Source organism: Coptis chinensis, chromosome 7 (assembly GCF_015680905.1).
Source record: "Coptis chinensis isolate HL-2020 chromosome 7, ASM1568090v1, whole genome shotgun sequence".
NCBI classification, from domain to species: Eukaryota; Viridiplantae; Streptophyta; class Magnoliopsida; order Ranunculales; family Ranunculaceae; genus Coptis; species Coptis chinensis.
The window spans coordinates 91,187,586-91,252,321 of NC_141462.1; the positions used below are offsets into that span (position 1 = coordinate 91,187,586).

The 64,736-nt window shown below is 37.0% G+C and overlaps 4 protein-coding genes and 1 long non-coding RNA gene across 8 annotated transcripts; 2 read left to right on the forward strand and 3 right to left on the reverse strand.

Annotated features, from left to right (window-relative positions):
- Positions 1–8,279: 8,279 nt before the first annotated feature.
- LOC147489910 (RING-H2 finger protein ATL5-like) lies at positions 8,280–9,375 on the reverse strand. The gene has a single exon (XM_086573120.1). It carries the CDS (start codon positions 9,233–9,235, stop codon positions 8,414–8,416), a length of 822 nt encoding a protein of 273 aa, XP_086429246.1. The 5' UTR covers positions 9,236–9,375; the 3' UTR covers positions 8,280–8,413.
- Positions 9,376–10,837: 1,462 nt separating this feature from the next.
- On the reverse strand, positions 10,838–26,219 carry F2KP (fructose-2,6-bisphosphatase). 4 transcript variants are annotated; one of them, XR_015202435.1, is made up of 23 exons: positions 25,809–26,138; positions 25,656–25,719; positions 25,256–25,551; positions 24,126–24,344; positions 21,512–21,715; positions 21,278–21,373; positions 20,400–20,498; positions 20,271–20,300; positions 19,678–19,731; positions 18,194–18,247; positions 18,028–18,105; positions 17,145–17,236; positions 17,002–17,059; positions 16,826–16,900; positions 15,218–15,265; positions 14,600–14,697; positions 13,594–13,669; positions 13,368–13,430; positions 13,159–13,250; positions 12,503–12,641; positions 11,851–11,919; positions 11,625–11,754; positions 10,838–11,097 (listed from the first exon to the last, which is right to left on the reverse strand). XR_015202435.1 is itself a non-coding variant. In XM_086573118.1 (22 exons), the coding sequence occupies exons 1-22, from the start codon at positions 25,998–26,000 to the stop codon at positions 11,020–11,022; spliced, it is 2,265 nt and encodes a 754-aa protein (XP_086429244.1). In that variant the 5' UTR covers positions 26,001–26,219; the 3' UTR covers positions 10,838–11,019. The 4 variants fall into 4 exon arrangements, 2 of the variants coding, with proteins under 2 accessions (XP_086429244.1, XP_086429245.1); XR_015202434.1 differs by lacking the exon at positions 12,503–12,641 and having other exon boundaries at positions 11,851–11,924; XM_086573118.1 differs by lacking the exon at positions 12,503–12,641 and having other exon boundaries at positions 25,809–26,219.
- Positions 26,220–26,981: 762 nt separating this feature from the next.
- LOC147489912 (uncharacterized) lies at positions 26,982–27,763 on the forward strand. Its single transcript, XR_015202074.1, has 2 exons — positions 26,982–27,385; positions 27,485–27,763. It is a non-coding gene; the product is annotated as an uncharacterized LOC147489912 (long non-coding RNA).
- Positions 27,494–32,315, reverse strand: LOC147489913 (CHUP1-like protein). The gene is made up of 5 exons (XM_086572590.1): positions 31,555–32,315; positions 31,135–31,451; positions 30,949–31,060; positions 29,825–29,956; positions 27,494–29,750 (listed from the first exon to the last, which is right to left on the reverse strand). The coding sequence occupies exons 1-5, from the start codon at positions 32,176–32,178 to the stop codon at positions 29,616–29,618; spliced, it is 1,320 nt and encodes a 439-aa protein (XP_086428716.1). The 5' UTR covers positions 32,179–32,315; the 3' UTR covers positions 27,494–29,615.
- Positions 32,316–40,275: 7,960 nt separating this feature from the next.
- Positions 40,276–45,187, forward strand: APTX (APRATAXIN-like protein). Its single transcript, XM_086572024.1, has 6 exons — positions 40,276–40,427; positions 40,500–40,624; positions 40,712–41,667; positions 42,729–43,410; positions 43,480–43,650; positions 44,632–45,187. The coding sequence occupies exons 1-6, from the start codon at positions 40,397–40,399 to the stop codon at positions 44,968–44,970; spliced, it is 2,304 nt and encodes a 767-aa protein (XP_086428150.1). The 5' UTR covers positions 40,276–40,396; the 3' UTR covers positions 44,971–45,187.
- The last annotated feature ends 19,549 nt before the right edge of the window (positions 45,188–64,736 follow it).

Here is a 64,736-nt window from a genome sequence, read left to right on the forward strand (position 1 = left end):
ATCAGTAGGATAGTAGAAATCATGAACCTTAACAAGCACGTTTTCAACCACCCCCTTAGGATACTTACTAGATTGATCCGCTAATTGCAATGTCATTTTAGTTGGTTGAATCTCCTGTAGACCTATTTGTTTGTATAGATAATACGGGAGTAAGTTAACACTCGCCCCCAGGTCTAATAAAGCGGTGGTCGTGTGGGAATCTCCTAAGGTGCATTGTACAATAGGACGACCAGGGTCCTTGTACTTAACAATTCCATTATGTTCTTATAAAGTTGGAAACAGTTCAGTTAGAAAGGCATTTTTAGGAATATTTGTCTTACGCCTTGTAGTGCACAACTCTTTAAGAAACTTAGTGTGGTGAGGTAACTTTTTAATTGCTTTGAGAAAGGGTAGGTTTATCGTTAGATTTTTGAAAACTTCTCTAATCTCATCATAGTTTGTATCCTTGTTTAACATAGCTAATCTCTAAGGAAATGATGATTTCTCTCTATATTTAGCATATGGATCAACATGATATTTAACCTTGCTTTTCTGTTTCTTAGGCTGTGGTTTAACTGGTGCCTCTACAGGGGTAGGATCTTTAGTTATCATTTCGGTATCTAGTTCGATATCCGGTGTAGGGACTACTGGTGCGGTAACTATAGGCATAGTTACGGCGTTATCAACCACTCTGCTAGAACGAAGAGTGGTGATGGCATTTAGCTCACCTACGTTTGCATTTTCAGTACTAGTATTACCATTTACCTCAAAGGCTGTGTTTGTTGTTTTAGGATTTGGTATTGCTTGACCTGGAAACACACCTTTTGTTTGTACCTTCTCTTGTCCATTGACTTGAAATTCGTTGTTATCTTGTGGATTAAGCAAAGAGATTGCCCCATAATGTTTCACAGCTGACACAATGAAAGGACCATACCATCGTGTTTTCAATTTACCAGAAAAAATGTGTAATCACGGGTTATGCAATTAAAAACTTTTTGGCCAATTTTAAAATCCTTACGCAAAATGTGCTTGTCGTGCACTCTTTTCATATTAGCTTTGTAGGATTTCGAGAGATCATAAGCATCACTCTGAATCTCCTCAAGCTCATTTAATTGCAGTTTTCGCTTCTCGCTTGCCTCGATGATATTGTAATTGAGTCTTTTGATGGCCCAAAGGGCAGGATGCTTAAGTTCAACTGGCAGATGACAAGGTTTTCCAAAAACTATCTGATGTAAGGAAAGTTGGATAGCTTGTAAAATCTGTTGTTGGGTTTGCATAAAGGCGTCAAAATGATCTGGTTGTGGAGGAGTGTTAGCTATAGGTTGTCTGATAGAAACTATGTCACGTTGATTATTAATGGGTGGATTTTGATAGTTATTATTTACCGAAACGATACCTCTATTAGCATTATAATTATTATTGTTATAATTATTATAATTACCTTGACCTTGTCCTTGTCGTGGTTGAGCTTGAATGTTATAATTATTATAATTACCCTGACCTTGTCTTTGATGTGGTGGAGCTTGGTTGTTATAATTAATGGGTGGATTGTAATTGTTTGCTGGCCTAACATTTTGATTATTATACCCTGGAGGTGTTACTTGTTGATTATTTCTCCAACTGAAGTTAGGATGTTGTCTCCAAAGGGCGTTAGGAATAGGATAACTATTTATTGAGCAAATATTATCTTGTTGTAATGTTTGTTGTTCATAAGCGATAGGACAATAAGAGTCGGGATGCTCTGGACTCAAACATAAATTACATGGATTGGTGTTGACATTCATGACGGGAATAGGCTTTTGTTGAACAGAAATAGCCTCTACCTTTTTAGTGAGAGATTCAATTAAATTTTAGGTTAGTTAGACTTACCCCCATTACTAGTTGCAATTCTTTGTTACCCCCATTTGAGTGATCCAACGATCAGATTTCTTCATCTGAAAAAAAAAATCATCTCGTAACCGTTGGATCTTACAATTGGGGGGGGGTATCACTAATATTTTTGAAAACGGGGCGGTAACACTAATTTCAACTAGTAATAGGAGGGTAAGTCTAACTAACCCTTAAATTTTTAAGTTCAAGATCGGGTTTCATCTCAAACATACCGGCGGCCTTAACTGTTGTAGAAGAACTAGCGGAACGAGAGATATCGTCACTACCCCTAGTTATTATTATGCTTTGTTTGATCTTCTAAATCCCTTGAAAAAGGCACGAACTAACATATCTTTCGCAAGGTTATGGTGTGGACACTCTATAAGAAGATCGGTGAAACGATTCCAAGCCTCTGAAAATGATTCATGAAGATTCTGTTGAAAGAAATGAATCTTGGAAAGCATTTCATCTGTCTTCAGTGGTGGGTAAAAATATTCCATAAATAGTTGAACAAGTTTGGCAAATGAGTCCACAGAATTAGGCGCTTAGGTAGTTAACCAAGACGCCGCTTTATCGGCTAAGGTGAAAGGAAACACCCTCAGTTTAATTTGTTCAGCACTAACCGTAGGATGGTGGAATATAGTAAGGACTTGGTCAATCCTACGTATGTGCAGATAACAAATTAAATATATTTGGGGGGATTCGAAAATCCCCCACTGGGTCTGATAGAACAATGCAAGATTTTGGGCTATCGTTCAAGGCTTTGTAAAAGTTAGAGAGAGGAGACTCTCTTTCTTCAGCCATTATTTAAGGTAGAGTGTGTGGTATATTAGCTAGAGATGTAGTGGGTGGTATACTAGAAAGGTGTGTTTGTTGACGTTGTCGGTTGATTACGTTAGGCGTTTTTCTTCTGTCTGACCTTAATCTCATGCAAGGCTAAGACCAATCTTAACTAAACACGACAACACTCAAAACAATCCTGATATACTAATATAAACCTCTAACAGGAGATGCGAGGAGTGGAAGAAAGAAGTACCTGAATGCATCCTTGCTTCGCTTATAAATAGCGTCTTGTATACCCGAGCTCAGTGTATTTAACAAGTTAAAACACTTAATAACTTGAAGTAATGGTAGTTTGAACTAACCTGTGGAAATCGGGCGGTTCAAAATAGGGCGCAGGGTGCACTCTGGTTAAGCCTTGGGAGGGTGCGGGTCGTGCTCAGGTGAAACTCAAGTTCCAGGCGCTTCAGCGCGGGGGGCGCTCGAACTTTGCCTTGGTAGGGCGCGGGGCACGCTCAAGTCCAATTCGAGTTCCAGGCACTTCAGTGCGAGGGGCGTTCAAACTTTGCCTTGGTAGGGCGCGTGGCGCGCTCAACCTTGGCTGATGTCTTGTGTTTTGGCGCGGGGTGCGCTCCAAATTTGCCTACCAAGGGTGCGGGGTGCGCTCCATGTATTCCTGCGAGGAAAAATTCAGTTCTGAAACAAACAACCATAGTTAGAATCAAAACGGGTGTGTGGGTTTAATGGGACTTTGGGAAGACTAACAATGCTAACGAAAACAATTCTAAAGAGAACTAAGACGGCAGCGGCGCTATTTGATAAAAGGGAAAACGATAGTTTTACCTATGAACAAATAATGAGACTCAAACGCAAGTAAAACTAAAGCTATTTTCAGCTTAATATTATCAAAGTTTTCTACACTCTCGATGTTATTGCAATAGAGTTGGAGTAGAGAATTCGTTTCACTCCTAGTTCTTTAGAATTATCGTTTACGAAGATTATCGGTCCTACTAAAGTCAATGAGAGTAATGATGGGAATTATACTACGATGGAAATTATACTAACAAGATATGATAATTCGACTACGGAATACTAAGGTTTGAATCTAGATAAAGAATTAAGAGAATTTGATTCCACCTTGAATCCAACTTAATGAACTAGCATAGATTGTTGTAATCCAATTCTTACGTTCTTACGATAAGAATTGGTCCTTCTAATCCCTAATCATTCATGGCAATCTCTACCAAGTAATAACTAGTATGTGAGGAAGTTCAACCCATTCTCATGGCGAATCAACTACCTTCTAGAGTGGAATAGAATCTTACAACCATTTCTACACTACTCAATCAAGTTTTCATCAAGACTTCCTCAAACCCCTCTAATGAAGGTTTAGCCTTGATTTATAAAACTATCATTTCTATATGAATTTAAGCAAGACATGATATAAAGATTGTAAATTTACTAATTTTAACTATAATTATGATTTAACTAATTATCAAATGAAGACAACCTAATTTATGAATTTAAAATAACTAAAACTAAATAAGAATTTAATCAAATAACTAAATTAAGATGAAAACTAATACTTTATTATAAAACTAATAGTGATTCTAAATAATAATCTACTTTTGTTCTAACCCTAATTAATTGAAAGGTAAAAACTAGATCTAAAACTAGCTATTTAAACTAATTAATGGAGTCTAAAACTAGATCTAAAATTATTGGCTAATGGCTACCTAAAAACTAGATACTTAAGAGTTAAGTCTTGTGTATTCAAATGGAGGAGACAAGATCCACTTTTTCGTGCATGGGCTGAGGAGCCATGTTTTGGGCCGGAAAATCGAGCCCAAAACTCAATTTCTTCAGTCCACAGAGACTTTTTCAGTTGGATTTTGCTTCAACAAACTTTTCGTCCACTTCTGCTTCTCTGATTGGGTCAAGGCTTGGACCATTGGAAATCTCTTTCCAAGACGGTCGTTTTGACATAAGGTAGGCTCAATTCTGAGGTCTGAGTCCAAAGATACGGTCTTTGGAAGTTCTGTTGACTTTTGTACGCTGTTTCTACCCGCGTTGACTTTGACTTTTCAGCTTTGACTGGGCTTTTTAAAGGCTTTTTCTCTTTAAATCTTGGTCTTTAATCACAGAACTCCTTAGCAACCAACCCTCGCTCTTTTTATCTCGGCAAAAAAAAGTGAAACATTTCGCGACATAATCGACTCCAATGCGAAATACATAAAAGCACGCGAATAAAGATTAACTCTTATTTATTACTCAAGAGTATTAAATTCGAGGTTCTATTTAAAATTTTTTTCGCATAATCGGGTCTAAAAGTATTATTGTTAAGGGGTTAAAACTACAGTTTTGAGCTCTTATCAGTGGGTAATAGGAAAACCATTGGAGATTGACTAACGACCATGGTTAGTCAACCCAGTCAACTTACGGTCAGGAGGACAAAAACCTAATAAACAATCCCTATGGAGTTTAGTGGAGCCTATTTATTACAATAATTAATAAAAAAAAATACAAATGAGGCGAAATATTATGCCATTTTAAAATATGAGACTAGTGTTGCTTGTCTTATTATGAAATTTAAGTCAAACTGGATCTTAAATCACAAGGATCATATAAGCTCACTTTGATACATAGCTATTGTGAGGGATTAATATACGACCAATGTATATTATACACGTGTCCAGCACAACTCGTCACTATATCAAGACCTTCCAGGTCACTCATACCAAGACCTGCCAGGTCGCTCACACTATGACCGCAACCAGGTTGCTTATACCAAGACCACAACCAAGTCTTGTAACGCTCAAAGATGGAAAGTCAGACGTTACAACAATTATGTAACAACAATCATGCCCTTTATTACATCTGCATTAAAGCTCATTCAAGACCACATTAAGTGGATGGGCTATAAAATCAAGAGGAAACATGATCTAAAAGGAGGAGAATTCGATACTTCTTCTCCACTCTCCATCTTCCAAATCATTCATCCCAAATCGTGAACTACGCCCCGACTTGATTTCGACTCTCCTCTCCCAACAGAGAGAGCTAAACGAGGCGTTCGTCCGGAACGAACTCAGTCAAATCCATATCAAACCTCCTTTTTCCCCAATTATCCGATAATTGTAAGGTTTAACCAAATCTTACCTTTACAGCTATTTCTTAAAACATTAAAACATAAGAGAACAAGTTCTTAAAGTATAATGAAATATACTTTGGCAAAAAAAAAAAATAATGAAATATATATGGAGATAATATAATATGATCTTTAACACCATAGAAAATATTTCTTGAATAAACTTTGAAAATTCATAATTATGGCATGGGGATAAATTAATAACTATTAATTTATTAATTAATTAATATCAATATTAATTTACTGATTAATTAAAACCCTGCTTAATTCATAGATTTTGCCTAGTCTCAAGAGTATTAAATCATCGAGGTTCTATTATAGTATCTTATTTTTGGGCATTATTATTAGGCTTTGACTCGGGGCCCTAGACGGTTGCCTAGATAGCCTTGCCCTATAGTCGGCCTTGTCTATGGCTCACGTAAGCCTTCTCTATAGGGCTGGAAATGGAGCGGGTTCGGGTCGGATTCTCACTCAAAACTCTTTTACTATATTTGGATCCATTCGGATTCGGGTAGGATTTCGGATATATCCATATCCATTAAAAAACACTAAAAAATATATTATTTTAATAATTTTGATATATAAATGTAATATATAAATTAATTTTTAGGCATCAAAATATAAATTTTGTTAAAATAATTCAGATTTTCGGATATTCGGGTCGGATTCTAGTGACAAACATAGAAACCATATCTGTTAAAATCAATTCGGATATGGTCGGATTCGGATAGCATCCAGTACCATTTCCAGCACTATTTCTCTATCTCTACTATTTCTCTATCTCTACTACTTTATAACTGGGATGGGTGAGTGAGCCGATAACATGTCTATCGGTTCTGGCGTGTTTCAATTCCGTGACACGTGCTGTTTGTTTGTTTTTTTTTGGTTGTTGTGTTTTTTTTTATCTTTTGTGGGGCCACCTGAAAAAAAGAGAGAGAAAGAGGTACCTACGCGGAACCACGTGCTAAGGCCAGTTGAAATAAGGATCAAAACAGCACTTTGATTGCCAAGCAAAGTTTTAGAGGCGTATTTAAGTAAAACTACAGTGGATCATCTTACACTGTCCAAGGTGTTTGAACGCATTGACAAGTTTCTTTTTTCTTTTACCAAAGAAAATGCACTTTATGTGACCACACACCCGATTTTATACGTGTTCAACACTTCAACTACGTTGTTTGTCAGTTTGGATGGAAGGGTTAAAACTGGCTTCCACGACCAAAAATATAACAAATTATCCATTACCATTGGCCAAAATCTAACAACTTCTCCAATAAACGGATGATTTTATATTGATTTTTAAGGAGAAAACTACTTGGCTAGAAGTCATCACCCAAGGTTCAGGTTTGAATCAGTGAATCTACTTTCGAGATAGACTTTGAAAACCAGTTGCATAATGTGTTTCTTATGGCTAGAAATAATCACATTATCAATCATTAGATTTTGAGTATTTATTGGTTTTGAAAAATCAAATTTAGAATTTAGGTTTTTGGGCATTGTTATTGCGTAGTCAATTTAGAATTTAGAGTTAGTTAGGGATACCTCTTAATTACTCCGAAAGTTGCAAAATCTAACAGCTACTACTAATAGCTACTAGATGATTTTTTTTTGAGACTTTCACCGGCTCTTCAAATTTCATTGGGCACACTAAAATAAAAGAAATATTATAAATTTGTCATTGTCTAAAAAAACATGTTTTCAGCCCAATAGGTCTCGCCATGTTGACACTACCGGCTCGTTTGAGTGTACACTCAAATGATCTCGCCAGATAGTTTGAATGTACACTTAAACAGTCTGTGTATGTCGTTTGAGACAAAACTTTCGAGATTTTAGCCAGACGATATGGGTAGGTTGTTTGGACAGTCTCGGGACGACATGGATAAATCGTTTGGGAACTCTTTTGGGCGACATGATAGGTAGTCGTTTGGACTAAAAAAAATAGTTCATTTTGTTTTCTCATTTATCTTCTTGACAATATCTTTTTCGAACTGTATTGTAGTGACTCAGATGGTATGATTTCACCCTTGTTTTACTTATTTTCTAGCAAATACCATTACTTTAATTACACATTATTGGTTTTTGTTTACTGACATTAAGTTTCTCTTAATGTTGCAGACTCCAATTCCAGGAGACCAAAAACGAGAGACAACAAAAGAGCTTGAAGTGCAGGTTAGACGAGGGAGCAGCCAAGACACTCTTTTTGTCAATGGGTTAAACACTGGTTTCTTGAATCACATTTAACCCCAACAGTCCCACCATTTTAGCAAAAACTATACTGTACAACGGCAGCTTGTGAATCAAATGAGTGAAGCGAAAATTACTGATGATCCCTCCCATGTTATCAGCCCTTCAACGACGGGATTGAATACTTTAAAAAGCCGGCGTGTAGAATACTGGTTGTAAAGATAATAGATAAGCAAGACATGTCACGTGAGTATGAGCTAGGGACGTGGGGCCTGATCCCTTACGCAATGGGTCATGTGGTCTGCTGCGAAGTATTTGCCCTCTTCGGACTTTTGGGTCGTATTGTCAGAATGTCAGTCAAGCTGATTGGATAAGTTATTGGGTTTAATCAATAGCCCTACACTTTGAAACACACTGAATTTATGTTCCCCCTCACGAAAAAAAATTGAAACAGAAATGTTAAACATTCAAATCATTCACATTGGAGGAGGATGGACATACTCTTTTGTGTTCTGATCTACCCATACTAAGTATTCTCTTTATGGAATAGCCAATGGGAAGTTGCACTGGTAGAGGTGGTGATGGTGGCGGTGTCGACGAATATTTCTGTACAATACATGCTGAATTGGATTCTACTGGTGGCATTTCAATTTCAACTTCTAAAGGAGGTTCTGAAGGCTCAACTACATCCGATAACTCAATATGAAGCATCTCTGATGACTCTTGGAAGACTACATCATCTACTAATGTTGGCTTCACTTCAACGTTTTTCGATCCAATGACAGCTCTACAGATGGGACAATTCGGATGCGACCGAAGCCATGTATCAATACAGTGGACGTGAAATGCATGGTTGCAATTAGGTAGATGCCTACCAACCTCATCGTCCTCGAACAGACTCAAGCAAATCACACAATCCAATACATACTTTTCATTACCATCGGATTTGTGGACGAAGGCTGGGATCGAAGAAATGATAGAAACATCAAGACCATCCATCTCATTCGAATCTGTGTCCCTAAAATCATGATGTAGCCTAGTAGTCGTCGTGCTGGTAGAGAAGGATAATGCAGTTCGTCTCCTATGATGAGCAGATTGTCCAATTAGAAACACCCACCTCGCATATGCATGGAGTAGTAAAACAAATGAAATGACTAACAACAACGAAATAATGGCAGCAAACATAAGCTTCCCATCATATGAATTTATGTCCAATGGAATAATTGATGAAGACGGATTAGAATTACAAGAACTACATAGATCAACTGATGAATTGGACATAATAGTAGAGCACTACAAAGCAGGGAGTGAGCGGAATGAAAGAAAAATGAGAGGAACAAGAGAATAAAGGACAGGCAGATACTCTTTGATTTTTAACAACCGCTCCACCTGACCCAATTAGAGTTCGCTCCACTCACGGACTATAGCATTAGCACCGCACCACTTCCAACTTCTTCAATCTCCACTTAGTACTGAAGTAGCACAAGTAGTAATAGTGAGAGCAGAGAAGTAGAGTGGAAGTGAACTTCGTAGAAAAGAGAGTTGTAGATGGAGATTTAAGAGAGATCACATGAAAAGTCCTAGGAATATGCATAGAGAAACGTAGACGTGTGAATAAAGTCGTTGGTAACAGATTGAATTACGGGATTAGTGTACAAAGGTCTCACTACACTTGCGTAAAATGTCAGCTTAAGCATTCATCCTCTACCCTTTTTTTTATGAGATGAGAGAAACGCATAATATTCACATAGAAATGTAGGTTAGATGGATGAAAGGATCCCTTGGAATGAGGGAACTGCTTTGACTTGAAAGAGGGAAGTCTCGTGAAGGAGACGGCAAGCGTTAATTATTTAATGTTTTCATGTGAGCTAATTTCAGTTGAGAAGGAATCAAGTGGTCCTGGAAACAAACTTTAGTTTTGTTACAGTCATTTGATTTGAGAAGGATTTGACATCGGCTCAAGATCGGGTACCAAAAGAGGCGATCGGAGTGTCTTTTCTGTGCAGGTAAATCAGTAAGTAGGTGTCGCAAACTCGCAATACACGAAAGAGGCATTGCTGAGAGCAGCAAATTGAATTAGAGTAAGGAATTGAGAATGAGTGTATTATACTCCTTTTATAGATGGGGCCTGTGTAAGACTTCTGTTCAGCATTCCTGCTCCCACGGTCCAACCGAAGTTCACCACACAAGGCAGACAAGAAACATTTTTTTTTTCCTGATCAGAAGCTGACCAATAACTAGAACCAACAAAACCAGCCTAGCACTTCAATCTGCAGCTACTTTGTAGTGCTTGTGCTTTCTTCTCATGTTATCAGGGGATTGTTTGGAAACTGTACATGCCTTTCTTAAGCAATATTATACTTTTTTACAACCCAGCACTCGCCAGCAGACCTTTAACAGGAAATGATTCTTAGACTGAACAAGTTATACGCAGGAAATGTTGAAAGACAGTAATGGTACAACGAAAAAAAGGAAACAAGCTGGGAGGGGAAGGTATGGAATCTTGCTCTGAAAATAACCAAAGAAAAATGGAGAAGCCAAAGAGTGCGCTGGGGTGGGGATACATCAATAAAGAAAATACTATATGTTTCTTTAGAATCTTTAATGGGGCCTAACTCCACTCCGCTTGAAATTCATTCAGAAAAATAGTAAGGCCAAACGATTCACAGAATATTTCTGACCTACTCCGCATTCATAGAAGCAGCAGCAACTTAAATTTTCTCTACTTTCCTCCTACAGTATAAAAATTTCTGCAGAAGGAAAAACTTTCAGCAACTTAATTTAATAGCTAGCTAGAATTTACACGGGGTGATGAAGGAATTATATCTGACCGCTATAAACATCAGTATAAAACAACAATGTACCGCGTATGCCAAAAAGCAGTTTGCTCAGATCTCAAAATTTTCTTCTTCAATTTTTGTTTTCATAGGTGATCGAGTAAATGTAATGATGAGCTGATATCTTACATCTGTCAATGAATGAAGACATAAATGAATGGAGAAATTTTATTGTATTTCCTCTTCCGATATCATTATATAGTTACAAAGGATGTTCAGCGATAAATATCAGTCCATGAGTTTGTATCTTTTCTCTTGGACACCTGTGACCCCCATCTGTATCTCGATTATTGTATGAAGTGGTACCTGAAAGCAAAGAAATCATGTTTGGTTAAAATAGAAAGGAAGTGTCATTTGGTTTTTTCTTTTTATTCATAATTCTACAAGGGACCAAACACCTAAATCTGAAAAATAAAGTCCCCGCGGCAGGTTTCCTGTGAAGTGTGAACTAGTAAGGAACGGCTCCACTTGAACTTTGTATAACGACAAAATTAGTTATGAAACTAGTTCATAGTCACCAACTGGAAACCACAGGCAATGAGTATGACCCGACATCTGGATTTTCTTGCCCCTTAAAAAGTGGGTCAGACCTTCAAAATCTTATTAAGGGAAATATTCAAGGTGGTAAAATCAGATCAAATGATTAAAATATGACATACATCTTCTCTTTTCTTTTTAGATAAAAAAAATTCCACATATATAAAAAACTGGAACAGATGGCTTTTATTTTTCCTTCCAATAGTCCAATAGAAAATCTCGCTTTTCCAGTTTCAATAAATAGAGGATATAATTAATGCTAATATGAGAAGGATTTCTTAGCTGGTCACGCATACCTCAATATGTGGAATTTCTTTCAAGGGCCTGTCGGCAAAATATGCATATAGGGCTCTCAATACCGCTTGGTGAGAAATCACTACAACAGGTGCACGTTGTCGCTCAAGTTCGATGATTACAGGCTCTAACCTGCATGAGTATGATAAGATGTATATTGAACGTGCTAAAGAAGATCCTGAAACCCAAGGAGGCTTTCACTAAAACTGAACTCCTACAAATACAAACCTTTGAATAACATCAAGATACGACTCCCCACGAGGATATCGGTAACGCAGCTTATCCTTCTTACGCGACCTGCACTTAGAAACAAAACATGGTTATCCTGAATGAATCCGCCATAAAGCACAAAAAGGAGAACTGATTTTAGAAGACATATAGCCTACAACCAATAATCAAATGAAAACGAAAATATATATATATAACCCAGAATAAACATAAATTAAATTATGTAATAATACTGGTGCATTTTTATTATTACTACTATTATTTCATTTTTGCTAACGAGTCCTAGACCATGAGAATTGAGATGATATTGGTAGTTCAGGTTTTTCTTGAAAGTTGTAGAAGGCTACAATACACTACTAAGTACAGCACCACTAGATTTCCAAGTTGCATTTCTTACTTCCCAAAGTCACCTAAGAAACATAAAGATCAATCTCCATCTAATAAGCTGATACCATGCTTTCGTTTTAAGCCTGTACCATCCTTAGCACTCATATCACACCAATTATATTGCTAATTTCACCAAAGGTGGACACAACATATATCAACATTTTCTGAGCCACTATCAGTTTTATATCTTAGCTATGGTGGTACAATAAGCCAGTATCTTTTCTGTTGACAAAAAAATGTTGGGGAAAAAATATAAGCAAATAACCTTGGGTACGATAACTGATAAGCCCGCAAAGCAATTCACACTTCGCTACTTTCACGCAAGTATGCAGTGAGGCACTATCCGTCTTAAACATCAGCTATGGTCGTAACTGGTATCTCGAGGTTCTGTACTAAATAGAAGTCTAGTAGACAGAATTAAGACGAGTAATTCACTGCCATGTTATATACAAGTACAGCTATCAAGCCTATCAGTCTATTACTAATAATATCACATCTAAAAGAGAGAACATAAAAGCCTCATTGGTCTTGCTTCATTTCAAGAATCTTTCATGAACAGAAATTAAGTGAAACAATATGGTAATCAGAGATATGCAGAAAGGGGGCAGACATTAGACTTCCACATGTTGGATACCTATATAATCTGTGACTGTGTCAAGCTAGTTATTGGCATGTGAAGTCCACACAGAAAAAGGTATGACACAAATGAAAACGGATAACAAATTGGGAAATTATTGTTTTGAACTGTACACTACTATTATTGAAGATGGGCATCCAACTTAAAACCAATTGGTGATAAGTGGAGAACCCCATAATTTATATACTTTAATGCGTGGTTTAACATATCCCATGTGGGACTAAACATCTCAACAATTATAACTGTCCTAAAGGCTAAAATGAAGATTAAGTTCAGTAAAATACTCATATTCCTCGGGCATATTTTTCTTTATTTCTTCATATGTCATTCCGTCACATACGCCGGCATTTATCTCATCAAGTGCTCGCCATTGTATCTTCAAAAAAAAAAGAATTGCATTAAATCTCCTGAAGTGGCTTGCTCCCAGGTGCAAAACCTTGTTCAGCATGTAATATAAAGGCTGACAAAAGAACCACTTCAAATAATAACTAACCTTCGGAAATCCTACAATAGGACTTGCAGTCAAAATCGTTCTCTGCAGTGTACTGGTCCATATCTATACCAGAATGAGAACAGAGATGGTAAACCAGATTAGCATCACTACAAGACCCAGCTTAGAGTGAAGTTTCAACACACCCACCCACACATGCTTTTGAGAGGTTGATAAATCAAGTATGATATGGCAGAAAAAAAGACAATAAAATAATTTGGAAGCTTACAGAAGCTGTCCGTTCAGATTTCAGTCGCTTTTCAACAAAATTTGCAAGTTTCTTTGCGTAAACCTCACCAGAATCACTGTTCAAACAGATTAAAATATTACATGAATTTGAGATTAATTGTAGATATCAAGTCTTTAACAACACCAAGACAAAAGAAATAGGACATCATTACATCAAGAAACAAAGCAAAAAAGTAATATCATAACTAAGATACCATTGAAAAGTCCAAGGGTGGAAGATTCTATGAGACAACAGTATACCCTAAATAGGGATTGTAATATTTGACTCTTCCATTTGCAATGATTATTTGCAGCAGAGAAATCAACGTCTGTAAACATATCACTATGTCAAACAGTCATAATTTATAAGTTCCATGTGTTGCATCTGATTATCCCACTTCTCTATTTAGGTGAACCATGATATGGGTTCCTCAGAAGTTTCTCAGCCTCTAAGGAAAGAAGATCCTCTTCATTTTCAATATCAATTCTTAAGTCATGATTTTAGTAAAGCCGTTCAGAACTTCAGAAGAGCCAAAAATGATAAGTCAATCAAAGACATTATATTGTAAAAAACAACTAAATTTTATTTCTCAAATATTCCAGTAAGACACTTCGTAATGCTTCCATGAAGGCTTGTGTTTGATACTGATCTCAAGGAATTCATGCTCATGTGCTCTGCTCATACCCTTGGTTGCCCAAGGAGGTAACTTCATGTCTATTATTTGGGATTACCTCTTACTCAACTAACTTCCAATGAAGATGTCAGATCGACCTATTAAAACTTATGACATTTTTACTCTAGAGAATTCCAAACCAACTGTGATCTCAGAGGTTCTAATATTTACCTATCAAGGTTTTCTGTGAATGGATATAAATACTCTGGATCTGAAAAGTATATCAAAATAAATATCCAGTACAGATAACATAGTAATGTATGAAAACTTTACTGCTTTTGAAGAGATAAATCATTATAACATTGACAAATGAAAATGTTTTTGTAGGTAAACCTTATAACAGTGTCTCCCCCAATTCTGCCTCTAACATTATCTCGACTCTCTCCATGCCTAGTAAGCAATATTGGGCGTGGCGTGAGATGTGTATTCACCTGCATATATAAGAAAACAGTATTCCATCAGAATGGGTAAGAAACATTCAAGAAAAGATATGCCTAGGTTGTTAACCAACAAATATTACAATGGTGAAATAATGCAGCTTTTTAATAGTTAAACTTTGAATGCACATCAGAAGTGTAGAAAATTCAGTGATGGTTGAATTTTAAAAATAAATAAAATAATGGTCAACAATCCCACGAATATGTATGTAGAATGATAGGTTTTGCTATTCAGACGGGACTAGCAGCGCACTTGTCGCCTCCCCCAACGTAATTTGTTTTTCCATCAGTAACATAAAAATTCGAGAAATAATAATGTGTGTGTGTGTGTGAGAGAGAGAGAGAGAGAGAGAGAGAATAGCATAAACCACAAAGCAAGATGTAATTGGAGGGAGAAAGAATGACACTGATCCAAGATAAGTCTCAAATATGCATGTATGTGTACATATATTTGATAGATATGAGGGAGACTTCAAAATCTTCCTAAAATAATAGAATAGTTGAGTTAGTTTACCAAGAAAAAGACAATTCTTCCTGGAAGATAACCACTGATATTGTTGACCTGAATCAAAAGATAAGATTTGTCATGAACGAGAGAAGTAGATGCTCAATTAGAGTCTCTGTAAGGCTTCATGAGGAGTTGCAAACACTTGCAAAAATATTTTTCAAACAAGAAGAGGCATGCGCAAGTCTAAGTAAATATGTACTTTGAGTAATTCAAATCATCAGCAAGCAACTCAAAAAATTGGTGGTCCAGAATTACAAGGACAAAACATGCAACAACCAAAATCTTATGAGGATATAGCAAATCTATTAAAATATGGAGTGATAAAAATTTTACACATGGTAGTAGAAAGTACAGATGAACACCAATAATTGAAGGCGAAAAGTAGAAAGTCCTAATTTAATCAAGTGAGAATAGGAATAAACCGCTAGAAAACTGAATTTTTAATTCTCTCAAGTCCTGAAAACATAACGCCGAGTCTCTAACTAGATTGTGGTCTGTGGCCCCTTATTTGTACATTGAATCCAGGTCCTATCATGACTTTCTAATTTAAAATTAAAAACAAAAGGAAAAAAAATGAGGAGATGCCATAATGGCCAAGACATCATCACATGCTACACACGGGACACGGGGATGCTGGGATGCTGGCATGCACCGCATCATGAAGATTTGTGTTCCCAATGACCAGTGGAAGTTAACGAAACAGAAACCCTTACTCTCTCTTTATACCTAGTTATATCAAATTCTTAATTTCATTGTTTCTCCTTGCTAAGCTATCAAGAACCTACTGGACTTAAAGGTGAAGGTGTTTCTATCTAATAGGAAACATTGTTTTATCATGCGCGATATGCTGGGTGTTCCCTTATAGTGTATTGCTTATACCAAATTGGACCACCTCAAATACTTTATCTTAAAATGGGTAGATTGTTGTCCTAAAAAATTCGAGCAAAAGCAGTCTCTCAAATGCTTCCACTAAAACTAATGCACACTTCTCATTTTAAATCAATTAAATGGAGATGTTAAGAGATTTGGAATTCAAGTCAGAAAACAAAAAGAGACTGTTTCCAATCACTCTAACACGGCTAAGCCAAATATTAAGGTTCTCACGTGAGATATCTCCCAACAATTCAAGGTCTGACTAAAAGAATTTAAGAGACTGTAAGTGCATATCTAGCTCCTACAGAAGACACAAGTCACTAGGTGGATTCAAGTACTTGACTCCTTTGTCAACAGAAATTCCTGATTAAGGAAGCCTCAACTTCCTACCAGTGAACTTGCACTTACTAGTATAAGTTCCGTTATGATCTTCAGCTTAAATTCATGGAATTTGCTTACTCTAATTTAAAGTCAAAGCTGTATAGATATTATGTTACAGCTTATATGTCAAGACTCAAGAATGACATTTTAACAGGACTAAACATGATTAATGAATTAGAATGTGACAATAAGTCAATAAATACCTTCATCTGAAAAATCTTGGGTAAGATCAATTAAATTTGAGCACTTTCCAACCATTTTACATATGGAAACTTTAAGGGCTAGATAAAGCAAAGAGAATCCACCTATCTATTCTGTTATGAAATGAATAAAATAAAATGAACAAGTAACCACACTTACTTGTATTTGCCCACCTTGCCCACTAGCCATGTCAATCATTTTGATATACGATCCTTCTTCCACAGGCTCATAAACCTGTTAAGGAACACGTATGGTTCTAGTGCACTCCAAACTACGATATAACTTTGAATTGCAGTTCTATCACAAGGCTGACTATGAGAATTTAACAAATGGACCTTTTCATAATTGGCAAGCCGAGTCTTAAAGTCTTGCAACCCAGCTTCAAAATCTTCCCTGCAAACAGCATGAGTGCTGTTATCAACTGTAAAGTAATATCAGGAGTAAAAACTATGGGAGGTTAGAAATCTTCCGCACTCACACTTCTGCATAATCAGGACTTTGTTGGATTTTAAGACGTATATTTCTTTCTATAATGCGCTCATCATTGCATAATGTTTCCAAAAATATGATCTGTAGAGATAAGACAACATTTATCAATGGCGATTGAAACATTAAGTGTATCAACTGATATTCTCTACGCTCCAACCAGATTTCATATCGTCTAATGTAACACATCTGGATGCACACTTGTGCCTAACTACTCCTCTATATGGACCATTAAATATAAATTGAAAAGCAACATTCCTCCAATAGGAAGTTTCACACTTTAAGAATCCATCCGAAAACTTTGGTGTACTGCAATGTAGACCAACAACAGTTTCCATGGAAAGGAAAATGCATGTTGAGTTTGATGAAATCAAGTCCAAAATCTATATACATCAGAATTAACAATGTGTGGGTGGGTGGGTGGGTGTGCAGTGGGGGATTCCGGGATTGGGAAAAAGTTAATCGAGTGAGGGCCTGAGTAAGCAAATTTATGCTGATAGATTTTTGTAACACCCCTTCATGTCCACACACACACTACAAGCATATATACATCATCAAGTACATATGTATGAAAATTTTCTGTGTATGTAAGTATGTATCTATGTATCTATGCATGCATGAAGATCCATTTGTTTTCTCTATATTGTTACCAAAGCAACATCGTTAAAATCCATGATTATTCTTCTTTTTTTTTCCCGGTTAAAATCCAAGGTTACTGTTCAAAGAGAATACAGGTTGTATGTTTTAGAAAAAACAATTAATAATTCAACTTCTCTCCATCTTCTCTTAGGGACGGTAAAGTGATAAGAGAATCATGAATATATTATACTATCAACAATAAGTCAGTGGACCCCTCCACTCATGAACATCACTACCTTGCATTTTCCCTCAGCCATTTTCATGAGCATATTCCTACGAATCCTTGTACTGTTTGTGGCATCAAATATTCCAACCTAGAGCACAAAGGAATGGCTTTTGAAACTTTAAAAACATATACAAGGAACAATAAAGAAACACAAACGAAAAATAGCAGCACCTAACCTGGCCACCTTCTTGCATCCAGGCTGTCATATCATCCATTGCCAGGGCTGCTACCTACTGACCATCAGTACAGTGAGAACTAGAGAACATGTCCTAAGTAAAAATGTTTAATAAACTACAGAAGTATACCAACAATTAACAGATACCACTCGTAAAAAAAAAATCCCTACGGACAAGTGTGGCTATTCATTTATTCCTTGAATTAGAATTACAGCAAATGCAAAAAATTGCTATGCTACATGGACACGCCATATTTTAAAAATAATCCGTGTTGGCCACATCATATGTGATAAACCTCATTTTTTGATATTTCGCCGTGTCAGACACTTTGTATACGGACACACCAATCTGTGTCAATGTAACTTTGAAAAATTGAGCTTAAATGCAGTTGTAGTGTAGAATCAAACTGAGGATCTAAAAACAAAATAATATACAAGCTCAGTCGGTAACTTGGCATCAAACCACCTTATGGAAATATTCCAAGTAGAAGGAAGGTGACCCACTAATTTATCCTTTCAAAATATATTTCTTCATACTTCTGCAATGTTTTCTCAGAAACAGCTTTCCACTGTTAAATGACAACTACTCCATTAGATCAAAATTTCTCATAGAAGACTTTGCAGGAAGACCCTTAGGATTTAGGATAGAGATCTACAACTTCTGACCTATCCAATAATATTACATTACTTTGAAAAACAGGATGAATTCCAGTAAGGGAAAGAAATTAATTATGACAATATAAACAGCAGAATCATGTGTCAAACACACATATAAAAACCGGGTCCATGATCAAGATTATAGATCTCACCAACTCACAGAATTTTTATTCCATTTACAAAGTTGATTTCACACATTAGATTTGTTTTTTTTTCTTTTCCCTGAGTCCCAGATCGAAATTCGAAGAAATACAACTCCTCCCTAGTTACGCTTAAATCTCTGCAGGATCAACATCAATACTAATTGGAAACTAAAGCCTTGCCAGCAATCTGGTGTTACCATTAAATTTTTGCTTTTGCCTTGACTGACATTTTAAAGAAATGCCACTCTTCACAAATTGTGCTTAAATCTCTGTCAGGATCAACATCAATACTGATTGGAAACTAAGAACCTTGCCCGCATTACCAACACTGAGAACAAGACCCAATAAGGAATTGTGACAATTAGAATGATTGAATAGTTGACAGTTACTCTAAATGTGCTAACTCCTATAGGAACTCCCAAAGGAAACCCATCTAATGGTAAACCTGCACTCTAACAAACAGTAGGCATTCTGTGTAATCTAACAGACTATATTGATGTACTTAAACCTCCGGGATATACAAATATTCTTCATAACCTTAACAGGGTAGAGAGCAACAGCATAATGTAGCTGTTAGCCAAAGGAAATTGCAAGGTTTGTTGCCTACAACATTACGGAAAATCCCATAACTACATGAGAAATAAACGGTTTATATTATGTAATAGGATTCTTGACGGAACCTCACCTCATTGCGTGCCTCCATGCCTTCTGGATTGTCAGCTCGGAAAAAATCAGCGGACTGCACTCACCAATAAAAGTTTTACTTGTTAAGGCTGTCGCCAATAAAAGTTTTATATCCCCACCTTGGGATATAAAAATTTCTAAAACATTAAGAGACATTAAAATATAAAATACGTTTCACACAACGAAAGAAAGTTAAGATAAAAACTAATAAAATACTCATTTGTAATATTTGTAGACTACTTCTTCAGAGATTGAACTGTTTTATCTTTTTCAGAAATTTTCAATGGCAGGCTGATGACCAAAATATCAAGAGTTGAGTATTAGCAGTGTAACGCCATCACCATCAGACAACCATCCCAACCTTTGGCTAAGTCACAGTAAGCATTCTTACTAAAATGTAAAACCACGTTCTACCTCACTGAAGATAGAATTGTAAATATCATAAAGCACCAAAATTTTCTAAAGTAATAGTATTGTATAAAGTATAAAGCGTTCTCTTGTATAAAGTATCACGACACTTGAACATGCTGGAAAAGGATACTAAAGTATGTTCAGGATTTCAAAGACAACAAAGGCCAAATATATTAGGCATACCTGATTGGTTCCATGCTTAAGGCGCCGATACTGTTAAAATCAAGAAACTGAGTCATAAAAAGCTTTTCCACACTACGAGAAGAGAAAATTTAGTGGTGGCACTAAATAGTAAAACACACAAATTATCACCTTGCCAACATTGAAATGTTTGGTGCTATGACCCAACCAGCGGAGATATCTTGTAAGTTTTGCAGCAGTAAAAGTTTTGCCTCGAGCTGGCAAGCCAACCTAAAGCAGGACCAACTAGTTAGAGAAAGGGAATCCATGCCTAATGATCTAACACGCATATTTTAGTTACCAAGGAAAATTTTCAAAAGGAAATTAATTTTCGTGCATAATTCTAATGGTCACATAAACAGTTATCAAGAGACAACAATAGTAGACAAAAGTATAATGGAAGATGGTTATGAATTCTAAATCTCAGAACGGCACACTGGGAGAGCTGTAATGCCATTTCCATTAAATCTAAATTCATTTAACAAGGCGACCATTTAAACAAAAACCAAAATAGAATGCTTTCACTTTGGTAAATTTGTTTGGTCCATGCCTTCATGGACTACTGGACCTTTCACTTCACCTGGAAATCGGCTATGGAGTCTTCTACCTTCGTGATTCTGTGGGGTATATGGCTTGAGTGGAATAGGAACAGTTTGAAGGAACCTTAACCACTATGCCGGAGACCATTATGTCTAGCAAAGCCCTCTCATTCCAGTGGTCTAAGGTGTTTAAGAAGTTTAATTGCAAGGTCTAAATAAGTTGTTATTGGTGTTTATCTTGTTTGGTTGTAATGCTTTTCTATTGCATTTCTTCTATTATATTGCAGGCTTTCTCGGCCTAAGCTTTACCAAGCAAAAGATAAATAAATAAATACAAAAGAGAATGAACTTTTTTGTACAAATAAGTCTCTTGTTTCTTTTGGCAAGTCATTTTCCAAATTGTTGGGAGATTCCACCATGTCCACCTTTAAACAATTTAATCATTCAAAAATAAACAAAAGGATTAAGTACCAGAACAATTGCCAAATGCCTATCCTCCTTTGGTCCAAGCATCTGATCAGCTACAGCTGCCGCTGCCACAGCCCCAGCAGCCGCTGGCATGGCATTCTAAAATTCAGTAAGGAAAAAACCTAAGTATAAGAATCAGAAACCATATAATATTTAGCCATATTAGTCAGCAATCAACATAGTAATACTACATTAAGTGGAAAACAGAGTAAGGAAATCGGACAAGGCTCTACCAACCTTCGTATCAGAATCTAGTTTGAGATCAAAAGTGGTTGCACTAGCTGATTTAGCAAGCCTGGGTGATCCAACACCCCTATCAACAAAGAGCCCCCTGAGACTATCTTGTTTCTGCAATGGCGAAAATGTCCCCACTGATTTCGACTCTACCATGCTAGAGCTTGGAAAGACTTTGGAAGTATCTGGGATAATGATTTCCATTTCCTACAAAAACCCAATTTTGATATTGCATAAATTTATTTGTAATATGTTATATATATTAGAGATAGTATTACCAGCAGAAAGATAATTTTGCTACCACTTTCTAGTAAGACCACATGGATAGCAGAAAATCTCCCTTAGCGCTACTATATGGACCTTGTGGAAAGAGAGAAATAAAACGGTCTTTGAGCAAGTGGAACGGGATATCTACAAGGCTGTGGAAGGGATTAAAGAGGAGCTACACAATTGGACGTGTGCAAATCCTTGCTTTATTTACAGGGGTGACATCAAGAATTTTTTGGAAGTGGGACTCTTTTTTTGTAAAATGGGTTTGTAATTGGGAAGGTAAGTTTGGTAGCTTGCAGTCTCCTCTCCTGCTACGAGAACCAATCTTTGTAAAGTTTTGTTTTGAAGTCTTTATGTATCAATGAATCTCCCGATAAAAAAAACATGTATTACCAGCAGAAGGCCATAAAACAAATTGCAATGGCTCCTATTAACCAGGAAAACAAAGTAAAATGACATTCATACCAAAACAAATCCAGTTCTTATTTAAAAGATCTTCAAAAGTTAGGTTGTTTCTGATGTAGAACATTAGTCGAGTCTGTCAATGTCATAGGTTCCCTCTACATGTTATGGGCGTGAGCCCCTTAGTTGAGTCCAAACCCATGGTTTGAGTCCATTAGTTAGTTGGACACATGTTGTGTTTCTATTGGTTTATGCTTTCTAAGTTTACTTTAAATAACGGGCTTGTAGTTAGAGTTTCAGTAGTTGTGTTTATGTGTGTGATTTGTGATTGAGAGATTCAATAAAAGAGTGATTTTTAGGTCGTCTTTTAATTGTGTTTCAATTAAACTGAAGCTTCCGCCAGTAAAATCTATATTATTTGGTATCGGAGCAGGTTAATTCCAGATATTACTATTCACGGTACTGTTCACCGAAAACACTGTTCATCAAGCGTTATTCACTACATCACTGTTCACCCAGGTTACTGTTCACGGTTTTTTTTTTTTTTTTTTTTTTTTTTTCTCGAAAAGTCAATTTTTTTTGTGTTATTATGATGAATCACAAAGAAACTCAAGGTTGTCCTCTATCCATAGATACTCGTATGTCTCGTTTAGAAGAAAGCATGAAGAACATGACACAGATGTTCCAGACCCTGATGGAAGCAAAGTTTCCAGTCCAAAAAGAGGTGCAACAACCACCTCCACCACCACATAATAATGGTTCAGTGGCTAGTACTGATGATGCATCTCAGGTTGATGGTTCAATCCCTTTTCTGAACCCTTTTTGCGCCTACAGATCCAGAAAACAACGGAGATAACAAAATTGGCATGAAAGATAACACCAACTGGGAACCTCCTCTCAATGAGAAACGTGAGAGTGTACCCCTCAATGATGGCGCCGCTCGGCTGCCGACAAGTGTTGAAGCCCCCCTATTGGGCGCTCCACCAATCTTTGATAAGTATGAAGATGAGTCTCTTTTTGATAAATACGAAGATCTGATTTAGGAAAATTTTGTGACTCACTTTAACAAACGAAGTGATTTGTTTTTCAAAAAAACACGATTGCAGATTTGGATTTCCTTAAAGAAAGTCACATATGTTGGTGAAATTACAAGCTTTCAAGACGAGCTATTGGTACCGAAATTTTTTAGTGCATCTTCTGGTTATTGTTTTCATAATCCGTGTGCAAGAGCATGTTGTGGGTTACCGATTTTAAGCCAAGGAAGTTGCTTCAAAGGAAAAATTCATGGTCGGATTCCTTTCAGCTGGGGTATTGGCCGATTTCCTAAAACTTGTGGATGTGGTTCTCTTTACCTAAAATTTTTGTTAATTAGAAATTCGATGACGAATTTTTTTCGGTTGGGGAGAGTGATATAGAACATTAGTCGAGTCTGTCAGTGTCATAAGTGTGCGCCTATGTTTCCTCTACATGTTATGAGCGTGAGCCCCTTAGTTGAGTCCAAACACATGGTTCGAGTCTATTAGTTAGTTGGACACATGTCGTGTTCCTATTGGTTTATGTTTTCTAGGTTTATTTTAAACAACGGGCTTGTAGTTAGGGTTTCAATAGTTGTGTTTATGTGTGTGATTTGTGATTGAGAGATTCAATAAAAATTATTTTTAGGTCGTCTTTTAATTGTGTTTCAATTAAAGTGTAAGATTCAATTAAACTGAAGCTTCCGCCAGTAAGATCTACATTAGTTTCTTTGAAAGTAATCTGACTATACTCCAAGAACTATCTATGGAGGGGGGACTGCTAAATTAAAAAAATTATATTCAACTTGGTGGTGCAAAAGGTAGTCAGTTATGACGTACAACGTTCTTTTCTCACTAAAATATTTAACATCAGATCCAAGGCCCATATATAAGCTCCATTAAAATTGACATGAAGGATCAAAAGGGTAAACCTTTCCAGGTGCAGACCTATCAACAGAAATGCCAACAGTTTTGCTTGAATGTGAAGAGTTATGTGAGGCCTCACTGCTGGAACAGACCCCACCATGAATTATTGATCTTGGAGTCTCTGTAAAGTTAGCTGCATAAGCCATGCCTGAGTTGGCTGTAGTCATTGGAGCTGGAACAACATAATGTTCTAGATCAAGCTCCAAACTCGATGTAGAGCCATTCTGTGCCAAAATAAATAAACAAAATGGTCAAAATGAATAGGAATGAGAATACTAGACAGTAATTTCCTGGTGAACCCACACTATCTTCTTCTCTCTCTTTTTTTTCTTAGGTATGCCAAAGAGAACATTTCAAACAAAAATTCCATCAAAGACCCCCAAGGCAGCACTCAATCACCCAAAAACAAACCTAAACAATAAACACACGCGCGCGCACACACACACACACACACACACACACACCAAATACAGAATTCCTAATCCGTAAATATTGTCAGTCACTATATCATGTGCAAATGTTTTCCTGGTCTGTCCCGATGGAAATGTTTTGAGGCTCAGTCCCCAGTTGAATAGATCTATTCCATAAATAGCAGCAGTCACTAAATCATGTGCAAATGTGTGTGTATGCTTTGGAATAGTCAAGAATTAATGCTCAAAGTAAACTTAATTGTTTCGTATAGAAGCAACGCAATGGTAGGCGATAACAAACTTAATAAGTGCATAGTTTTGCTTAATAGTGTCAACAATGATATGAAGGCAGAGAAAGGAATTCTGTGTGGTAGCAAAGCTAAATTCTATGTGGGTCAGTGGCACGCAGAAACCACAGACGATTTTATGAACTGTCTATATCAATGCATGGGAACATTAGTGAGAGGAACAAATATTCTCTGTACATCCAACGTAGTTAAGAATCTGGTTTTCCATTATTATCCTTCAAGTCCTGAAGCTTCAACTTGCGACTTGATTATATCAATTACAATAATCATAAAAAACACAAAACGTAAAACCAATGAACGATATTTTCTTTATTAATTTCCAAAAAAACCCAAGTTCGTTATCAATCAATTTAAACTAGCATTCAAACTATCACCAGAAAAAAAAATACTTCTTAAACTGAGCCTAATGAGTAGTACCTCAACACCCAATGATGGTGCAGCATTTATAGTAACATCAGGAATTCCACGAACAGTCGAAGGTTGAAGATTCTCTTGATAAGCTCTCCAACTAGCCGCAAGATCAAACGGCGAAACTCTATCCGCTTTAATAAAAACACGATACTCGAGCACTTCATCACTACTTACTTTAAATATAGCCATTCTTGCATCTCCTTGTAAAGTTCCTCCAGTGAGAACTCGATTCATTCCTTCCTCCACAATGCATGGTGTATTACTATACTTTGGCTTCAATAAGAACTTGAAATCCAATGTCTCTAATAACACAAAATATACAAAAAAAAAAAAACCAACAACAACAACAATCAATCAAAGCTTAATAAATATAAAATCATTCTTCGTATAGTTTTCTTTTTTTTACCATGATTAGGTGGAACAACAAAGCTTAATTCCCACATTGAAGTAGTTTCACGTTCCATTGACAGCTGTAAAAAATAATATAAATACATTAAAAAAAAACAAATAGTTAAAAAAAAAAAAAAAAAAAAAAAAAAAGAGTGTAAAGGAAATATACAGCTTTACAAGAATCCCAGGAAGCAACGAGAGGATCAGAGCCGTAAACATGAGGAATGAGTTCGCCTTTACGTCTATAGTTTTCCATTTTTAAAGAAACGTACAGCTGTCCACCTGAATGGTCTTCTTCACCGTCTCCTTTCTCTTCGTTTCCTTGTGAGTCCTCATTTTGCGTCGAAGAGCCGGTTCCCATTTTTTATTTGATTGTGTTTTACTTTTCAGTTGTGTTGTATTTTTTTATTTATTTGTTTGTAAACTTGTGTTGGATTGTGGATTTTGGATTGTGGATATGATGAAAAAGGAGAGGTGAGACTTTGGAGTTGCTGTTGGGATAAAATGGAATAGAATCACAGAAAATAATAAAAGACGGTGAGGTGTTTACTATTTCCTACGCTCGGAAGTTGTGTGTTGTATTCTGCCCTCCATCTCTACGATTCAATAAGCCAGCCTATTCAAAGAGTTGAACCGGTGCAGCCTTTAGGCATTCAAAATATTCTGCAGAATTTGACGCCAACCTTCACGTGATGACAAGCGTGCAACTCCTTAGATGGGCTGCTATTGGCATTTTCACCGTTTTGCATAATGTAGCCATGTAGGAAACTTGTTGGGTTTACCAGGGTAAGATTAGAAGCGTACTTCAGTGAGCAGAGGAATTGATTTTGGTGAAGTTTGCCATATGCGGGATCTTGCAGTGGCTTTGAAAATAAATTAAAAAAAAAAAACAAAAGAGAAAATCCACTTGGGCGTTTTGCATCCGCTTAGAGCTTATCGCCAGTAGAGACGACGACAATTAACAAACATCGGCTATTCATGTAGACATCAGACTTATAATGCTGAAGATGTGAATTATGTGATGACAAAATATGCTCAAAGCTCTATAATGGAAGTGATCACTCAAAATTGTATGGATGAGTGGATAACCATATTAACATTTAGGATTTAAGGGTCTCTTAAGTTTTGGTCCATTTAATAGGTGAAAGTGATGGTCCAATTGCACTCGAACCTATGTAGATCAGTAGATGTGATACAAGGTCCTGTACGACATGCTATTTGGACACGCCACATTGGTGTCAAATAAGCCTTGTAAACAACTATTTTGTCCTGTAAAATGCTAGCGGTTGGGAGGCTGGCCCAATAAATACAATTTCAAGTGCATGATTCGGATTCTAAGCGCTGTGGAAGTAAAAGTTGGTATTGGCGCTCTCAGGTGGCCCAGCAGTCATTAGTGCAGCAGTTTGCGAATGTGAAGAAACATGACGATGCAAATGCAGCTAGCAGCTAACCAATACATTTCTCCCCATTCAATACGCCTGGCCCCTAGTGAAGGGTGACAGTTGCGCCACACTTCAATCCATGTATCTCTCTTTTAAATGGGTTTAATTACCGGTGAAGCCCATCCAACTCAAGCCCACTGTACCTTAACTTAAAGGCCCAGGTCCAATAAACGGTTAGGGTTGAAGCATAAATACAAAGCGAACCCAATCTAATCTCATTTCTCACATTTTCCCCAGTCGTGTATCTTCAGCTTAGGGTTTTGCAGAGAGAAAAAAAACATCTCAAACCATCATGAGGGCCAAGGTAACAATACCACAACCTTCTCTGTTAACATTTATTATTTATTTATAACTTTTAAACACATGTGATTGATGATTCATTTTATTTATTTATTACTTGTAGTGGAAGAAGAAGCGCATGAGGAGGTTGAAGAGAAAGCGCCGAAAGATGAGACAGAGATCTAAGTAGAAAGAAGGGGAGAGCTGGAGCGGGGGTTTAGTTTCTGGGCATGCTGGTCGGCGGTCGTCACTAATCTGAGTGGTGGTTTCATGTTATTTTCTAATGTTATTTTTTTAAGCTAGTGAGGATTAATACAATATGTTATGGTTGTTTCTGTTTTAGTTTGGATGTTATATTTTGTCGTTAAACGTTATTAAATGGCAATGTTGCATTTTCGTGTCATTATTTATGTTTTGTTAGTTTTATTATTTCAATGATTATGGTGTGTTGGAAGCTGTTATGGTTGCAGTTTTCATTTGTTGAATCAATCTGATTCAACACTATGAGATGATTGTAGGACCTTTTGATACTAAAAGTGTAGAGATTGACATGTTTAGATGGGTTTGATAGAGTAGTTGTCCTATTGGGGAGGTGAAGCAGCCCACTATATTTTTCGTCTTATATGACCATGAGACAGTGTGACATTGTGTTGTTTTATGTGTCACAAGGGGGGTATATTATTTGGTGACACGTGCTATATATATTTTTTGATTATGTACAATGGTTTTGTAAATGGGTTTTTAGATTCTTGTCGTCTGAAGTTCGGATGAAGGAGCTATATGTAATGTGGAATAACAACCTATCCTTTCAGGCTGACGGGATTTTAATCCTGCTCGAAAGAAGAGTGGTTCACTCTCCCTATCTGAGGTGGATAACATGTTTTTGGGCTTGATAGCTGAGCACTAGTGTTTGTATGTTGCTGTATTTGTTTCTTTTATACTAGCCGTCTATTTAAATAAATATAATGAGGGGTGTGAGCGGTGGTAAAGGAGTTATTTTTATTGGTTCCCATGAAAGTATGAATCAGTCTGCAAGTGTATTCTTGTCAGATGTTTCATAATTGGTTTAAAGTAGACGGATGAAAATTCTGCGAGTCCTAGTGTTTACTTCGATTTGATCCATGTGAGAGGAGCTGGCTTGTGATTGCTAGTGCTACCAGTTAGAATCATGCCACTTGTTGTTTTGGAATGTGGGTGATGCAGGTTATTGTGCATTATCTCCAGTATTGAGGGAAAATAACTAAGAAAATAGGAGAAATTTCAAATGCCATCCATGTTTACAGGAAGATTGGGTTAGGGGTGGCTTTAGATTATACTTGATAAAAGCTTTTCTTCCACGTTATTTGACCCCTGCAGTAGGTGAATTTGCTGTTACTATTATGTAGGTGAGTTTTGTATTGCTTTCTTCCACGTTAATTGACCCCAGCGTAGGTGAATTTGTTGTTACTACCCTTATGTAGGTGAGTTTTGTATTGATATCCCCTTTTTGCGCAGAACATCAACGAAACCTTATATGTTTAGCCACTTAGAATAAAAGATTTATCTTGGGAAATGCTTCTATCTATGTTCATTCAGTTGCAACTTGGTAGCTCTAAAAGGGTGACTGGTGGAGAGATATTACCTTACGTGCATTGACTGAATTGTATTAGATTGGCAGATTCAGGAGCTAATTGAACATTTCTTTTATGTTGCTTCATTGTTCTTGAACTCGAGCTTTCAAATGATGAACATATAAATTGTATTAGATTGGCAGATTCAGGAGCTAATTGAACATTTCTTTTATTGTTCTTGAACTCGAGCTTTCAAATGATTAACATATAAATCATAGTGAGAACTAGTGACAGACTGACAGCTCCGAAAAAAAGCATGTGATGGGGTTTGGAATTGTCCTTGGTTAGTTATTTTCAAGTCCTTTCTTGGTCATAGTTGGTTTCAAGCTGTTCTGGGTTCGTTCTCTGTTTCAATAGCGAAATAGCTGTGCAGGAGCAACACTATGATTTCATCAAAATTATTTTCATGCTGTAATGGCTTTGTTCCGTCTTTCAATAGGGAACTAGCTCAACGAACAACACTGTCATATGCCAGGAAAAGATATCAAATACCTAAAATTTATCAATGCATACTCCAGAGCTGCTACGGAACATTGCAACTTAAAATATTTGTGGATGTGTAAAGGAATCTTATCCGTGTGTGGTAAAAGTTTAAGTTTAAGGACGTGCTACAAAAATTATGCATCAGTCACAATAATGCCAGTATCAGCGACTTTGGCATCTAATAGAGTGTAGTTGTGCTAGACTGCCTATAGTTTGTTGGTCTCCTTGATGTCCTGTTCCAATCTTCCGTAGCTCTTCAAATGCATTCATGGCCTCCGTGTCAAATCCACCTGCAAACTGGAAGCCAAAGCCGAATGATTAGTGAGGAAACAAGGGAAGAGAATATATAGGTGGACAGGAAGGAAACTTACCTGATGTACTCGGAAAGCAAACCGGGCACCTTGAAGCATGGAATCCTCCTTCGGGGAACATTCTTTGTTTTGCAACTCATTAGCAACTCTTTTCATGTACTCCTTGGCCAATCTCATTGAACTCAATTTCAACTGTAGACAGAGAAAATCATAAAACTGACCAATGTTAAGCCTTTCAGATGATTGTTTGTAGAGAAAGAAATCTGTCTTCCTTGTTGATTACAATTACTTCTAGTCATTTCTCAACTACGAACATCAGCATTCATGTGAGTATAAATGGTTTTTCCCGTTGGTTTATGCTCAAGTGGGTTTGAGCCTTTTAGGTCTCTTTAAATGTATACTCCTTATACCTCTACGTACACATGTACGACAGGGTGAGGCAGAAGCAGGGAATTGCGTTGTCTTCCCTTACGCTCTTGCTCTGGCCTCTGGAACATATGCGGATTGGTTACAATCATTCCCATTGTAAGTTAGTGCAGTATAAAGGTACAATTTTGTTCTGCTTGGCGGTAGTGGTAACCTTTATATATTGCTGAAGTGCGGAGTAATTTCATTTTACGTAGGTTCTTATTTATTAATATGTGGAGTTACACTCTCTTGCTTAATGTTTCCATTGCGGTTGTTAAACACACCGGGGTAAGAATTTATTGTCATGTGAATAAAAGTATCGTATTGTTTCCAGCTTTTATTGTGTAGTTACTGGACGAGTTTTATCCGAATCTCCCTTGTGGCATGGTAGTATTCGAGTTGTTGCTGATAAGTCTTGCTTCCATTCTTTTGTTTGTTTGTACTTTCAGTAATCCAGTACAGCTTAGTGTGATATGAAATTGCATGCTCTAGCAGCTGCCTTGTGCCTTGTATGTGTTTTATTAAACTTTTCCAGGGTAGAAGGAAACTTAGGCTTACACTTTACCGTCTTTACGTAATGAAGTTATTTTTCAGGACTTAAATCTTCTGGTGCATATAAATTGTAATTAGTAAGACATAATTCAAGCTCAATAGGTGTAAGTGGTTTCACAATTCATGATAAAATTTTAGTTCCCAGAATTCAACTTTGCTTTGGGTAATTGGTTTGATGGTGTATACTTAAACCAATTGTAGTCACATGTTACACTGTTACATACCTGACTGATCATCCCGTTGTCCAGCATCCACTCGCATGGGATCTGAAACCCCCTGTATTTCTTGCTCATACTTTCCCTTGTCCTTTGTATGTTATGAACGCTACGTTCCAACCTGTAATTACAGTTGGTGTCACAGAACCCGTATTGACATACTAGTTCCAACTTCTTGTAAAAGCTTTTTCTCACCTGTCTTGCAACGCCTGCATCCTTCTGAGAGATAGTGAAAGGGCCTCTTTAGGATTGTCCTTGAAGGATGATACTTCGGATCTCAGGTTGGAGAGATCACGATAGGTAAAAGCAGCTTCCCTCATGGCATCTGCTTTCTGCTCGGGCCACTCAGGAAAATGTTTAAGTACAGCTCTTTCATCGACTAGGTAGGACAGCTCTCTATCGAGCCACTTAACAAATGCCTCCACATCTGAGATCTCCTTGTAGGCCGTGTTCTCTACTTCTTTCGTCAGGAACCTGATTAGATTCCCTTGTGTTTCAACATCTGACTTTATCTGTTCAAAGTACACTTTCAAAGTTGGATCTCTGACACATGGAGTTACTGAAGTACATTTAATTTGAATCCTAACAAGAAGGAGAAGAAGAACATATACTTACAGCCATTAGGTATGTTGAGCGATTCTCTATTTCTCCTATCATATTCCTAGCATTAGCAGCAAACTGAACCCCTGCGGCACAAGTTTTGCCATCTATCCTTGCATCCTTCCTTGTCAGTGAATGGTAAAATTCCATTACGCCTGGTACACGGCGGACTACATTGGCAGACGCCAAGGATTTTGATGGTGGTGGTGGTGGTGGTGGTGGTGGTGGTGGTGCAGGTGGAGGCTTTACCTTTTTTTCATTTTCTTCCTCGGGCATATCTTTAGTAGCTCTTGGAGGTGGCTTTGGTATATGAGATGGCTTTTCCACCTTTGCTGTGGTTTCAGTAGAATCTGGCTTGCAATCCAACTTCTCTCCTGTTGGACTGACTTCGGAAATGCTGAGCTCAACTAGCTGTTTCTGTAGTGATAAAATCGTATTGTTTCCAGACGCCATCTTCTTACGAGGTGCTGATTTTTTCTCTATATTTTTTGTTTTGAGGGAGCAAACCTTGGCTTTCAACCGCACCACTTCTTGTCTCAGTTGCTCGTTTTCTCTTTCCAGGCATAAGTTTCTCTGCAGAGAAGTTTCAAGCTCTTTCGTAGTGATATTAAGGTAGGGGTCGTCTTCATCACTCCGCATTCTTTGTTTAGTTCACTGAATGAATGTAATAGGTAGATGGAATTGAATTGAAATGTTAGATCTGCTCCTCTTTTATGCAAGATTTTGCTTATTTGTCAAGGCATTCTCCCGTAAGACATATGTTTCATCATCAAGATACTAGCCCTTGATTACTCAGTAATGGTGGCCCAATTAGTATAAAAAATTAAAAACTAATAATCTAGATGAGGTTATTCCTGTCATTTAGGAGTATACTTTTTCGCTATTGTTCGTTTGAATTACCCTTTCACCACTGTGTTTAGTGCTTGTAAATTTGTATTTGTTGGTGAGATTTGAGAGCTTGGCTGGCAATAAAGCTTCCTGGGAGAGGTTGCTTTCCTAGGAAAAGTCATGTTAGGTAACAATAAATTGTCAGTCAAAAATTAATCTAAAATTTTCTCTAGTTCCTCCTTTTTCTCAGTGTAAATTGAATTTGAACATTGAATACACTAGAGATGCTTGTATGATTGTATCTTGTATGAAGATGGTGGGAAATACGTATCAGAATAAAAACCATTCAGGTTTGAATCTGTTGGTGGCTGTTTCGTGGTTAAAATGGGGATCGGTCTGCTCTTTTTGCTGGGATCGTTAAAAGGAATTGAAGGGGGAAAGCACTAACTCTTAGTTATACACACTATTTCTTGGCATGTACATGTAATTTTTGGAGTACGAGTGAAGGGTGGTTGACGTCGAAGATATTAATCAAAAATGCTTTTGTTGTTTGATAAAAAAGGAGAATGTATACATATATAATAAACCTGAGGTGCATTGTCACCGACCCTGTTGTGGAAGAAAATTGATTGATTGCAAACTTATAACTGCCTATATGTAGGCATCTTTATTTTTATAGCTTCAGTTTTTTTTTTTGCTTTTGGTCCTGATTTGGGTTGTTCTATACATATCTTTACCAAACAAAAAAATGCTTGTTGTACATATATCACCCACATGCTCAATGGTTCTAGATTTGTTGATTCGTTAGCATGTTTACTCATCTTTAGTCTACTTTCAGAGTTTCAGAAGCATGTGAATCGAAGAGAAAGCTGTGCGTAGAGATTAGAGGAAAAGAAAAGAAGGAAATTAAAGAGAAATAGACGGTGTCTTTAAAAAGACTAACTAAATTGAAAGTAAAAGAGAAAGATAAAGGGATTCTCATTACATTTTTGAATTCATGCATACTTTCCTTTTTCTTTGTTACATTAGTGAAAGTAATTATAGATTAAAAATGTACTTAGAGATATCAGCAATGTATGATGCTGACTAGAAAGGCCTTTCTTCTTTTTTCACTGATCAAAATCAAAATCAACGCGCGCAAAAGTTGTTATTTCTTAATACAATTTTCATCATGCTGAACTTTCGTTTTAAAGTTTGTGTTTAAAATTTAGACATGTCCTCTATAGTTGCGCAATTATGAAAGTTTTGCATTCATTTGTGGTTGTTGGGCAGATCATTGCACATATATAAATTTAAAAATGTGGATTAGTTTTCATAAGGAGTCATACAGCAGGCAATGGACATCACATATATGCAAGTGTGTACCAAAGTTTTTCGTGGTTACTTGTCGAAACAAATGATGACAGTCAAAGGCGCTGATAGATATTAGAAGATTTTTCTTAGTGTTTGAAAGTTTGAAATGGTACTGAAAAAGGAATAAATGGTTCAAAATGCAGCACTGCCTTGAGTATGGGGCATGCACGTTTTAGTGGGACATTTAGAGGACCCATGGGCGTGACTGCACCACCTTCTTTTGCTTAGGCAGGTGGTGCTTTTTGCTCTTACGTATTCGAGAGGGAACTGAAATGGCTTGAATCGTCTATAATAAAATAGTGAGTGAGCTTTTTTTTAGGTAACTAAACAGTGAGTGAGCTGAGAAACAGTTGCTGCCACTGTCCGCTATTAAGGCACTTTGACCTTGTGAGTTTGCCATCGAAAAAGATCTCTCATACCACTTTTTTTTTTTTCCCGATAACCACCACCCTATCTCTCATACCACTTGTACATACCGAAAAGGTAAAAACAAAATTCCATGTAATAATTTGTAATGAGGCATGAAGGGCTTGGTTCCTGTTTTATTCTTATTTAATATTTATAATTAATTAGTTAATTGAGAGTTTTGGGACAGGGCATTATCAATTGCGCTTACACATCAAGCGTGACCAAATAAGACGATGCCACTGGGAACGACTTTACAAAACCATTCCAAGTAAAAGTTCGAACTCCTTAAGTGGTAGCATTGTTAGGCCAGAACGCACATGATTATGTTAGCAATGCAACTAAGATTACTCCATTGTCAACTTCCAACGCAGTATAGAAGCTAAATTCATGGACGGCAAAATTTTGATAAGTCAAAAATTTTAAATTTTGAATAATAGTTTGTTTTAAAATCCGGTTAAAAAAACGAAAAAAAAAAAAAAAAAAAAAAGTCACACATACAATTTGTCTTTTATATGGATATAATACGAAAAAATTCGATTATATATTTTTCCATTATAAGTTTAGAATGTAGTTTTTTTTTGTAGTTGCTCAATTGCTCAAGAATTACACATACATATATAACGTTAACTCATGTTTTCATCTATACTTACTTGCTAACACTTTACTTCTTTGATATTATTTAGGTATTGAAGTTTCCAACCTAAGTTGATTTTGAAAACCTTTTAATTTGAAGTTCCAATCTACCTTTTATAATATGTTTTTTTCATTTAAAAAATATAGACCTTATTATTCTCAGCAATTATAGGCGTGAATAATAGAATTCGAGTATTAATCTTTAGGTTCGAAATGTTCATTTGTCTTATTACTAAAAAAATATATCCTACCTACATTAATATCGGTTCTTCCAGGATGCTTATAATTAGGGGTGGGCAATGAACATCAGCATATAGGTGGCTATAAATGGTTTGCCCTAAACATAAAAAGCCCTTAAGATATTAGGTCCCCTTCGAAGGAACGGCCCGCCTAAAAAAGTCACAGATAGGGCGAGGGTCATGTAGGGTCACAAGTCGAAACCTCAAATTTCCTCGACCTCGACCTCTAGCCCTCTTTAAAAGGCTTTTAGAATTTAGGCTTTAGGAGCAGGCCTATATATTTTCTTTTTTTTTTTACTTACATCAGTTTTAAAACTCATTTATATTACAAAATGTACAATAATCTACAAACTCAAAAGTCCAACCAATCTAAGTAATAATCCTCAGATAAGTCCAAAAATTTAAAATGCACATCCACAATCTAACGAATCAAGACATCGAGAGTTCGAATTTGTTCTTCCTGTTACTCAAACCTTACTAAAATTACATTTAACATTGAAATACATAGACAAATAATTATATTATCATTTTAAAAGGAAGAAGTAATATATATAAAGAAGTTTAAAACATAATAGTTTTGGTTAATGGTGGTCATGGAAGTTGTTAAACTATTTGTAATATCATAAATTATTTTATAATAGATTCAAACAAATATAATATTACCTTTCTTCTAATTTAAAAGTGATTCAAGTTTTCAGATATGGAAATGAAAATATTGGCTTTTGAACAAGTGATGGAGAAAGGTTTGAGATTACAAATGTCATTTTTCCTCGACAAATGTTGTTTTTGGTTTCTATGTTATAAATGTCTGGTCCACACAATTCATGATTACAGATTTGCTTTTTTAATGGTGTGGAAGGAAATCTTTAGTTTTAGACTTGGCTTGGATGTGAATAAAAATATAATTTATAAGAAATAATTGAGAAAAGAAATCGGAGAATAATAAGTTATGGACTTTGACTTGATGATCAAAAGGAATAAAGTCTTATTTTTATTAGGCTAGTGCTCATTGTTCTTCACTCATTCTTTTAAGTTGACAAGTTTTTGTTATATAAAACAAGTTATTCCAAACTTACCCTTGGGTGTAAGTGATAAATTACTGGACAATGTTATTTTAATTGAAAATATTTAACAAAGAGTTGGACATTATGGTATGTGTATTTATATCTTTGAAAGTATGAAATAATAGGGGCGGTTAGGGCTTGGTTGGTCGGGCCTATGTTTTAGAATCTTAGCCCTAATACAGAAGGCATTTAGGGCACCTGTCTGGCCCTAAACTCTGGAGGGCTTTAGTTGTGAGGGCTTTATAGGGCTTAGGTCGGGTCGGTCGAGGTAGGGTTAGGTCGTTAGGGCCAAATTCCAACCCCTACTCTACTTAATGAGCCACATCAGCAAAGTTTTTTAAAATAGTCCCTACTTGAAAAATAATTACTTACCTTTTACCAAAATAGCCCCTGAATTTAGTGTCTTCTCTAATTTAATATAAATCAAAATTGTATTTTCATATTGGTTGAAAAAAATAAAATAAAACTACGTCCGGTTATTTCAATTTCATATGTTATTTATTTCATTATGCATGGGCTATTTTAGTAATTATCTAATAAAAAAATAACCCTAAACACCCAGTTTTCCTTCCGTGAAACACCCCACTTCAATAAAAATAAAAACAAAAGGTCTCTCCACAGTTTCGAAGAAGACGAGGATTTAAACCTTGGCTCATTTCCTTGAATGTTAAATCTTATCTTGATTATCGATGATAGTCACAATGTATGATCATCATCATCACCTCTTATTAATTAATTAACTAAAAATACTGAATTCTTTCTCTTTTCTGCTTGGAGAACACACTAAAACAACAAAGAACGGATTCATCACCTCCCGCGTTAAAGAAGAGATAGTGCATTACGTTAGGAGACTTGAACAAGAGTTACAAGTCCGCTAATTTTTTTAAAACAGGGGCCATGACATTACGGTGAGTTGCCTTTAGGAGGCTTTGGATCGAATACTATAATATAACAATATGAAATGTGTTAGTTCGGTGTCTATACTTCCCCTTGATGTGGCTAATGGATAAATTCCCTTTACGGAATTGATTGCTTAATTAAAATTTAGAGTAGGCAGTTCTTTGTTTGACAAAGAAATATTGTTGTAATTAACAAACCTACCGCACCAAACCTTGCTATATATTTAAGTTTGTACCTCTATAGATGAAGTCTTATTTGGTGATTGATCGATGCGGCTTCAATGGGCGGGTCTTCGGATCATGAGAGCAATGGTATAAACTACGCCTTCCAACAATGCCATTGGCACTCACCTTCCGAGCATACCATTAACGGGAAGAGGTAAATATTTCCATCGTGAGTAATATTCATGTCTTAATTCATTCATAAGTTTGACTGTCAAGTAAGTTTGACTCGTTGCACATGGTTCACTGGATAATAGATCCCATTCTCGGGTAACCGAACGGTTGTGATTGGAACTCGATAATAAGATTGGCCGCTTTCAAGCATTTTCTCTGAGGAGGTAAAACCGTTAGGATAGACCTTTGGGAAGAGACATACTATTGTTATAACTAAGCATCTCCCTCATATGAGTGTTTGTTATCCATTCCATTAGAGAAGGATATAAAGTCCATAACCGATAACCAAAAGGAGATAAATGTGGGGATCGTGGATCCAAGGCACATAAAGGTTGCCGGGTAAGAAGTATTACAAATACATTGGCTCCCTTTACTACTCCCCTTATACGTAAGGTGTTCTTTTGGACCATCAAGAAAAGGGTACATACTCTTACCCTACTCCACCTACTTAGCAATTTTAGTGCTCAATTCTATGATAGACCAAATGGGAATGACTCTAATGAGTGCTTTTAGCCCTTCCACTTGATCAACACGATAATTCCCATGGTTTAAAAATTTGAACCATCGAGTCTAAATCTTCTTCCATATTTCTTATGATGCATGCTTTGTTTAGGAACCTACGTGAGCACTATGAATATCAATCAAATTCATATAGACAAAGAATGGTAATGATATTGGTGACAAGTCAAGGTGATACCTTAGTTTGTCCGAAGGTTTGACAAAATTTTAGTCGCCTCTCTCTATGAAGCATGGATATTTTTGTAAGGGTGAAGTATCCGTCCCGACACGGATATGCCCCGATACGTGCCGGATACGCGATTTGGAGTATCCGATTTTTTAATTTCCGACACGCGGGGGACATTTAATATTAATCTCACAAATTTTTTTTGGAACTTCAAAAAAAAAAAAATGAAATAAAATCCGAAATAAGAAGAGATGCAAGAGAAGAAAGATGAAGTGATTAAGTGGTACCTGACTAACTAATTTTAATCTACTAAAAAAGAAAACTTCTTTTTAAAACCTCCATGGATAAATCTTCAATTATATGAAGTAGAATTGCCATTTTAATTTGAATTTGGTGAAAAATGCTCAATTATATATATTATTTAAACGTATCAATGACGATCCGTGTCCTATATTTTTGAAAAATGTCGCGGTCCACAGATTCGTGGTCGTGATTGTCGCTGCGGTCCTTAGAGATCCGTGCTTCCTAGGTCTCGCGGATAGTAAACTCTGTTTAAGTTGTCCACTGGGAATGCCAAATTTCTATTTCTAAAAGCTACCACAATGACTTGAGTAAGTTCCGTAAATAAGCTTTTAATGGATGTTTACTTTGATATATAGAGGACAACCCACCAAGAAGAAGAATGCAGATGACAATAGGAGCATCATTTGAATTCGAAAACCACTTTCAAGCCAAAATGATCTTGGATATACACTACGAGAGCCAATTTTGTTCATTTCTTTCTTGTGATGTTCATGATCGACTTCCCATGGTAACGGGTTTCAATGAACCAAAGTCACCATAAATATATTCAAAGTTCAAGCTTTGATGCAATGAATAAAAAGGTTCGCTGCCGCTTATTAATGATGATTTCATGATATGTTGTTGGTAATTGTGTCTTTACTTTTCAGAGTTGCATGGTGGCAACAAAGATGGAATAAATTGCTTAGAGCTACAAACTAATAGCGGTTCGAGTATTAAGTCAAACATGTTCATCATATGGGTGTGACCATAATCGAAACGCCCGAACCGGATCCATAGAAAAAGACGCTTAATCATCTAGCTCAAAGGAGTTTGAGTGACCTTATCTATGTTCGTTACAACTTGCATCTTAGGGAGCCAATTGAGAAGAAAGATGACAACGGTTTCACCTTTGAGAGTGTCCTGTTTGAAAGCCTATGGACTTTGGGACAGAGAGACAGAGAAAGAAGCTTGGCAGAAGATGAGGTACTACCAAAATGAGTCTCTTCTTTCCGACAATTACTTTTTACTAATCATACCAAGAAGGGTAAACTTCTTTGATAGAATAATTGGTTAAATGTGATCCTTTACAATGAGATGGAGCAACCTGAGGCGTGATGACGAGGTGTATGAGAATGAAGAGAGAAATCTTGGGGGTAAGAAAGGGACCCATAGATATGCTAACGTTTGAAGACGTGGTCGAACCATTGGAGACTCATACCATTCCAAGATGATGATGAGGATGATCTCGATTTTCTTGATGATTTGTTGATTAATTGTTTTGTATCATTCATGTCACACACAAACAAGGTTGTGAGTTCAGTGTGAACTTTATCTAATAATAGTCTCCAAGTTGTAATGCTTTGTTTGAAACTTCTAAGGAAGCCAAATGATGATATAAATTATTGTGTGATTTATTTTGTAAATGTTCCATTCTTCCAGTTTTCCTTTGGCGGGCATAAAAGTTGAACTTAGAAGTTAGCACGATGTTTATGATAATATCCAATTTATCATTGTTGTTTGCCTTTGGATATTATAACAAATCTCCTATTTGACAATTTATTATGTGGTAATGGGAACTCTATATCTATATGTTATTATTGTTATTTTCATTGAATATTATGCTTGATAACAGCGTTATAAAAATAATTAAATAGATAATTTTTTACACTTGGTGTTAATAATGGTATGTTATTATTTATTACTAATTATTACTAATTTAACAAGAAATGTATAGCAAACCCAGTCATCGGCGGGTAGATTTGCTATTATGTCGAATAACTCAAACAACTGGTGAAAATATTACTACAATTAACCGACATAATAGGTTTTGAAATAGCAGGCCCGGCCACAGGTCGGGCTGCATGGCTAGTATATATATAAAACCCGAATATATATAGCACACAATTTATTGTGAAAAGCCGTTGATATGGATCTATCTTAAAATCACCACTTGGGCTTGGATCACCCAATCATGGACTCGGGCTAAATTCAGGAAATGGTGAAAGCCCAACGTGTAGCCCAGTTTAATGGTGAAAGCAACTGTTTCTGTCATTCTCAAACGAAGAAGATATGGAGATGGACAGTGAAATGATTCCACAAGGTACGTAACCCGAAATATCTGTTTTTATAATTGCATCTCTGTATCGTCATTTTTGTCGTTTTGTGTTTGCAGAAGAAATGGAGAAGAATACTAAGGGTGTAATAGTAATTTTGATGGGTGCACCTGGAAGTGGCAAGTCTACTTTCTGTGAAAATGTCATTAAAGCTGCTAAACGAACTTGGGTTCGTGTTTGCCAGGTCTATTTATATCGCTCTCTGTAAATTCCAACTTGTTTTAACAATTTCTAGTAAAGGGTATGAAGAAGCTGTTGTTTTACATTATAGGATACCATTGGAAATGGAAAATCTGGGACAAAAGCCCAGTGTTTAAAGAGTGCAGTGGAGGCGTTGAAGGATGGGAAAAGTGTTTTTATAGATAGATGCAATATAGACAGACAACAACGTGCTGAGTTTGTGAAGCTAGGGGGACCTCAAGTGGATGTTCATGCTGTTGTGCTTGATCTTCCTGCTCGACTTTGTATATCTCGATCAGTGAAGCGTACTGGTCATGAAGGAAACTTGCAAGGTGGAAAGGCTGCTGCTGTTGTGAACAGAATGCTGCAGAACAAAGAACTACCTAAGCTGAATGAAGGGTTCTCTCGAATCACATTTTGCCAAAATGACACTGATATTCAAGGTGTTGTTAATACGTACACTGCCCTTGGGCCACGGGATACCTTGCCATTGGGATGTTTTGGTCAGAAAAACCCAGGTGCAATGGTTCAATTAGGAATCATGAAATTCTTGAAGAAAGTTGAGAATCCTGCCAAAGATTCAAATGTGAATTGCTCACATGGTACTGTGTCTAATGAAGAAACTGAGGAACCTGCTGGTAAGGAATGTAAGGAAACAACCCCTTCAGCTGTTCAGAATTCAAATCAAGAAATAAAAATGGATGAAAACTTGCCACTGGACTCATCAGCTGCTGTGATTTCAGAAACTTCTTCTAGTGGTTCTACTCTTGCATTTCCGTCCATTTCGACTGCTGATTTTCAGTTCAACCTGGAGAAGGCATCTGATGTCATTGTTGAAGAAGTTGAGAATTTTTTTAATAAGGTTGAGAATGTCAAACTTGTTTTGGTAGACCTGACTCATCGGTCAAAGATTTTGGCTTTGGTTAGGGCTAAAGCGTTGCAGAAAAATATTGACCCTGCCAAATTCCTCACGTTTGTAGGAGATATAACTCAGCTTTATACACTAGGTGGTTTGCGCTGTAATGTAATTGCTAATGCTGCCAACTGGTAAGCTTTAACAAAAAGTGTTTTTAATTACTATTTTTCACACTCGAGTTTTGGACTTGGGCGCTAAAGTATGCTGGGATCGGGGAACATGTTAAATTCATATCAATGGTTGTATAAGGATTACTTCTTTACCTTTGTGTGTGGTTTGTCATCTCGAGTCATTATTTGAGAACTTGTTAACTATACCAGTATACCTACAGTATGTAACCACTTCTTGCAAGATTTTATATTGCTACTAAAGAAGTGCTAATTCTGTAGAGTCTGTGCCAGCTGTTTCATTTTGTAGTAGAAGCAACATAAGACACTGAGAAGGTGCATCGCATAACATAGGGGAGAGGCAAAGGAATTCACTCATAATCAATAATAAACTGTTTTGAGCTCCGCACAAATTTTTGCCGACCATGCATATAGCTGCATGACTTGACCGTGTCATATGTTACTGTGTAGATGAGGGCTAGTATTTTCACCTTCACTTGACATTTTTTTGCATTATTATTTAGTGATTTTTGTGCATATTCTGGGTAGGGATAGAAACCGGGGGAGGGGGGGATGTACTTGGACGCTCACAACAATGCCTAAATACCAAATACATATCATCAGGAAACTGAATTTAGCCTCTGGAGAACATCCACACTTCGACTAGAAATGAATGATTATTCTGATGGAGCATGTTGTTTCCATAGGGAGGCCTACTGTGAACGTATCAACCTTTTGTTTTGTTTTCCTGTATTTTTTGTTTTCTTTTTTGAAATCATTGAATTTCTTTTAGTACATTAGTTCGTATATTTATGCAGGAGTATTGATACGGCTATATGGCATAAGAAAGAGTACATATGAGAATTTCCCATTAATACAAGGAAGATGGTTGACGAGTCGGTTTGTCATGCCATTACATTTATGGTTGTGACTTGTGAGATGGCAATATTGGATACTTGTTACCATAAATATTTTAAAGAACTGCCAACTAAAAGAAATTTGCAAGGTTAAAGGCGTAAGGGTAGAAGACTTGTATTCTTACCCAGTCATGTCAAGGTATCTGATTAAAATATTTGTTTGTGCAGGCGACTGAAACCTGGCGGTGGTGGAGTAAATGCAGCTATTTTCAATGCCGCCGGTCCATCCCTAGAAGCTGCAACTGAGAAACTGGCTGGGTCTCTTGCACCAGGGAGTGCTTTAGTTGTACCTCTTCCTTTAACCTCCCCGTTATATAAAAAAGAAGGGGTTACTCATGTCATACATGTTCTTGGCCCGAACATGAATCCCCACAGACCAAACTTTCTTAACAATGACTACAATAAAGGTTGCAATGTTCTCCGTAAGGCCTACTCATCACTATTTGAAGGTTTTGCATCTGCTGTGAATAAGCAAATAACAGAGAAAGGTTGCGGAGAAGATCTACCACAGAGACAGCCTACTAGTGATTTTTCAAATAACAATCAGAAGATTAAGCGAGGGGCTACCTATGACTCTGAGAGAAATAAGAAATGCAAGGGGCTTGATGGTGAACCTGGAAATCAGCATGTTTTCTCAGAGTCAAATGAAAGTGTTTGCCTCTCTGGGTCTACTAGTGCTAAAAAGAGAAATCCACAATTGGACAATGATAATGCTGGTGGCGAAACGCCCAAGAGTTGGGGTTCATGGGCTCAAGGTCTTCATCATATTGCTATCCATCCTGAGAAGTACAGTAATGTTGTCATTGAGATGGTAGATGATGTGGTTGTTCTGAACGATCTTTACCCCAAGGTAACTGACCTGCTATTGGTCTCATCTATAATTGTTGTTACAACGGTTAATACTTCATCTTTCATGCAGGCACAAAATCACCTTCTGGTGTTAGCAAGAAAGGATGGTCTTGATCATCTTGCAGATGTAGGGGAAGAACACCTTCAATTACTAAGGACCATGCATGCCGTGGGTGTGAAGTGGGCTAGGAAGTTCTCATCAGATGATGCTTCATTGATCTTCCGTCTCGGATACCATTCTGTACGTATTATTAATAGTACAGTCTACAGATGCTGAATAGGTCATATCTTTTCTCATTCAATTGTTTGGCTATGTTGCAGCACCAGTAAAAAATTACAGTAATTTGGAGATAATATTTCGGAATATTGGTGGTGCTAATGATTGAGGAACACTTAGAAATAGAAATAAATAAAACATGCTTATTTTAAAACTACGTGAGTTTTGTTGGAGACATACTTTCCTAATTCCGTGCATCATAATTTTCATCTCTCGTTGTTTTCTTTATTGCATGAGTTTCTTACTGACGAGTATTCCTTTATTTAGTAAATGGTATATAGTTACTGCAGATTGAAGTTCTATAGTTATACTCGTGTCTTTAGTCCATGAGGTTGGAGCCCTGTGCAATTTTTTCCTCATGAATTAAGATTATGATGATTCATGTGTTCACATATTATTATTAATATTATTATTTTTATTTTTTATTTTTATTTTTTTTTCGATAACCGAGTTCACATATTAGTTCTCCTTTATATTTTGTTGTGAATACTGTTATGTATGGATATGTATGTATTATTAATACTGTAAAGAGTGCTCTATTGTTTAGATTGCTTCTTATTCAAATGCTCAGGGTTATGTTGCAACACTCCAACGCCAGTAAGATATACACGTACAAGGATCCCGACTGAATATTATATCTATGTATTTCTCGTTCTCATTGGAATGTCCATTAGGTTTAAACCCTGTGGACCACTCACACTCGTCATCCTCACGATGGAAGACCATGAGCACACACAGTAGTTCTCATCGATCTTTCTTTTTAAATACCACAATGTACTGTATGTATAATCATTAATCAATAGCATAAATAGTGTTGGATAGTTATGTTGGTCAAAAGTTCAAGGTAATGTTGCAGCACCAGTATAAAAGACAGTAATTTGGATTTGACTGAGTATTACAAGATTATAAGCCACAGTTACTGACTGGAATAAAATACTCTTGCAGACCCCTTCAATGCAGCAGCTACACCTCCATGTTATCAGTCAGGATTTCAACTCAACACATTTAAAAAACAAGAAGCACTGGAATTCGTTTACCACTGCTTTTTTCCGCGATTCAGTAGATGTAATTGATGAAATCAGTAAATATGGGAAAGCAAGGTTGAACAACGACGAGAAGCTATTGTCAATGGAGTTGAGGTGCCACCGATGTAGGAGTGCACATCCTAACATTCCCCGCCTCAAATCACACATTAGCAAATGCCGAGCACCATTCCCTCCATCTCTGCTCCAAGAGGGTCATCTCATACCAGCACCACCTAGTGGTGCCGAAACTGAAGCATAGGTATAAAAGTACGTAAAACTTATCCGTGAAAGTGTGTACATCTGATAAGCATTTTGTTTCATACAAACCTTTTTGTTGATAGGATGCTTTTGTTTGATGAAAAACAGTATGTACCTCTGTAGTTCTGTCCTCTTTGTTGTGAATTTTGAGCTAGAATGAATAGAAGTAGGACACGGTGCCAGGAGTTTCAATGCAATGAGAGGTCGATTCAGTGTTATGTTTTGTGAAGGGAAAAATTAGATTACGTATTAGATCTTTACTCATAGCAAATTTTCTGCAGAGATTTACTTGATAAAACTTAACTAGGGCATCAGATGAATAACAGCCTAGTGTTAGCTTATAGCAGTTGGCTCCACAACTATCACGGATTTGTGTTTGCATTGAGCGATTATTCCAAATATGTGTCACATACTGTTATTTTGGTACCTTCCCTCCACATCCATATCCTTGTACGGCAATTGGCAGCCCAGCTTATTTAATGTTCATAACGTGGACAGTACGAAATCACTTAGCATGTTGCTGGGAAATTATTTCGTTGGACACCAAAAATCGTGTCCAGAACTTGCTTATGTCGGACAAACGATAAGGATAGAAATCGTGATGCAGATTATCGTACCAGTGTACCAAAGCTCACTGCGTTTCAAAAATTTTAACCTCGCGTCCTTGCTAGAAAAACTGAAGATCGTAGGTACAATTGACTGCAGGAAGACATTGAAAGTTATTGTAAATTGCGAGAGCTGATTTTTGGGTGTGGTCTCTTGATATCAAAGGTTAGTCCATTTTGCTTGGGAACATTTCTGTTTATAGTTCTCCTTGATGATGATCCCGACGCCATATAAATCATCATATTGAAGATCAAACAAAAACTGCACTCCCTTTTGGCGAGATAAAAAATTCCGATGCAAACTTATTTTTTAGTATGAGAATCTCGTGGCATCAGTATCATCTTCCAAAAATCACGACCCAAACTCTATGTTTGTTGGCTTTAAGAGCATTCCCAGTGCAAGTCAAAATAAACCCCCCATTATCACCTCCACGTAGGCACTTATTCCCTCTTTTTTCACCAAAACGGTGAAAAGCAAGGTGAAGCTGTGCAATGCAAACGTGAAAAAAAAATCTCGGACGGGATGTTGGATTCCGTCTGGAGGCTTTTTGATTGAGACGGAATGTGACGGAATATAACATTCCGTCTGGTATTTTGTCTAAAGTTAAAAAAAAAAAAAAAAAAATACACGCGAGACGGAATGAAACATTCCATCCGAAAAAAAAAAAAAAAACTGATTTAAAAAAGAAAAAAACACACACCAAATGGAATTCAACATCCCGTCCGAAGTTAACAAGTCAGCCACTATCTCGGTGGAAGATTTCACTTTGATTTTAACTGGGGAAAATAGTCACCAGTTTTTCACCTCTGCATTGCACACCCCTTTTTTAACCAAACCGGTGACTATAGTCACAAACCCCCCAAAACCACTTGCATTGGGAAGGCTCTAATGTTCATAGAAAGAAAGGTATCTTAATTCGTGTTGTGATTGTTAAGTTTCACATGACAAACCCAGACAATAAATTTTTCCCAAGAGTACCACGCAGGTCTGTCTAAGAGCATTTGCAATGCAGGTGACTATAATCCCTCCCTTATCACCACCACCTTAGCACTTATTCACCCCATTTTCACCAAAACGGTGAAAACCAAGGTGAAGTTGTGCAATGCAAAGGTGAATAAAATATCTCGGACGGGATGTTAGATTCCGTCACGGAAGTTTTGATTAAGGCGGAATGTAACATCCCGCCTAGTGAGTCAATATGAGCAGGGCGTGAGCAGGGCTCCATTTTCACTTTCTTCCCAGCCTCCATTGTGATTTTCTAGCCTCCATTAACAACCTTTTATCACAAACTTTCATTCCTAATGACTTCTCCACCCCTAATGCATCCCCACCAACCTCACCACATGAAGAGCGTAGTAGATGGTTTGGAAGTTTTAAAATATCCAAAAAAAGGGGAAAAAAGGATCGTCGTCGTGAACGCAAAATGTGGGCGAGGATGATGAAATTGAACTTGGGTTCAATTTTCCACCGCGTTGTGAAATCGAGGAACACCCACCATTAGCGTCAACATCGATCTGACACGTAGCAAATCGAGTGGCAGAGTCTCAAGTAAGTTTTAGATTTTTTTTTATGTTAATTATTATTATTTATGTTAGTTTATTATATCAAGTTTGTTGTTGTGTAATTAGTTTGAATTTGTCGCATTGTTTTAAAAAAAAAATTAGTTGTAATTATATTGTATTGCGTGTTGGTTGAATGTAGGAAGTACACCTATGGAAAGTGCGTTGTGCACTTTCAAATGTTGTGTCATGGTGGCATTGTATGAAATAAAAAACGAATCCTAATTTTGTCACGATTACCAATATTATAGCCGCCACACCATTTGGGAACTTTTTAAATTTTAATTTGGGACAAAATGATCAAGCGTTATTGTTTGGGATAGTTGAGCGGTGGTGACAAACTACCCACACATTCCATTTCCTATGGGGTGAGCTTGGGATTACCCCTCTTGATTTCAATGCTCACGGGTATCCCAATTGGTTATGGAGATGCCGTTCCTTTTTATGAAAGTTTAGAGGTTTTTACTACGGCGATGAGTTTCTTTAAAGGTTTTGATTTGGATGAAGATGATGAGGAAGATGGGTTTTTGAGATTATCGGCTGAGCAGTTTAAGGGAGGAGCTATAAATATGAGTTGGTTTACTTCGAGATATTTGAATAGACTCAAGGAGAAGCCGAAAGACTATCATATTGGTGAGGAGTCGAATCCACGAATATGTACGTGCCTTCCTCTTCTACTTTGTTGGTGCGGTATTATTTGGATATGCCGATAGTTATTTACGATCGGGTGGATGGCTCTTTGTCTCGGGCGTAGAGAGGATGTGGGATTATGACTGGGGTCAATCCATCTTGGCATACCTTTACTGCTGGCTAGACCTCGCAGTTGAGACGAAAGCCGCTAAAGGCAATTTGTGCGGCTTTGTTTGGATTATACCCCGGTAAGTCTTATTTATTAAGTTATTGTTTCATTTTATATATATATTGATATTGTATTTTATCTATTGATTTAGTATTGGTGGTACGAGCATTTTTGTGTGATGCATCCTGTGTTGAAGAGGTTGGAAGAGAATAAGACTCATGACCTGATTCCACGTATTCAAACATGGGGGCTTTATCGTAGGCAGAGGGGGTATGGGGATCTATCCCATAATATTCATAACACTCGTCAACAGATTGAGCTTTTAGGAGCTACCCGAATTGAGTGGCAACCCTGGGCCGAGTCCTTCATATTTCAGACCCCTTATGCGGATATTCCAGATGTTCCAGAGAACACTAAGTACCGTAGACTATCCTTTATGTGTCATAGAGCAAGGTTTCTTTCTCAGCGGCGAATGATACTTGTAAGGTCAATAACTGCATGGTACCTTGGGGACAGATGTTGGCGGCAAGTATCTGGAGAGATTGTTATACCTTACCCACCACCCATGATATGGCAGCCTCTGATATTCTTCCTGCTGCTCTTTCACACTATAGAGCAAACCCAAATGATTGGCCAGACACATCAGCTTTCATTTTTACGGGAGACTATGACTTGTATTGGAAGAGGGTTGGTCGAGGTCTCTTGCTAGGTGTGTTATACCGGGGCACCAATTTTGAAGGGGTTACTTTTGAAGCATTGAGGCCCGACATTCATTTCCCAGAAGGAGTGGAGTTGCCACAATCACAGCCCAGGGTGTTTCATGATATTCAGATGCCGCAAAGAACTCCACAGATATTTGATGAGGATGACCTTTAATGGAGCATGATTACTTCTCAGGGGCAAGATATGAGCATACCTATTCCACCAGTAAATGCCGCAGTGGTAGCAGATTTGTCAGTACAGTTTGAGCAGTTAGCCGAGGTTAGTATGATTTGAATTTATTCATGTTTTTTTTTATTATTCACTATAACCCCTAACATGCATTTGTTTTGTTAAACAGGATGAAGTAAGGTCAGAGCTCCTTAACTACAGCACTCTCATCAGTTATGCCATCCGTGCGTCCTTCATGGAGTCCTCTCGTCGCAGTTTTGAGTACTTACAAGAAGAGCGGAATCGAACTTTGCAGTTTCAGAGACGTGTGCAAGAGTTGGAGAATGCTGCAAGTGCCACACCTCAAGCTTAACCTCAACCAGAGAGGCGACAATGACGTAGGGGGGAGAGCTCTTTGACCGAGCCTTCTCGTAGGGGGAGGAGGTCTCAATAGATATTTTTTTGTAGTTTATAATAACTGTGCGCCATTACTTGTCTTATGGCGTTTGGGATTGTTGTTTGTAACGACTTTTGATTTAGCGAGTGTTGTTTTTTTATGAGTTTTGGATATGAATATGTCATTAAACAAAGGAGGTTATGTCCAAAAAAAATCATGAATTATAAGTTAGTTTTTTTACCGAGTTTCTGTGTTAGACTTGGGTGTTGTTCATGATTGTTGTTTGTCTTATTTATTATTTTCAAAGTATATTAGCAGGTTTTGGATATGAATATGTCAATAAAACAAATGAGGTTATGGCAAAAAAAATTCAAAAATTATAAGTTCGTATGTTTCCAAAGTATAAGTTCGTATGTTTCCAAAAATTTCACGTTTCACTCATTTCACTCATTCCAAAAGTTAAGTAGGTTAGGCTAGACCTCGCATTTCACTCATTTCCTATGTCTTGGTTGAAACAGCCAATTTTGATGGAATATCACTAATTTTTGTAGGTGGTTTGGTTCTGACAGGTTCTGACCGGAAATAATGTATGGGGATACCGAGACGGAATAATGTAACATCCTATCTGGTATTTTTAGACCAAGACAGAATGTAACATCCCGTCTGGTTCATGGTTCCATCCCACTGTGCCTTTTACTATTCCATACATTGGATTTGTGGATGGTGGGCCATAAATTGGAATTCTTGAGGATACATTTGGATAGACATTTGGATACAATGTGTTGTCACTTGGAGAGTAAACAAAAATCTGATAAAATGTGATGTCAATTGCAAAGTGGACCAAAATCGAACTATCACATGTGACCTTACCTTTCATATTTCATTTTACTCTTCTTTCTTTTAGATCAAACAAACAAACAGCCATCTTCTTCCCCACAACCAAGCTAAAAATAGAAAAAATGTCTAGAGAAGAAAGAATTGCATTTAGCCAAAGGTTATGGGGAGGATCTAGTAGTAATAGTTCATCTTCTGGTTTTACCGGGTCGTCTTCTGGTACTTCCGCTGAAAATGACTATATAGAAAGAGTAAGAGATGAGCATAATGATATGATGAGGCTAAGGAGGAGGAGGACATTGCAGTTATTATCCATTGCTGAGGCATTAATGACTCAAGCAGCCATTGAAATTGAAAATGTGGATACAAACAAACACAGTGGATTTGTGAAAGGTAGAGAGTACACGTTTAGAAATGGTGGTGATTTTAGTCAACAAAAGATAATGAGTGATTACTTCACAACACCTTGTAGGTGGCCTCCTCATAAGTTTAGACGAAGGTACAGGATGACAAGAGAGATTTTTATGTATATGTTGAAAACTGTTGCAGCATTCGACGATTACTTTAAAGACAAGGTGGATGGATTGGGTCGGCAAGCAATTTATGGGTTACAGAAGGGACTAGCTGTAGTTGCACAATTAGCAACTGGTTGTTCTTCTGATTCAACGGATGAGTATTTACAAATTGGAGATTCCACAGCAAATATATCTATGAAGCGTTGGTGAAAGGCAATAATCACGACGTTTGAGGAAGAGTACTTGAGACGACCAACTAAGGCAGACACTGCTAGAATATTAGCTAAAAATGCGGCAAGGGCTTTTCCAGGAATGCTTGGATAAATTGGTTGTATGCACTGTGTGTGGAAGAATTGTCCAAGTGGATGGGCTGGAACACATGTAGGGTACAAGAAGGAACCAACTTTGGTACTTGAAGCCGTTGCAGACAAACACTGTTAGATCTGGCATTGCTTCTTCGGCTTACCAAGTTCGCATAATGACATTAGCGTGCTTCATCGTTCTCATGTTTTTGAATCATTAGAGCAAGGTGAGGCTCCTGCTGTTGCATTTAATGTGAATGGTAATGACTACGATATGGGATATTATTTTGCTGATGGTATTTATCCAAAATGGAGCACATTTGTTCAAGTCATTCGTTATCCAAGAAATAAGCATGAAAAGATCTTTACTCAACGTCAAGAAGCTGCAATAAAAGATGTTAAAAGGACGTTTAAAGTTTTGTAGGCACGATGGCATATTGTTAAGGCTTCTGCGCGCTGTCATAGTGTTGTTGTTCTTGGAGACATAATGAAGGCATGCATTATAATGCATAATATGATTGTTGAGAATGAACATGAAAGTGGAGTTTGGAATTGGAAAGGTCAGAGGAAAGAAACAATACCTACGCTCTTTTCAGGAAGATGATGGTTTTCATTTTGTCTATCAGATGATTAAAGCAAGAAATAAGATCAGAAATGAAGTTACGTATACTAATCTTCAAAAGGAGTTAGTTGAGCATGTTTTTAATTGGACTGGCATTGAAGAAACAGCAGATCTGGTACCAATTTATGATCCAAATTAGTCGGATCCAGAGAAGGGAGAAGGAGGCGAAAATTAAAATGGAAATGAAAGTGTATTTCTTATGTATTTCCTAACGTGAACTATGAAGTTCCAAAGTATTTCATATGTATTTCCTAACATGAACTATTAAGTTCCAACGTATTTCTTATGTATTTCCTATGTATTTCCTAATGTATTTCATATGTAATTCCAATAAGTTCTTATGTGTTTAATGAGTTGTGTTTTAATGAACTATATTACAATGTATATTAATTTTATTGGTAATTGTATTTCTATGAAAATAATTATATTGGAAAGAACATACATAGTGCATTAATTAAAAAAAAACAGTGAGATAAAAATACATAGTTCATTAATTAAAAATACAATGAAATTAAAATACATAGTGCATTAATTAAAAAGACAGTGAAATTAAAATACATAGTGCATTAATTAAAATACATAGTGCTTTAATTAAAATAAAATACTAGATATTACATAAGCTTAGTTAGAGCTAGAACCACCTCTAGCCCTTGCCCATTCAGCACGTATTTCAGCTTGTTGTTGCTCGATTAAAAAAACGGTATCGGGATGGAAGACACTTGTATCGGTCGCTAAAATCTTAGCTTCGTATTGCATATTTAGAAGCCAATTTTTTTCCAATTGAACTTGATTTTTTTCCATTTGAATCCGATTTTTTTCTTCTCTTGCCATCACAGTTCTTTGACCATATGCAAGTTCCTTTTCCCTAAGTTCTAAGCATTTTTGTGTTTCATTTGCATCCTGTGAAAATGTATCCTCTAAACGTGTAAAGTAACCCTCCAACATACCAACTGATTTTTCTTGGTTCATCTTGGACTTGGCTTTCTTCGATCCAAGAGGACGCTCCATTTCTTGAGGACGTTCTATTTCTTGAAAACCCTCCAATTCAACTCCACCAACACTTAGTGAATTAGAAGTTGAATCTTCTCCATAATTTTTGCGACCTTTTCCCTTTGTGGGGCGGCTTGACCTTGCCTTAAAAACGTTACTCCACTTTGGATTATCCTTGAGTATAACGTAACAATGATCAAGTGAAAAAGACGTTTTTTCTTGTAGTTGGTACGTCATCCTTGCTTCGGACAACTAAAAAATAAAATAGAAAAAATTAGACTAAAATAATCACTAAGACTAAGATAATTAAAATAAATTAATAATTAGACTAAGATAATAATTAGACTAAAACTAAAATGGAAATAATAAATACACTAAGATAATTAGACTAAGATAATAATTAGACTAAAACTAAAATGGAAATAATAAATACACTAAGATAATTAGACTAAGACGAAAATAATTAGACTAAGACTAAGATAATCAATAAATTCCAAATTAACAATGTTGTAATTACCCGACGTTGTATTGTTGTACCACTTGCATGTCGAACCTCCACCGCATTCACAATTGCCACGAACTTGTTCATCATTTTTGAAATATATTTCCATCTACCGCTAGATGAATCGGAAGACCTATCTGAACCACGTGCTTGATTGAACTCATTTGTTACACAATTCCAAAACCCTTTTGCATTTTGGAAAGCACCAACAATGGAGTCTTCACTAATTTTTATCTAAGCAAGACATAGAGGGGTCGAGCTTGATCTTCGGACATGCTAAAGTGAGTTTTTGCTTTTTCTTGAGTACTACCACTTGCTTGAGATGCTTGAGTTGATGTCATTTGATATTTTGTTTTTTTGAAGAACTGATTTTAAGAAAGAATAAATATGATATATGATTGTTGGAAGTGTGAGTTGAAATGAAACAAATGTTGTATATATACCAAAGTTTTTTATTTTGACCGTTTTTTACCATTCTGACTTTCTGACCATTGGTGAACTAGCCGTTAGGACTCCGGACGGGATGTTTGATTCCGTCTGGAAAAAAAGATATATAGCGAGACCAGATGTTGGATTCTATAACACCCCGGCTTTTTCTTTTGTTTTCCTAGTATAAAAAAAAAATAATAATAATAATAAAAAAATAATAATAATAATAATAATAAATAATAATAATAATAATGAAAATAGATAAAATGGATAGATGATAACTATCAGTTAAGGATAAAAGTCCCGTAAGTAATAGATAAGGGTTGTCCTTGTTTTAGGGAAGTTTTCAATAGAGTTTTGGGAAAAACACAATGAGAGTTTTATACAAAAAAACGGGATTTTTTCGAAAAGAAGAAAAGGAAGGTTTTTTTTTTCTTGTAGTCGGCCGATAATCGGAGGCCTTCTGGTGAGTAGATTTTTATGGATTTTTATTTTATAAAATCCTTATTCTCGCCGATTTTTTTTCTGGTTGAAATCTGTCGGGTTGTTAAAACTTAAAACTCGAAATTTGATATTTTAAACTGTTGAACCGCGTGATATCGCGGCCTTAAAACCGCCGAAGCTTGAAACAAGCTGTTAATGGCGGCGCAAGCCCCACAGCAAGATTTCGGCTTGTGTTTCGTTTTGACTCTGTTTGTTTGTGGTTTTGAAACTCTGAACTCGGAATTAGCTGTCGAAACTTTATGGCCGGTTGAGGGCAGTTAAAGCCCAACCTATAGAAATCGTCATTGTTTCTCTGTTTCTCTATTTGCACTCTTTTTTTATTTACTGTGGCTTGGAATTTGTTGATGGATGTTGGGGGTATAGTATTTGAAGTTGGTTGTAGAGTGGATTGGGTGCTGTCGAGATTGACATTGGTGGAGTGGTGTTGGGGCTGTCGAAGCTTTGCATCCGACACTAAGGGCGTCGCCTGTTTGGATTGTTGCTTGAACTCTTGTGTTGTTAAGTTGTAATTCTTGGTCTAGTGTTGGTTGTAGTGGAAGGGTTAAATACTAGATTGGGTGGGGCTGTTGAAGCTCCAGAGAAACCATTAATGGCGTCGATTCGAATTTTTACAGTATAAGAAAATTATGATTTGTTGGTATAGGTAGGTGGGGTTTTTCGTGGGGATGAAAACCGCTGGGTTCATTTTGGTTATAGGTGGCTGGTGGTGGCTGTGGTGGTGGAGGCGCCGTGAGGGGAAGAAGATGAACAACGTTTTCCTCGTCTGCTGGGCTTGGGCCGAACCATTTCTAGTGTGGGTTGGATAGAACCAACTCATCTTGAGTGATGGCCGGTGGTGGCTAGAGCTGGTGGAGGTTTTGGTGAGGAAGGAAGATGAACAGTAAATCTCGATTTGGGCTTGGGCCCAATCGTGGGTGGGCTTATGGGTTTTAGTTTTAGATTTTCAAATTTGGATTTTTTTTGTGTATTAGACTTTGGGCCTTTGACTTTGGGCTTTTGGGTTAGAGGAGTTTGGGTTTGGTTGACTGTTGTTGACCATTGGCAGGTCGACTTTGACTTTGACTTTGACCAGAGTTGACTTTTGACTAGGGTTGACTTTGACCAGTTGACCCAATTTGACTTTTTAACTCGGAGTATGATTTGGGTTATTAGGATAGGTCTGGGGCTATTAGCATGCTTGGCTTTAAGCTAAGACCTTTTTATATATATGTGTGTTAAATACTATGTGATTTTGCAGTATTTTATGATATGCAACGTTATGACACTTAGACATTCATATAATTAATAACGCGTAAACCAAAAATACATGAATCAAGATACTCCTTTGTTCTCTGAAATGATATATACAATAAAATTCAATAATGCGTAAACAATTTACCGCAACCTTTTAGAACTCTCCACGCCTAAAGTTTTGGAATTGAGTTTTATAACTGTTGATGTCATATGTTAGGTGGGCATTTATTGAATGTGCCATAAATGGCCCGTTAACGTTATCTATGGGTATTCATTGAATGTGCCATGAATGACCAGATTCTTTGGACTACCCCTGAGAGGAACTAAGGTATTAGCTTGCGGGGTTAGTTAGATTCTTTGATTATGCGAGTGTTTGCGTTTACTTTTGAATACCTAATATAATATCTACATATGTTATATAGAAGTTCTAACTTTCTTTTGCAGGAGGGTAGGACTTAATAACATTTTGTGTAGGGATGCGGTCCTACCTTTATACAGCAGTAGATATCGGTAAGTTTTAATTCAATGATTTAGATATTAAAACGAGTTATTAGAATGAATTAATATAATGAAAGTTTTGCTTGGGAAGAAACTATGCCGGTTGAAATGACGGAACTACCTGTCTTCCAAGCTGAAAAAGATTGAGTTATGGGAAATATAAAGTGATTGTTTGGATAATTAAAGTATGATAATGGTTTTATGTGGTTAGTCTACTCATACCAACAAATTTCATTTTGCTGACCCATGTTTGCTTTGTTTTGGCAACGTGGGTGTGTTCTTGGGAACATAGGTGGAAGGCAGTGGAACCGCGGCGGTTGATTTGGATTTGATCTGGAGCAGTCTGTTTTTTTATTAGGTCTGTTCTTTTTAGAAGTATGTAATAACGTAGTTTCCTTTTCATATGACATGAAATACGATGTTTAAGAATGTTATTCAGAGAGTTTATTTGATGTTTTATTGGGACGGAAGATAGCCTTTTTATAAAGTGAAATAGAGAATTTTTGGAGATTTTTTTGTTGTTAAGATTCTTTATGATGTGGGTTTTAGGTTTTGACATGTGTTGTATCCACCCGGTTATAGCCTGGGTTTTTAGACAATTGAACCGAGTGATGTTTGAGATATTTATATTTCAAATATTCATTTTTTTTTAATTATTTAGAAATTCGGGCTGTGACAGATTCCGTCTGGTGAGTTTTGTAATCCATACAGAATCCAACATCCCGTCCGAAGTTAACAAGTCAGCCATTATCTCAGTAATGAGTTTCACCTTGAAATCAACTGGACAAAATATTCACCGAATAATCACCTCTGCATTGTATAGAAGTTTTTCTCCAAAACTGGTGACTATAGTCACAAACCCCTTGAAACCCCCTTCATTGCAAATGCTCTAACACGTATCTTTTTCCTGAGTTACTTAAAGGATATGTGGCCCACATGATTGTTAAAAAATTTGAGACAGGGATGCTGGTGGTATTGAAAGTTGAAACAAATGGGATCACTTGTTAGTGGTTTGCTTCTATTTGCATTTGTGCACAGAGGTTTCTCTACTTCCAACCCCTTGGTTGGAACTTTACCCCTTGGTTGGAACTTGGGAAGAAGGATATAAAAATTCTCTCTCTTTGTATTTGTGCATTGTGCTTATTATAAAGGGATAATACTAAAAAATCCTATTATAAATTTATAATAAGAGTGATTTAGCTTTAGGTCCTCTCCTAATAACAGGAGTATTTGCTTTAGATCTAAAGTTTTTTGCTTATTAGTTTTAAGTCCTCCCTACAGTTAGTTGATCAGGTAACCAAATTTGACCGTATATTGCGGTGTGTCTGGTGTAGTTCACTTTCAAAATACCTTAACTACTCTCACACATGGCTTAGGTGCCCACCCAAAAAACCTCAAAATCTTGATTTCAATTTACCACACGTGTTGTAATCCTAGCTCCCTAATCCAACGGCTGGTGTCCAAAAAAGTTAAAAAAAACAAATAATGAGGAAAGAGAAAGATAGGGATGGTGAAGGTGTAGTCATGGAGAAGACTAATCTTTCTAAATTCAATATCCTGAAGCATTTCCTTAACAGCAACAAGCTCGTTCTTCTTCTCCTCAATCTCATTTGACAATTTACAACACTTTTTTTCAGCCTCTTCCTTCTCCACTTTCATCTTCTTCTCTCCCATTTGCAAAATTTGAGCAACCTCCTCAAACTGGAAAGCAGTTTTCAATGAAAAAACCAGTTTCTGAAATGGTATATTTAATATTTGTCTCTTTTCTCAATCTCAGAATCCCTGAATCCATGTAATTGAACATTTTTACTCAAGTAATTTCAACCAAAATAAGCAAAAGAAACAGATACAAGTAAAAGCTATAGATATCAAGGTAAACAACATGGCTCATCATTAAAGCATATGACGATGAATGCAGAAGCAGAGTTCAGCAAGGATCAAGAAGTTGAAGTTTCAAGCATTGAAGAAAGATTCCAAGGATCATGGTTTACAGCAAGTATAATAAGCCCATCATTAAACAACGACAACAAGTTTCTTGTTCATGATCAGTACCATGCTTTTCTTTTCTAGCGAGCCACAAAGTTCCAATGCTGCGATGGTATAGCAAGACCAGCATTGATTAAACATCACAATAGACCCCAAGGATGTTTAGATGAATCAGTACGTTGCCGGGGCCTGGTAAACTTTTTGGTGTAGGAGACCAATTTAGATTGAGCAGCGGAATTAATTTGGTTTTGGGTTTTGAAATTTGATTCGGAAGAAGTTGAGTTTGTATTGAATCGGCGACGGAATTGATCTGAAGTTGGGGTTGGAATTAATTTGGTTTGGGTTATGGACTTTATCATCATAGTTTTGGTTGTTTATTTTCAATTAAATGGTGGTGGTGGCGGCTGGAAATTGCTATAAGATCTTAATATACATTTTCGTTGTGGTGGGTTTAACACTTGAGTGGATTCTGTGAATTTGGATAAGAGTGGTGGTGTGGACTGATGAACATGAGGAAGAAATAGTGAGAGGAAGAAGATGACTCGAGCATGAGATGAACACAATTTTGACATTCCAATTTAAGCCCCGTTGCAGTTTAAGTTTTTGTTTTTGTTTTATCTATGCAATTTTATTTTGTTTTTTGTGTGGCACTTGCAAACCATATGAGGGGGTAATTAGGGCATTTTGAAAATATACGACACCAAACACACTACAACATACGTCAAATTTGGTCAATGACAGTCAATGTGGTCAACTACGGAAGGGAGAATCTAAAGTTAATAAATAAAAAACTTTGGATTCCACACAAATACCCTTATTACTGGTAGGACCTAAAACTAAAAATCACCTTTATAATAATCATAAAATCATAGCTAAAAGTTTGAATAAAAACCAACGTCCAAACCCATAAACCATGAAGACATTGGTTTCATACTTTTATAGTTGTCAATTAAACATTCTGTATAAAATTGTGGTATTTGATTACTTTGAATAAAAACCAATGTCAAAAACATGATTAACATGTTTGCTATTTGATTATTCTAGTTGATTCTAGTCATTTTCACTAGATTGTCAAGGAGACCTACTAAAACTATCGTTAGGTATGATGCGTGGAATGTCAAATCTGTGTTGACTGTTGGATTATCAGGAATTTAGGATGGTGTTAAAAATTTTAAATTTTGCTTCTTGTATTCATATATTGAGATGGTATATTTGTATATTAAGGGCATCACCAATGCAGACCCTCATAATAGAGAGCCACATCAGCATTTTGAAGATATGTATAGAGGAGAGAAGGGACATAGAGGACCCTTATATTTTGTGTCCTACAATGCTAACCTTTAAAATTAATTTTAAATTTTGTATTAACTTTCAGTCGGGTCTGGGTTCGAGTCCCATTTGTAACATTTCATTGTGATTTATTTTTCTTTTTAAATTTGGTACAAAAAGTTTAAAATACAGGGTGGGGTTTCGAACCCGAGATATTTCCCAATATATGAGCAATTTTGACCAACTTTGCTGGTACCACTCAACTGAAATTATTATGACCCATTTTGGTGTTATCTCGCGAAACGGACCGGGACCTCTATAAATGTGATAGAAATAGAGATAGTTTTAAAGAATGGTAACTATAGGGGCCAATATAGAGGCTGCATTGGAAGCCCATTTATGTATTGTTCTCTTAAATTTGAAGATACAGGGCCATATCAAGGTCCCATTGGTGATGCCCTAAGAGGGCATTTGGCAACACGTCTAAAAGCAAAAAAGGCAAAAATTCATTTGGTAATGCCCCAAAATCAAGAAACCATACAGTTAAAAAGACAAAGATATAGCTTTTTGATAATACCAATAATTGCTTTTTATATAGCATTTTTAATTTTTTTTAGGTTTTTTTCTTTGGGTTTTGTGACTTTTTATTGTGAAATTGGGTCTAAGCACAAGTGTTATTGTCTACCCGTGGATCAACAGCCATTCCACTTCATCTAGGTCACATGTTCAACTCCTCCCTCTAACAAGTTTCTTTTATTTTTTTCCCCCCTAAATTCCCACATGATTAAATCTGATATAAAAATCTTAAATTGAACATAGCTAAGTTTCAAACCTGGGACCAACACTGAACTTGGCGCTAAAACTACTAGCTCGTCTCCACTGTACTCCTTTACTTAATATGTTAGTTTTGAGATATTATATTATCTATAAATTGGGTAAAGACAAACGATAATCATATAAAAAAAATATTGATTTGGAAGCATTTTGAAATTTTGTTTGCACTAAACAAATTTTTAATTTTTTGGTTTTTCAATTTCATCTTTTTGGTTTTAGAAATTGTATTTTTGACAAACGTACTTTTATTTTATATTAAGTGAAAAATCAAATAATAACTTTTTAACTTGGTAGCTTATGAGTTTTTACTTAGTTGCCAAACACCCCCTGAAATTTCCGAGGTTTGGAAGCCCTACATTGTACACCCTATTCTGAAAAGTTGTTGATAGTGTCATTTTTAGCTTACTAGGTATTAAAAGTGTATATTATGATGTTCTAGGACCACTGCTTCCAAATTCTCCGAACCTTCTGTGTCGACTCAATAAAATTGGTGTCTCCAATCTCTAAATAGAAGCAAAATTGAATAGGAAAACTGTTATGTTCCAGTGTTCCTAGTATTAAGTATAGCACATGGTTCAAAAGAGGCAGACCGATGGAATAATATTAGGTCTGAATGACTTTTTTTTGGTAACTGCTATTTATTATTGCGGAATAAACCGTTCTGTACAAGAAGCAGTAATATCAAACAACAGAAGATTACATACAAAGTTTGGCGGTTTCAACCACCAAAAGAAAAAACTATCTTCCAGCAATTCCAATAAACCAGTTGGAACATTCACTTTCATACCCATTGGGTTCGATAACCACGCATCATCCTCGGCACGATCGGATGCGAAATTGGCTTAATGCATCAACCACGGTTAGTTTCCAGTAATTCCAAATCGGGTTCCGTACATGCCATTGAACTGAAAAATGTAAGCGATCTTGAATAACATGAAGCACCTCCCAAGGTGTATCCATTGATGAATGTCTAATGCATTGTTGAATGAACTTTGAGTCCGTTTCCACTAGAACACGAACCCCATTTAGATGTAGAAAAGATAAAATCCTCAAGCCAAAGAATGGCGCTCTCGCGCCAAAATACCATAATAGTGGACGATGTAATATCGGGATCGCTAAACCGAAGATAAATCTTCCATCCCAATCTCGAGAACACAACACGCTCCTGCAAAGACTCCGGATTTCCTCTAGGCGAACCATCAATGTTTAATTTAAACACACCCGGTGGTGGTGGTATCCATCTAATGGACACCCACCTCCTACACTTTTCCATTGACGAAGATGCGAGAAACTATCTCTCCGTTGTCCTCCGCCACATATTCTCCACTAGTTTTTGGCCTTCATCATATAATAGATAGGTGATGCCTAGGCATCCTCAAATCTAGCTTTATTTCGAGCTATCCATATATTCGGATAGATAACGGCCAGCTGATGAATTGATAAAGACCAATCCACATCCTCGTGTTGTAACGCCACCGCCATCATGCTCCTCACCCAATCAGCAAAGGTGTTATCCATATGTAGTGGGAAAACCCAACACCAAACCATACAGCAGTTTAACGGACATCCAATAAAAATGTGCTCCTTCATTATCATTACCATACTCACAAAGAGAACGGCCGAAGTTTACATAAATACCTTTCGTTGGAGAAAATCAGCGATTGGCACCACCTCCCGAATACATTGCCATAAGAAAAATCTGATTTTGTAAGGAATGTTGACCCTCAGATTTTCTTAAATATAGGATCGTTTGTACATTGTCATTTTGTAACCAATGGTGCACTTGAAGATCGCCCGATTTAACCAAGTAACGACCAGATTTATCAGAGCCCATATTCTATAGTCTGGATGAGCATGAATAGATAAAGGTATAGAAAGAATCCGAGCCGCATATTCCGGAGACCAATAGCTTCGAATTTCCTCCACCCTCCACGTTCGAGTAGACGGATCAATGAAATCACTGACACGATTTAGGATGCAATTACTCGGCTGCAATTGCAAAGGGGAAGTTGTGTCAGGCACCCAAGAGTCAAGCCACGCACGAATCGCAAGACCATCGCCCACATGCCAGCGGATACCCATTGCGAGAAGAGGTTTCATCTTCAAAATAGTTTTCCAAATCTTAGATGCTGACCTCGGACATCTTGCTCTCAGAAAATCAGTCCTTGGGAAGTATTTACCTTTCATGCATTTCGCCCACATAGACGTGGGTGATATAAGCTCCCAAGCTTTTTTGCCAAGTAGAGAGATATTCTGAATTTCTAAATCTTTAATCCCAAGCCCACCAACCTCTTTTGGTTTACAAGCAAGTTCCCATGAGAAATAATGAAGCTTGTTTTGACCTTTCTCATGATTCCACAGAAAAGCTTTCCTGTACCGGTCAAGCTCTTCAATGATATACACCGGCAATCGAATACATGACATAAAGTAGATCGAAGAAGCGCAGCTTAATACGGAATTAACCAACGTGGAGTCTACCTCCTCGAAATAATCGAGGATTTCCAGCCCAATAAGTCGATCTTGGAACCTTTTAATCAAAGGTTTGAAATGCTCCCGTTCGCTTCTTCCAATATTGGCGGGAACACCTAAATAGGTGGGAAACGTTGTTGTAGTTTGAACATGATGAATCGCCTCAAGAGAAGTCACCGATTAAAGATGCGCAATAGATTGTTATGAATCATTTGGGATTTATCTACGTTAATTGTCACGCGAGACCCAACACACACATCAGAGGGCGTGGAATGAATCTCGAGGCAGACACCTATCCCGATTCTACCGAAATTTCGGCAGAGTTTCCTTTGTTTGATCGACGTTCGTAAACCCTAAAAACCTGTCATAACCTGTCATAAACCCTGGACATCTTATAATTCCCTTCCAACAACCATACATACATCCAACAACCATATATACTACACTTAACTCTAACTACTACAGGGATATGACGATATAACTACAAAACAAGGAGAACCGTTGCCAAATACGATTATTACATCAAAATGACCTAGCTCTCTATATATACAACAAAAGAAGGAACTATCTCTATACATCCAAAGAAAAGAGCTAGGCTCATTATATACTGACAAAAAGAATAACCTAGGTCATCTCTATACAAATTCAAAATATAAACTTGACTCGCCTCGCGTCAAGCATGGGAAATCCTCCCAAATCACCATACCCGCCATCACTAGGGTTAGGGAAACCCTCCTCCAAGAACCGCTCGTCTGCCAATGTTAAGTAGGATGAGCAAACAACTATGCCCAGAGAAACGCATTACATAGCCAATAAATAGTTTACTTATAGAAAACATTTAAAACATGCGGGTTTCTATAATAGTATTCAAATATTGTGACTAGGTATATATACATCACTAACTAGCGTAAATCCTCTTGACATGCTTCATTGATATATAAAAATAGAGTTTTCACAATCATCATACAACTATTGTGGTCATTTGCGATCCTATTAGAATGGTGAGGGTACGACCGGTACTTCGACCAAATCCACAGGCAATCTCGGGTTCAAGACTTCCCTGTGAACCATGCACCGTTGTTTTCCTCGATTTTCGGGCAGGAATGAAATGCCGTTGTTGTGGTTTCAGACACACAAAATCCCCAAAGCTTTTAGGGCTCGGGTGGGCCCTGCGGACTACTTTAACCCCATATGCGAATTTTGTCACCTAACTTACGGTGGTCAACCGTTCGACGACTGCAGACTGCTCAGGATCCTGACACACATCCAGGAGTGGACTAAACTCTCACTCCTCGCGTCTAAACCTCATCGAGGTAACATGTAACCCCACTCAAGCTAATCACCATACAGCGTGACACTACAAGCATGGTTATCTAGAAAAGTAGAAAAGGAATTCCCGGACTACATCGGTGATGCATCCCTTTAAAGGTGGCCCACCACCTCGAAGGTGTACACCACAGTTGAATCTTAGAGCTTAACTGCCTCCTCGAAATGCGACAACAGGTTCATTCTTTATAGAATTCAGTTCCTTTTCTAAATCTCCTCGTGATAAACATAGTAATATCTATATATATATATATACTAGTATTACCGATTATTTTCAAATACTCTAGTTACATATCTAGTTTTTCTTTTAAACTGTTGATTATATAGGTGTGAGTTCTGGATTTCCCGAAATCGGCGAGTAACAACCTATGACTCCCAAACGGGCGGTCATAGTAAATAACAACCGATGATTCCTAAACGGCGAATCATCGTAAATAACACCGACCATCCCGGGACCAATCGAACTTCGCACCTAGTTACAAACAACCGGGTAATCCTTACCCGCGATTACAAAATCCATCTCTGTCTCCATCGAGACAAGAGACGCGAACCTTTCCCCAAAACCAGTTTTTCACTTTTAACGAGTAAAACAATCCCTCGCTACCCCGATTTTACAGTAAAACCATTTCACGAAAAGCTATCCATATACTTAATTCATATCGAGGAAAACTACAATGCAAAAACATGAATATCATATATACATGCATGGTTGATAACGCTAAACTATTTCTTAACATTTTAAACAACTCAAATCATGCATGAAAATAAGCGGACTATATATTGGTATGTAGGTTCCTACCTTAGCAAGCTCCGTTCTCCTCAAGCCCACTTAATCGGAATCAAGCTCGCTTTAACGGAATCCCCTCAGATTTACTCCTACACATCATATATATATCGTCGACCATTAGAAATTATCGAACTAACGAGAATTCTTATATAACGTAAGTCGAGAAGAATCTCGACACTACTTAATTTGGTTTTGGGTATTTATTTTTATCTAACTATCAATAATCAGAGCTACAGCCATTTTCGCATCAAGCATTCGACAGCCTTCTACGGCTATTTCAGCCATGGCAGGCCCTCATATCTACGCCAATCCTATCCCATCCCAATTCCAATTCCAAATTTTAACTACAACCCATTCTACACCTTCGATTCATATTAACTCTAACAATAATATCGGGGTGTTCTTTATCCCTCACTCATTACTCATTCAAGTCTTA

Coding starts and splice junctions, on each gene's coding strand:
- LOC147489910 (XM_086573120.1), bottom strand. CDS start 9,235: ATGTCCAATTCATCAGTTGATCTATGTAGTTCTTGTAATTCTAATCCG.
- F2KP (XM_086573118.1), bottom strand. CDS start 26,000: ATGGGAACCGGCTCTTCGACGCAAAATGAGGACTCACAAGGAAACGAA. Junction 25,720..25,808: donor CCTGGGATTCTTGTAAAGCT/GTATATTTCCTT, acceptor TATTTTTTACAG/CTGTCAATGGAACGTGAAAC. Junction 13,251..13,367: donor CTATTGTAGGATTTCCGAAG/GTTAGTTATTAT, acceptor TTTTTTTTGAAG/ATACAATGGCGAGCACTTGA.
- LOC147489913 (XM_086572590.1), bottom strand. CDS start 32,178: ATGCGGAGTGATGAAGACGACCCCTACCTTAATATCACTACGAAAGAG. Junction 31,452..31,554: donor GCTCAACATACCTAATGGCT/GTAAGTATATGT, acceptor TACTTTGAACAG/ATAAAGTCAGATGTTGAAAC. Junction 29,751..29,824: donor TTGCTTTCCGAGTACATCAG/GTAAGTTTCCTT, acceptor TTTGGCTTCCAG/TTTGCAGGTGGATTTGACAC.
- APTX (XM_086572024.1), top strand. CDS start 40,397: ATGGAGATGGACAGTGAAATGATTCCACAAG. Junction 40,428..40,499: donor CAGTGAAATGATTCCACAAG/GTACGTAACCCG, acceptor TTGTGTTTGCAG/AAGAAATGGAGAAGAATACT. Junction 41,668..42,728: donor ATTGCTAATGCTGCCAACTG/GTAAGCTTTAAC, acceptor TTGTTTGTGCAG/GCGACTGAAACCTGGCGGTG.